The sequence below is a fragment of the Benincasa hispida genome, chromosome 5 (genome assembly GCF_009727055.1).
Source record: "Benincasa hispida cultivar B227 chromosome 5, ASM972705v1, whole genome shotgun sequence".
Taxonomy (NCBI): Eukaryota; Viridiplantae; Streptophyta; class Magnoliopsida; order Cucurbitales; family Cucurbitaceae; genus Benincasa; species Benincasa hispida.
Genome location: NC_052353.1, coordinates 39,546,229 through 39,618,317, shown reverse-complemented (window position 1 = coordinate 39,618,317; position 72,089 = coordinate 39,546,229). Strand labels below are relative to the sequence as shown.

The following is a 72,089-nucleotide window of genomic DNA, read 5'->3' as shown; positions in this document are numbered from 1 at the left end:
AATGCACAAACCCACCATGTATCTGTAAAATTAATTCTAGAAAATTGAAAAAATTGGGACAAAAATCTGGCTCTGATACCAATTGTAGGAACCGATGAAGGTCCAATGCAGAAGCGGGGATTGGTCCCAAATTCTAATTTATAGAATACAACATTATGCAATCAAACTAAAATTAATTTACAACATGTCAATTTGAAGAGGAAAAAGGAGATAAATAATACCTTTAAAGATCACAAACTTCTTTGTATATCCTCTTCTCCAAAATGTTACGAACTGCAACGTACTCGAAACCCTAATTGGCCATCACCAATCAAAACCTCCTATATTCTCTATAGGGAAAGAGAATCTGCAAGAGTTATGGGTTTTGTAGTATTTTGGGTGTGGCAGTGAGATTGAGAGGAGGAAAGGGTTTTAGGAAAAACTTTTTGTTGTGTGCGTTCAAGAAAGAATACAGAGATGCCATAAGACTTCTGTAAAAAAACTTTTGTGTAGAAGAAGCAAAAAACCACCTATCCACTATCACGTAGTAAGTTTAGAGAGATTAGGAGAGGGAAGTTATCTCCCTCCCTTAATTCAAAAAATTAAAATAAAATAAAAATTAATTGTTCCCAACTTTCCAATCAGACGAATCCCCAAAATGGTAGGTTTGTTGAGTCGACGATCTAGCTACTGTCACCCATACAAATCAAAGGACCACCTTCATAAGCAGAAGTTCACAACTCACTCAGGATTCAAGTCAAGTCAACTATGGTCATCCTGGTCAAATGTAAGTCTCTATTATGAACGGTGTTATATAATGAGACTAGTCATTTCGTGGTTTAGTCTTATACAAACTCCTTTGTATAGAATACCCTTGCTCACATATCTCCACATGAATGATCAGGATCAGATCTTTGTAACACTTTACAACAATTGTAACATCTACAAAGCGGGTCATATTCATAGTGTCACCAAAATAAGGTATCAAAAATTTTCCATCTCTACAGACCATTTAGGTTATCACTTAAACATGATCCACCTATATGTCTCTACATATATGTTTAAGCTACATATGATACCTTGATGTTAGTTTATTGGTTTGTAGGTTTGATGCTACTAAATGTCATAAAACATCCCTTATTTTATTAAATAAATAAAATATTTGTACAATACAATTACAAATTACAGAACTCAACGAGATTTAGGGCATCAACCCCAATAGAACGTGCACGAGGGCCACGCGTAAGAAATTCGCGAGAAGACTTTTTCCTTTTTTTCCTTTTTAATAACAGTAAAAAAATAAAAATAAAATAATAAAAATAAAAAATATATATTATTTTCAATAAATATATTTCCATATACACACACGCCTCACCTAACTTTGCCCTGCCTGACGCATCGGATAGACGGTGGTGGTGCACATGTTGAATATGTGTTTCATATTTGTATTTATGCTTTTTAGGTACAATGGTCATCATAACTTGAATTCATTTTTTCTAATCCCTTTATTATTTAGATGGCCCCTATTCATCACCAGGTCAACCTATCCCATCGTGGTTAACAATCATCAATTTATTTATATGTCTAACATGGCTTAATATGTCTATAATATAATTTATATATTTATAAAATCCCAAGAGCTATCATATTTCAAGTTTCATCATGAAACTCTCCATATTGTTTTATCTGATAGAGATTTTCCTATTATCAATTTTGTACTCCTGCTGTCTCTCTATCTACAAACTAAAAAATAATTTAAGAAATAAATTAAGCTTCCTAGTTCAAAATGTTGCAACTCACTCAATCAAGTTGAAAACACCTATTATTACAGTGTTCAGTTTGATATCTTTTAGAGAACAGTTGCTAAAAAAATGTGTAGTAACTCAAAATTTTATGACAATGAAAGTACTAAGTAAAGAGACTGTAGAATGAACCAGCCAGAATCTTGACTTGTTGTTCCCCTCAGTCAGCAAGGATTCCAGTTGCAGTGGAGTTAACTTACTACAGGTACCTACAGAAAGGAGTTTAATAGGGGAAAAAAAAGCAATTTTTGTAAATCACATTGTTAGCATATAATATACTAGACTGACTGGACAATAATTTGGTTATACAAGGCTTTTGTAAGATTCCAGGAGAGTTAAAAGACAAAAAGAAATTGGAGGGTAAAGTTAATCTTATTTCAAACCTGATCCTTGGAAAACAGGTTGTTGAGTAAAGATGTATCTTGTGTAGAAGGAAAAGGGATATAGAGTAGATCCTTGGAAAACAGTTACTGCTGATTTTACTCATAGACAAGCAATGCATCCGCTTATAGACAAGTGTTGCTACAGCTTCACACTAAGAAAATAAGGTTTTTTCATAACACCCGGGCAACGCACACCTCCCGGTAGTTTGCTACATGCTTCATATTCCTATGCCGCATGATTAAGTATGCTATACTCTAACAATCTTACTTAGTGATGCAATGAAAGTAAAGGATACTACGTAAATGAAGATGGAGATGGAATCAAAGGAAATATAGAAATGCAATGATCACAAAATGTATTAATCTCTTAAAACATAATGTAATACAATACAAAGATAGAAGGAAATGGAGGGCCAGATGGAAGCAATGTCTTGCTTCCATCAGATGTGTGTCAAGGCTGTCGGTGGTGCCATGGATGGGCGGTGGAGTAGACTCTCTCGAGCTCTAACTCCGGCGAAGGCTCTGGTCGTCACTCGGAATGGTTAAAGGGATGAAGAACTCTCAAGACTATCTTCTCACGCTTTGGTCTGGATCACAAGGATCCACTCGAAGGTAGAAACTTGGATAATTTAAAGTTCTGCTCAATGGCTTCCATTTATAGAGCTTGATCGCCGACAACATTAATGGACCTGCTCTGAATCTGACACTCGCGGCGTGATGGTCCTTTTTAGAATCTCTGCTGCTAACGGCGTGGTAGGTGAAATGACAACATCATCTTTTTTATAATCCTATTGTATGCGTTCATGCTTGCATTCTACCAACCTTGCAATCGCCCTTCTATTATGGTTATTATTCTATAGCCGCAATCTCTTTGTGATGACCGCATTCGCTTGACAGCTACAACTTCTATGTGATGGACGCATGCGGTTGATGGCCGCAATATCTATGCAATCGAACATATGTATTCGCCTCTGCGATGGAGAGATTCCCCGCATGCGGTCGTCTTTACGATAGCCTGGCTTCCGCATATGCGACCGCTTCCTGCGTTAGCTACAAAGATAGACAAATTGAACGCATAATAATGCATAAAAGTGGGTTAGCCGAGATTCTTAATGTCGATCGATGCAAGCTCGTTTTCTCATGAATTCTTAATATAATCGCTGCATCTTCTACTTAACAGCCCTCATAATTCTAAATAAAAGGCTTATAATGACGTGCATTTCTACCCGTCATCAATTGCATTCCTTCAAAATCAATTCAATCTCTTCAATATATTGCAAACAATCATGCAAAAAGATTAGTTGCATGAGATACGCCTCATGTTTGGAGTTAATGAAGCTTGAGAAGCGGGTTGTTAGTGAACTACTTAATGAAGACAATGGAAAATACTTATTTTCCATTTTTTATTTTTCCTTTCTTTTTTTCAATTTATCAAAAAATTGATTTCAGAAATCAATTTTATTTAATAAAATTGAAAATATTATTAATTTTACAAAATTAATTTCATATATTAATTTTCTTAATAAAATTGATAAATAATTATTTAAATAGTTTAAATAATTCTAATTAATTTAATATCAAATATTAAATTAATTTTATTTAATACCATCTTCAAATATTTAAATCATATTTAAATATTATTTCTTCAAATTCATTTAATTCTAATTTGAACATTTCAAATTAACTTATCATGCTACTCTAGAGCTAATCAATTTACGAGCTAGTAGGGGGACCTCGTGAACTTACAGATCATGGACTCCAACGATCCGAGATTAATCGGCTAAACTCATTAGACCGAACTAACCTCCATTCGTTAACTAATGGGTGAATCCACTAAAGCCCATAGCTGAACTCCCCTCACTGTAGATATATTATATCCACTCAATATAACTGTGATTAGTGAGTTAACCCTTCACAAGTTATTCGTAATAACGATTAGATCGAATCTCTGTTTTACCCCCAAAATTATCTCTTATTTCTTAAGTCCCACTGATTCCCTAATGAACAATCGATTTGTGATCCAATCAACAAATCGAATCCCTCTCAGGCCAATGAGAGGGTGAGGCCTCTTGTTCAAGACCCAGAATCAACACTTGAAGGGAACAACCTCTCTACTAACCCTAATCGGGTAGGAGTGAATTCTGCCTTGCACCCTATGTCCCCAACTATTCATCCGATCTTATCCCCAAAATGAGAGCTTATTGAGTAGAGACATTTGGTCTACTCTCATCGTTTGCAGATCAAATGATAATCTCGAACAAACAAGAGTTCATAGTTAGCTCAAGATTAAGGTCAAGTTACCTAGGTTATCGCTTTGAAATAGTCAGTCTTAAACAGTAAACAATGTTATAAAGTAAGAGTGACTAGTTTCGTGGTCCGATCTTGTACAAAACTCATTTGCACGGGACTTCTCCAATCCTCATGTTACAACATGCACGAATTAGGATCACTTCGTATGTAACATTTTACAACTGTCTGTAACAATTACAGAGTAGGTCGCATCCAATAGTGTTACCAGAATAAGTCACCCAACCTTATTCATATACTATAGATTATTTTGACTATTTACTCGAACCTGATCCACTTGTATGTCTCCATATAAAGTTCAAGTATTCATATAATAGTCAAGGGACTTTAGTTTATTGGATTTCTAAAAAAACAATATATTCAATAACAACTTATTGAATTTTAAGAATATGTTCTATTGTTTACAAACCACGAGTTTTAGGACATAAAACCCAACAGGATTTGTATGGGTGAGAGTGGCCAGATCGTCGAGTCAACAAGCCTATCATTTTGGGGATTCGTCTGATTGGGGAGCTGGGAACACAGCTAATTAAGAAGGAATTCACTCTTTCCCCAATGTCAGGGTAAGTAAATAACTTATTTCCTTAAGGGTTGATTTCGGGATTTGAACAATGTGACACCACACCCTCTCCTAGCCTAAGAGGGGTTTGGTCATAGTTGGACTATGATTTATTGTTCATTAAAGGAATCAGTGGTACTTAAGGAGTTAGATGTAACTACAAAGGCAAAATGGTAATTTTGGCCTAGTTGTACTTATGAGCAATTTGTGAAGAGTCATTGTACTGTTGATTGGTTATCTTCAATGGACACAGAAATATATCTGTAGTGCAAAGAGTACAGTTTTTGGTGTTTAGTGAAGTGTCCGACAGTTAACGGATGATGAATAATTTAATTAATGGTGAATAATTTAATTAAAGGAGTTTAATTAATTTTTCACGTACCGTTGGAGCTTCAAACTGCAGGTTTATGAGGTCCCCTTCATAGCTCAACAGGAATTAATGAGAATCAATTTTTGGATTAATTTGAATTGTTCAAATTAATTCAGGGAATTAATGATATAATTAATTTAATCTAATTATATATGATATAATTACTATAATATATTTGATACATTATAATATAAAGTTTATTTGAGATAAAATAAATATTTAAATATGATTCAAATATTAATTATATGAATTTGATTCATATAATTAAACTTAATATAGATGGGATTTATATTAAATACCATTGGTGAGAGAATAGAAACTATATGTTATATTATATTTGATACAATATAAAAACTATAGGTTATGTGTTATATTTGATATAACATATAGTTTAATATATATTATATGATAAGGTAGTTATCATATAAATATATATTAAATTTATTTTTGAACATAAATTATTTTATTTTATTTTATTTTAGAAATAATTTTGGGGGGGAGTTGTAACTCTCTGCCCCTTTTTTTCTCTCTAATACATGATAGTGGGGCAAAGGAGAGTGGTTCTTCTTCTTCTTTATGTGGTGGTTTAAAAAAAAGGTTTAATAGATCCACCAAAACATTCTGAGAATATCTAAATCCCATCATTTCCTCTTATCTCTCTAAAATCCCTCTCTTCCAAAATAGCCAAAACCTACAAAACTCCTAGATTCTCACACAGAGAATACTGAGGCAATCAAGTGGTAGCATCCATTGTGGGTTTCGAGTTCATGATTTTGGAGAAGAGGATACACGAAGAAAATCGTTCTTTAAGGGTTAGTTCTCTCACCCTAATTCTCTCATTTTCTTTTTTGTTTGCATGCTGAAAATTTATTATTATGCATAACATTTGTATTCTGTAATTTTGATTCTATGAAAATAAATTTTGGATTGATCTCCTCGCTTCCGCTTAAGGACCTTCAAAGGTTCCTTCAGCTTGCATACTCAGATTGATTAACACTGTCACCAATGTCTTGAAACACTAGGATCATAAGGAGTACATGCTAGTTTACATTCAAAGCAATTATATTTCTATAAAATCTTTTCTATATAGTGAGATTGATATAAAGAAATTTCCTTTTCAAACCTAGTTACTTTTATGCCTAAGATTACACTCGCTTCTCCTAAGTCTTTTATATCGAAGTTTTCACTCAAAATGGATTTCACATCATTTATAACGTGCAAGTTCGATCCAAAGATTAACAAATCATCTACATACAAACAAAGAATCATGAAAAGATTGTTTTCAAACTTATAGTAGATGCATTTGTCACTTTCATTTACTTTGAAACTTTTAGTCAATATTAGGTTATTAATTTTTTCATGCCATTTTTAGGAGCTTGTTTCAAGCCATAAAGAGATTTATCTGACTTGCAAACCTTGTTCTCTTGACTGTGGACTATGAAGCCTTCAGGTTATTCCATGTAAATCTCTTCTTCAAGTTCACCGTTTAGGAAAACGATCTTTACATCCATCTAATGTACTACGATGTTATATAGGGTAACGAGAGAAAATAGTACACAAATTGAGGTAATTCTAGTGACGAGGGAGAAGGCGTCAAAGAAGTTTATGTTTTCTCTCTGTCTAAAGCCTTTTGCTAATAACCTGGCTTTAAACTTGTATATTGCTCCATTAGATCTAAGCTTCTTCCTTAAGATCCACGTGTATCCTATTGCCTTACAACCCAGTTGACCCAAAAGAGTCCATTTCATCATTTATAGCTTCTTGTCATAAGTTGGCATCTACAGAGGATAGGGCTTCTTTTAGTTCTTTAGGATCCTTTTCTACGTTATAGGTCTGGAAGTCATTCGCAAAGTCCTTGACAATTCTAGTTCTTTTACTTCTCTTAGGCTCTGGGTCAGCTTCTTCATTAGAAGTTAGGCTTCTAATGTAGGAAATCTAAATAGACATCTTGTGAGCGAAAGCTGATCGTTCTAAATCCCATTGAGAAAAAACACAACAATTACAGTCTTACACGGAAACGATTATGCATAAACAAAAAATACAACATTCTACTTAACAATGAAGATACAAGGGATAGAGTATGCAAACCTTTGAAGAACCTTTCTTCAAGTATCCCTCGATTGTTCAGTAAATCATTCAATCAGCACGAACTCGAACGCAATGATCAGAACTCGATCTCAACGAATGTCTGAATGAACCTCGATCCCAATCGAGTCCAACTCGCTCCTCGAACGAAATTAGAACACCACCACAATGGTTACCTTGGTATTCGGTGTGAGAGTCCAGGAGTTATGGTCTCTATATGATTTTGGATTGAGGAAAGTAGGAGGTAGACGATCGAATAAGTGAGATGAAGTTTGTCTATCATATAGACGAAATACTCGATCGTTTAGAAAACTAAAGCCTATCATATAGACTTTGCTACTCAATCATGTTGCAACTATTAAGCGAGTAACTATCGTATAGTGAACTCGTAGTTGGATCGTGTATGCTCTTTATGCTATTGCTTAATAAAATCTTTTTACTTGATCGCCTTTTTCGTGAGATTATTCTGAATGAATCATCATTTTAATTTTGGAAAACCATTTTCCTTTTATCTCACAGTTACCATAAAACTTCTAATAACCTCCCACTCAATTTGGTTATTAGAGAAAAAGATTAATTAATTATATCATATAATTAATATATTATAAATAAAAATGATAACTAACTTATCATATTATATTTATAACCTATAATTTTAATATTTCATCATATGAAACATATAAATCATAGTTCTTTTTCTATTTTATGGTATTTACTATAAATCATATTTATATTAATACCTCCAATTTATGTATCTAATACATCATATCAATTATATCACATATAATTGAATTTTCTCTTGTTAATTTTAACACTTCAAATTAACCCAAAATCTTATTCTCAACTTGAACCCATTGAGCTATCAAGTGGACCTCATGGACCTATAGCTTAAAACTCCAACGGTACGTGAATAATTGATTAAACTCTTTAATCACGAGAGCCACCATCCGTTAACTGTTGGTCACTCCACTAAAGATCGACAACTGCGCTCTTCACACTACAGATATATTTTTGTGTCCATATGACTATTCAACAGTGCGATGACTCTTCACAAATCGCTCTAAGTACAACTAGGCCAATTCACTGTTTTGCCCCGTGTAGTTACATCTAACACTTTAAGTACCACTGATTCCTCTAATGAACAATAAATCATAGTCCTACTATGACTAAGTCCTCTCGGGCCAGGAGAGGGTGTGGCCACTATGTTCAAGACCTGGAATTAATTCTTAACGAAGCAATTTATCTATTTACCCCTGCTTCAGGGAAGAAGTGAATTCCGCCTTGTGTAGTTGAGTTCCCAGCTCCCCAATCAGACGAATCTCCAAAATGGTACGCTTGTTGAGTTGGCAATCTGGCCACTCTCGCCCATACAAATCAAAGGACCGCCCTCATGGGTAGGAGTTTCCAACTCACTTAGGATTAAGGTCATGTCACCTATGGTTATTTTAGTGAAATGTAAGTCTCAATTATCAATGACGTTATATAAAGAGACTCTAATCATCTCGTGGTCCAGTCTTATACAAATTCTTTATATAGGATACCCCCGCTCGCATGTCTCCACATGAATGGTTAGGATCAGACCATTTGTAGCACTTTACAACACTTGTAACATCTACAAAGTGGATCGTATCTGTTTTATCTATCTACTACAGACCATTTAGGTTATTACTTAAGGCATGATTTACTTGTATGTCTCACATACATGCTTAAGTTACATGAAATAACCATGGATCTTAGCTAATTGGATTTGAGTAAATGCTTATAAAATATATTTATTTTATTAATAACAATATGTACAAAATATTTACAAACTACGAAACCACCGGGAGAATTAGGACACCAATCCCAACATCCAATAGGTGGTAGACTACTAGAACTCGAGCCCCCACTATTCATAGATTTAAAAAGAAATCTATCCTCAAAGAAGTCGGCATCATTTGACTCAATGATCACTTGGTTTACTATTTACGGCATAACCTACAAGGACACACTCATAGGCTCTACTAGCAAGCTTTCTTCTTTTGGGGTCTGGTACTCTTACAAGTTAGATTTCTTATTCTTAAGGACTTTGTAGAGTGAAGTTGTTTTTTAGATTTTGATATTCTATTTAGGATATAACACATGGTGAGGATACCTCACTAATAAAATGCAGCTCCTGAAATAAGCAAAATAGCGACCACTAATTCAAATATTTTCTTCGTTATGCTTTTTCGTTCATGTTAGGAGAATAGGGTGTAGTCTTTTCATGTATTATTCTATGCCAGTTATAGAAATCAATGAACTGTCTGAGTCATACTCAGTTCTCCTATCACTACGAAGTCTCTTAACCTTCCAGTTAAATTGGTTTTCTACATCAGTCACAAATAATTTAAAGACATCAAAGGCATCACTTTTATTTTTCAGCAAATATATGAACGTGAAGTTTGAACAGCCATCAATAAAAGTGATAAAGTATCTTTTGCTATTCCTAGTCAAGACACCATTGAATTCACATAAGTTAGAATGAATTAAATCTAGAGGCTCAGATTCCCTAGGTACATATTTATGTGAAGTCTTAGTTATTTTAGCCTAACTACAATATTCACATTTATCAAATTCATTCATAAATAATTTAGGAATCATTTCTAACCTAGTCATGTTACTAATTGATCTTCTATTAACATGATAGATTCTATCATGCCAAACATTGAATGAACACAGCATATAAATAGAAGATTTCATTTTATTCAAGTCTAGATTTAATTTAAACATGCCATCAGTTGCATAACCCTTCCTTAAGAAAACATTATTCTTAGTGAGGGTATATAAATATGCCCCTATTGTCTGAGTGAAGCTGACCTTGTTGAGGAGATAGCCCAAGATTAGATTTTTCTTATCTCTGGAATGTGCAGGACTTCCTTTAAGTGAGAGTCTTCCCGGAGGTAAACTTAGCTCCACCTGGCCGATTCCAGTAACTTTCATTTAGTGGTGATCCCCCAAGAGTATGTTTTTATCCTTAGTTTTAATATAAGATTTAAAGAGACTAAAGTCGTGAGGACATGGCATGTAGCGCCAGTGTCTATCCACCATTTTTCAGAGCCACCGATCGTATTTACTTCTGTGATCATGGCTAGTACATGCTCTTCTGTCAGGTTCGCTTGCTCAACAAGACGACGCGTGTTCCTATAGTTCCTGATCATATATCTAGGTTTGTTATAGTTAAAGCAGAGGAACTGTACCGTTTCTCCATAGGGGGTTTTCTGTTTCTTCTAATTGTTTTGGTTGCTAAATCTACGGTTCTGATCTTTCCTCTTGATTCCCTTTTGCTTTTGGCGAAGTTTCACAGTAGCTGAGGTGGACTTTCTTAGTACAATGTTTACCTCCTCCCTCTGGTCTTGCTTCCGGGCTTCCTCCTCAATCCTCAGGCGGGTGATCAAACTCTCCAAGGAGAGCTCTTTGGTCTTATGCCTTAAGATATTCTTAAAGTCCTTCCACAATGGAGGTAATTTGTCAATGATGACAGCGACTTGAAATGGCTCATTCAGGGGGCCTACCTTTGCTTATAATTTCATGGGCTATCTTCTGTAATTCATGGGATTGGGCCTCCATAGACTTGTCACCCATCATTTGGAACTTCAAATAACAATTGATGGTATATTTTTCCAAATCGATCTCCTCAGTATCATACTTTTTTTGTAAGGCGTCTCATACTTCTTTTATTGTCTTCATTGTGCTATAATAGTCATACAGATCATCAACCAAACTATTTAATATAAAATTTTGGCATAAAAGTTCCTTTTCTTCCCAATCACCTACATCTTTGATCTATTGTTCAATCGGATCTTCCTTTGCGACGGTTGGCTTCTCCGTAGTGCAAACCTCAGCAACCTTCTTGACGGTGAGGAAGAACAACATCTTCTGCTTCCGCCTTTTGAAGTTTGCTCCTTCGAATCGGAATGGACAGTTGAAGTTAAAGGACATAATATCGTTCTAAGTTGACAAGGCCATTAGAACATCGGGAGATGGATCCGTTTTAAAATTATTGGAACAGCTACCTCCCGAGGACAGAAGACAACTGCAATCGAACGGCGTCAGACATCAAAATTTAACCTGCAAAATAAAAACCGATTACATGCTGAGTCGCGGAACTTGCTCTCTTTAAGACATTTTGTGGTATTGCCTCTTGTGCAAGCAGTTCAACTATGGTCACGCCGTCTCCAGGATAAAATAGTCCAGAAAAAGGAATTCAGTCTCGATTGGAGCTGCACTAGAACTAATCGAAAATCTCACACCTTTCAAGACTAAGTTGCTCGAAAAACGTAAATCAAAGAAAAGTGAGGAGGGAAGTGTTTTCGTCTAAAAGCAGAGAAGATAGGGAAGAAAATGTTGTGTTGAAACTGATGGAACTCGACACAATATATAGGCCTTGAAGGCCAATGGTTACGCAAAACGAACAGGGATTGAAGCGGGCGGAACCATAGAAGGTGCACGAAGGCCACGCGTAAGAAGCGCACAAGAAGTTTTTTTTCCCTTTTTTTAATAATATTAAAATATAAAGAAATTATAAAAAATATTTTTTTAATAAAATTATTTCCACACACGCACCTCACCGATTGGAGATCGAATCACAACAATGCATGGGATGTCACCTTTACCTATCACCTCACCCCTCTTAAACATGGGTGCCCCTTGATACCCAAACCTATAACTCAAGGTGGGGATTTATAAAAGAGGTTTCATATGATAAACTTAACAATGTGGGATTCTCAAGAAACTTATTTTTCATTTATTAAAGTTATTCACCAACATGTGTCTATATTTTAAATGTTTTATACCCAAATTTTGTGAAATTCAAACGATATTCCAAAATAAGATTTCAAATTTATGTCCTATTTTTATTTTTATTAATAAAACGTAAAAGATACATCTTTCTGAACCTTGAGTCTAAATCGATCTATCACTTTATCTTTTGAGATATCCTAAATTACATTGCATTTGCTACATCCACAACATCAATTTCATAATTATCGGCAACCACATAAAGATCATTGTCAGCAACCATAACACATTTTTGTCTTGCTAATCCTAGTGATTACTAGAAAAGAAGACCTTTCTCAACACATACTTGTTGAAGTGACATCATTGGTGGGTTTAGAGCCTAAGCCAAGCCATTATTTAAAAAATTATGGCCCATGCAGGTCTCGAACCTGCGACCTTCGCATTATTAGCACGACGCTCTAACCAACTGAGCTAATAGGCCACTATGTGAAATAAATGCTTTTAGATAAAATTTTAGTATTAGTAAGGTTGGTGTTTAATTGGCATAACAATGAAAATCTTTGAAGGGAGTAACACAATTAGAATGTGATAGTACAAATACAGATCAACAGATAAGACACAAATTACCATCTTAAAGATGTTGAATAATGCATTCGATCTTCACAAAAAATTGTTAAACTAAAAAAGATATTTGGATTTGATATGTGAGTTTTATCTAGTTTAATGAATGATATAAAGTGATACATATAGAGATTTAAAATGAATATTATCTAACAAAGCAATATGCCAAGAGCCATAACGTGGGGTTTTTTAATTTTAGTTTTTTCTTTTTTTTTTAAATTTGAAGATTAAAATAAATATTTGAAAAATTTAGGGACAAAATTACTATTTTAAAAGCTAAAGGACTAAAATAAATTTTTTTTATAAATTTATAAACCAAACAAAAAAGAAGTTTATCGACAAGAATTAGGATTTAAACAAAAATATCAATTTGCTTTGGACATAAAATATCACATTTAAACGATGGAATTATAAAATTAATCTTAAATAAGTTAAATTGTAGACATCAAATTTAATTTGTTTCCTAAATTTTTAAAATTTATTTAATTTTGTTTCATAATTTTCAAAGGGTTAATTTTAATACTTGAACTTTACTTTTAGACTTATTAAGTTGTCAATTATTGTCCCTAAAATTTCTAAACGTTTTATATTTAACAAATTAAAGTAATGACTCAAAAGTTCAAAATCAAATATGAGTATGACCATATTAAACTAAATTAACATAATATAAAATGCACATAACACAAAATGCTATTACATTAGACATCAAATACTCTAACATAATTCACATATATTGATAGTATGCAATTTTAAAGACAAAAAATGTTTAATTTAACTCTAAAGTACTTGAAAAGATGTATTGACATTCACTTTACTTTTAATTTCATCAAACCACACCTTAGTTTTATGATGTATAACACTCTAAACTTTTTAAAAACTTAAATAAGTTGTTAATGTAATCTATATATAGCTTTTCCATATATATTTGCTTTTATATGTTAAATGAGTTGTTAGGCTAGAAATTAAGCTAGGTTTCCTTTTATATTTCTCACAATTGTGTATAAGTCTCTTGTAAATCTAATTACAAAATATACTGAAATTATTCAATTAATTACCTACGAACATAAATGTTGCAATTTTACCGTATAATAAAATTTCGTTTGAAATTTGTCAATGATAATTATGTTCTCATTTGCATTTAATGAGTATAAACATAGTCCAATGTGAAATTAACGAAAGATTCAAGCAAATGACGCTAGTGAGATGAATTCTTTTTTTGAAATTAGTGAGTTTTAGGGGACTTTTACTTTAAATTTTATAAGTCTAGGGTGAGTTTAATTAAAATAATAAAAAAAAAAAAAAAATTTGAACATGCGGTAAAAGTTCCAACTAATATCTAAATTTAGAGCCATTAATATGAGACCGATAAAATTTAATCTTTTTTTTTTTGTAAAAGTTGATAGAAGTTGATAGAAATCTACTGATAAAAGTCTATCATTGATACTATATGATAGACGTTATTGCAAGTCTATAATTGATACTATATGATAGACGCTGATAGAAGTCTATTAGTATCTATCTATGCTTTTTTTTTTTTTTTTTTGCTATTTTTGTAAATAGTTTGACATTTTTTTTATTTGTGAGAACTTTCTAATATTAATTTATACCCCTAAATTTTGAGTTGTATCAATTTATACTTCTATTTTCATTGGATTTAAACCTTGAACTTTCATAAATATATTAATCCGTTCGAAAACTTATGATTTGAGTCAATCAAACTCCAAAATTTTCATAAGTCAATCAAATTTAGACATTTCATTACGCTTGTCTTTGAAAATGTCATTCATGCATTGATTCTCAAATATGTATAGACTTCTTTAAATGTTGATTTTATAAAATGGACGACTCTAAAAGGAAAATTTGACTAAAAGTCTAAATTTATTTATTTATGAAAACATAGGGGTTTAATTGATATAATTATAAGTTTCACACAAGATTTTTCCAAATGAACATATCAGATGGTGTAAATTGATATACTTTAAAAAGTTCTTTAAATTTTTCAAAAGTTGTTTAAATTGATACCATTATTATTTCAAAGGTTTAAATTAACCTAAAATGTAAGGATTATAAATTGATTGTTTCCCTTAAATTTAAATTCAAGGTTCACTTTGTATGGATGTTTATATATATATATTGAATATTAATAAAAAATACGAATTAAAATGGAAATTTGATTATTTAAATATATTTTATTTTATTTTGGTGTGAGACCTTTTATTTGGGACCCAAAGTGGTGGACAGAAGCATGTGGGTTGTAATCTCAGCAAATCTCTCTCACATTTTTGTCCATAAGGACCCCTTTTCTTACCAGAAACATATATAATAATTTGGTCCTTACCAACCAATTCAATTTAATGTCTATTTTTATTTGCCTAACTAATTAAATTCATTGTTCTTTTTTTTTTTTTTTTATTTCATGCCAATATTCTTATCCATGCGTGGAGTAACTAATTATTATGAATAAAAAAGTTAGAACTATATATTTCGTCAAACTATTTTTAAATATTTAACATGTCTCTATTTAATTTTTAATTTTTGTTATTGATATCATTAGACATAAGCATATATTTTAGGTGGCAATATCGTAGTTAGTTCGACAAAAACTTGTTATTTTTTGTTAGAAATGAATGGACAATAAGTAACTAGGTCGGATTAGATTGAATTAATATTTTTCTAGTGCAAGTTTTTATTAAATATTTTTAAAAAGATAGGGCAATAATTAAATTTAAGTTTAAATACTACTTCAATCCCTATATTTTTTTTACTTTTATGCATTTTGATTCACGTGCTTTTAAAATGTTTATTTTTCCATCTACAGTTTCAACTTCGATTCATTTTGAGCTCTATACTTTCAAAATTACTTTTGATTTTGGTTTATTTTGGTTATTGAATTTTCAAAAAGAGACCATTTTGATCCTTTATAAATGAAATAAAATGAAAATGAAAAGACAAATATGGTCACTTTTTGAAAATACAAGGACCACAATGAACCAAAATTGAAAGTATAAAGACTAAAATAAACATTTTGAAAGTATAGAAATCAAATAAACCTAAACAAAAAATAGAGAGCCAAAATTATATTTAAAACTTAAATTTATCCTAACCCATCAACCTATGCTTTTGGGTTGATTAGTGATTTAACATGGTAAGCAAAGTTTTCTATGGTTCTTTTACAACTAAATTAACCTTTTTAATTTTCATTCTTTGTGAAAAGCTTTGAGTTTTCTGATAAAAGAATAATTTTTGCTATCATTTGACATTTTGAAAACTGAAAAGTGAGTATGTATTGAAAATGTATGTATGTATGGATCACATCTACATCTACATGCACCAATTCGATGTGTAATCACCTTCATCTGAATAGATATATTGGATTCAAAAGATACAAATTAACCGTGACATCCATTATTGAAGGAAAAATTTTAATAAAAATATTAAATGTAAAGATTCTCTCCACCTTCATATATATATATATATATATATATATATATTATTATATACACGCGGGGGGGGTGTGTATATATATAATATTACTCCATCCAAAATTTAAACATTTGTATTTTTTTCTTTTTTTAATTTTGTCCTCTTATGTTTACAACATAAAAAGGAGCATAATTTAAGGTAAAATGTAATTCAATCTCATTTAATGTGCTAGTTAATATATGAGCAATTTTTTTTTTTACTTTAAAATATATATGAGCAAATAGATCCTGAATAATTATTGTTGAGGTATAAAAGTTCAATTAAGAGCTCACTTTCATCCAACATTATTAAACTATTCTAAATCTACCTGATGTTGTTTGTCTTTTGTCATTTAATTAGAAATAGAATACAAAAAAATTGTTTAATTACTAAAAATAAATAAATTAATTAGCATTGGAGATTTGGTCTATATCAATTATCCATGTAATGACTATTAGTTGTGTAAGATAGAGATTATTCTTTTTGCGAAAAAAATAAACTTAGAAAATAGAACAACTATATAAAAATATGTTCAACAAATTGTCTTTGTGCAATGCATATTTATAATGTTTGGTTCTTTTTTAAATAATCACAAAGCTAGCAAGGTAGGCCCTATATAGTAGTTGGAATTTTCAAAAAATAAAATAAAATTATTGTAGTTGGAGGTTTTTTTTTTTTATAATTTTTTTAGTTGGGAAACAGTTGTAATACATGGGAAATCCATTTTTATTTATAAATGAAGATTGTACTATTCTCTTAATAAATAATTAAAATAATGTTAGTTACAAAGTTAATTTGGTACACCAAATATTCTTTCGAACAAATTCTATGTTTGAAGTTTATATATATGTATAAAGATCAATTTCACCTTATTAAACTAATTACACTATCATTATCCAGTTTATATATTTTATTAAAAAAGAAACAAATCAATTCTAAAAAAGATGAAATTAATGTGATTTGAATCAGTTTTAAACCGATATTAAAGCTCAATTTTGTAGTAATGAACAAACATATAACAATTGAAAAAAAGTAGCATACACGAAGAAGAATCGTAAATCCTAGTCATAAAATGGAAACCAAAAAATCCGAATAGAAAAAAAAACCTCACACGACAGATCTGCCATATGAACCATTTCCGTGAAATCGAGCTCATATCATTGAAAAAATGGAAAACATGCAAAGACGAACAAAACATTGAAAAATCCAGACGAGAACATACATATCAAACCCAGAAACCAAATATTTCAAAAGATTTTGGATCCAAAAAATATGCACTAGAAAAAATAGTTAGATCTACCAAAAAATCATTCATATCTACTAGATCTAAAAAAAATAGTCATACAAAGAAAACTAAAGAAGAGAAATGCAGGGTTCAGCAAAAAAAAGTTAGATCCACCAAAAAGATGCAGTAGAACAACAAAAAAAAATAGTTAAACCTACTAAAAAAACTTTCATATCTACTAGATCTACCAAAAAATAGTCATACAAAGAAAATCGAAGAAAATAAACATAGGGTTCAACAAGAAAATGTAAACATAGAATGAAGTCTGAAGAGAATACAACTCATACAAGCCACAGGAAGAAAGAAGAGAAAGATGAAGGAAGACGAACTAAACGGCGAAAGAAGAGAGAACATGAGAAGAGAGAGAGAGAAACGGGTGAGTAAAGGGAAGAGTAATGAAAACGCATGACGAAAACGAGTGAAAATGTTGGAGAGTAAAACGGTGGGTTATTAAAACTACCGTAACCCGACTCTCTTAGGTTGTCAAACGCCCCCTTAGTCTTTAATTATATTTTTGATGTCGTAAGTTCAAATATTTTTTATCACTTCTTTATTTGTTATACTAGGAAAAGAATGTTAGAAAGAGATGAAATCATTCAAGCTACTATAATTTTTCTTTTTAATTAATTAAATGTCACATTCTACTCCCTCAACTTTGAATCAACTTTGAATGAATAACTCTATTTTAGTCCAATATTATTAATTTTCATTGGACTTTTAATTAAAATAGAATAATCAATGTACAAAATATAAATATCAATATCGATGAAAATTTCAAGCAACTTTATGGAGATTGATGAAAATTGTTATAATTAGCTAATGAAACTTTGATCTGATCTAATTAGACTATATTTGACTATTTTTAACCATCATTTCTATAAAGTAAGACAATATTTAGAGGTATAGTGTAAATATTGATGTAGGAGCAGAAATTTAAAAAGAAAATTGAAAAATAATTACAAAATAATATCATATTTTTTATTTTATTTTATTTAAGTTTTTTTATTGGAAATGAAAACTTTGGATGGTAAAAAAAAACAAAACTCACATCAATTCAATTTTAAGGTGAAATGATGTGAAACTTTAATGGAAAGAGGTTTGAATGAAATTGAAAATAAATATATGTTATTTTTATCAATTTTGGTTTCTTAGAAATGAAAGCTTTAGATGGTTAAAAAAAAAAAAAAAACCACATCAATCCAATTTTGAGGTGAAATGATGCGAAAAATTAGTAGAAATAGTTTGAATGAAGTTAAAAATGAATATATGTGTTATTATTTTTTTCAATTTTAGTTTATTGAAAATGAATGCTTTGGATGGTAAAAACTAAAACTTACATCAATTAATTTTGAAGTGAAATTATATATTGATGTGTGAAACTATATAATATCTGTAATAAAGACAAGTCTATAAACCTTAAAAAAACTTCCATTGAGCCTAATTGCTAAAAAATCAAAATTTTAATTGAAGAAATCTCGAAATTCGATGTGAAATTTCCATCGAAATTTTGAGAATGGGGAAAATCAAAATTCTCCCCATATTGAAGTTTTGAGGTGGTCAAAATATCGAAATTTCGAGAATTTGACCGAAATTTTAAACTATTAGAATAATTTATGTATTTTGTCTACGTTAAGTGTAATATTTATATGTAAAAAATTGTAAAACATATTTTTATTTAATTGAATTCACATCTCAAATTGGTGTTAAGAATTTGAAAAACTGTGTATGTAGTTGAATGGTAAAACAAAAAGTTAAGAAAAAACCAAAAAAAAAAAACAAATAACAAAAAAAATCATAAAATGGAGATTTGTTTTCGTAAATNAAAAAGAAAAAAAAACCATAAAATGAAGAATTTTTCCTAGAATATTTTCTAGCAAGAATTAGTGAAAATGAAGATTTATTCTTTAATGATCCTCCAAATTTGGAGGGATTGAAAATGGAATTATTCAAGAAATGCGGTGACATTCCATTGTCTGCTAAGATAATGGAGGATATTTAATTAAAAAAATCATGACAGAGAAAAAATACAGAGAAGAAAAAGAAGAATACAAAGATAATGATGAAATTTATGAAGAAAAATGAGGAATTAAAAGTTTTAATTTTTCCTTGACTTTCCATTTTATTTAATCATATTCTTGCGAAATGTAGTTGACTAATTGTTGTTCATTATAAAAAACAATAAAAAAAAAACTTAAAAAAATTACTTTCCATATTTTATTCAAATAAAGATGTGTAGAATTATTGAATAAAAAAGTTTCAAAACAAAAATAATTATAATAAAGCAGATTATGAAGAGTTTAAAAAATTGCACCAGATATATCTAACATACAAAATCAACTTTGTACTCTAAATACAAACATATGGTTTCAGACAAAACAACCCTACACCCTGAACACAAATATATGAACTCTAGATATCATATTTCAACTCAACACTTCGAACAATTTTTTAATCTACTATATGTGACTTTAAGCACTTATCTACTAAATGGAACTAAATTAAACGAAAATTAAGATCCTTTATTAGTTTTAAATTATGTTATGAAATTTATATTAAAAATAACAGTTCTTAAATTAAACAAAATATTTGAAAGTGCACCAAATAAAAATAATATAACATGTATGAAAGATCAAATAATATAATCTTAGAATTACAATTTAAATAAGGGTAAAAACTTCTTCAGAAATTATATGATGACCAAAATTGGATTATTAGTATTTAGCACAATGAGTAGGTTTGAAAATTTGAATCACAAAAAATATGGATTATCACTAAATAATGCTATTTTAATTTCAAAATTAGATTGAACTTATAGCTTACTCAAATTAGGTCTATAATATATAGTTAATTACACACCTTATCCACAATAGAAGTATTTTGTAGAAGTATTTTCCAACTTAAATACTTCCTTAAACTTCAACCTTTCATAAAGCAATAAATTCAAAGCTCCAGCTGGAGTATTCCATCTTTTTAAAAAGTGTTCAATTTATTTATTTACTTATTTTTTGGTATCTTTTTAATTATTTGAAATAAAAACAAAGTAGAAAAAGAAGAGTGTTGAATGAGTTTGACTAATATTATAATCCCCTCGATACTCAATAGCTTTCACTCAATTGGGCCAAAAGTAAGAATACAGAAATAATGTGGGCAAAAGGATAATAAAGTAATATTATTATTATTATCAACTGTATTTTATCCCAAAAGGGGATGAAGTTCATTTACTTAAAAACAAACCAAACAAAACAAAACAAAAAATAATAATAAATCAAATAAAAAGAAGTTTTTGTACCAATGATACTTTTCCATTGAATAAAATGTGACCCACAATTTGAAATCGAATGAAATTTGGTCTTCTGCTGACGTAGACGTGGTATAAATTACTGATTCAACCGCGAATGGACTGAGAGTGAACTTGATCTCGTTTCTCGCTCCTTCATCTTGCTTCTTTGATTTTTCTCTCATCAATGCTTTCTTCTTATTCGATTTTCAATTCTTCTTCTCATTTCTTGATCTCACTCCTTAGATAGAAGTAGAGGGCTGAAGAAAAAAAAATGCATAAAAAGAGGAGGAAGAAGAAAACCGCAAGGAAAACAAGAGGAAGAAGAAGAAGAAGATGAGGAAGAAGATGCAAACCAATAGGAAATGGTAGAAGAAGAGAGTAGAAAAGAAAATAAAGAAATGCAATTGAGGTTAAAGTGGTAATTTCACATGTTGATATAAGTAGATGACCAAAATTAATCGATTTTGAAATTTGGGATTAATTTTTATTTAGGCTTCTATTAAGGACCCCTCTGAAATTTTCTCAAATAAAAGGTAAAAAATACTTTGATAATTGTGTAATGATAAGCTTGTAATTAATGTAGGCCTAGTTCATAAGGATTTCGTAATATTGTTATGCTGTAACTTGACCTTTATTTTTACTTTATATTTAATTCAAATTTTACTTTTAACTTTATATTATTATGGGTGAATTTGGATTTGACCCAATATTAGTCCATGACCAATTAATTGTTGAGATCAGATATAATCCATGAAACACTCTTGGAAACATCTTTTTTAATGAAAGATATATAAAAGTGTAATACTCAATTTTAAGGTAAAGTTTGCAATATATTTTTTAATTTAAAGTTCAATTTTAGTAGATAATATGAAGGTTCATCTCAAAATCAATTAATAATGAGAGGAGTAGCCTATCTATCTTATAAAAAGTGTGAAATCTCTTGATTTTTTTTTTTTCAATTTGAGATTCTCAATAAATTCAATAGTACCATGAATATACAAATTACACTCACACCAAATAAGATAAATTATTACATCAAACAACTTTCCAAACATTATATTTCAATCGATTACTAGAGGTAAAATGACAAATCTAAGTAAACTCAACCTCCAAATACGAAATCTTACTTCATGCCAATATAAGTATAGTCAATGATTAGTTTTGATATTCCTATAAAAGAAGAAGTTAAGAAATTGTTATATTCTCAACTAAAATATTAAATTTTCAAAATTTCACTCCACGTTCTTCATTAAAAATAAGAGAAGAAAATCAAAATTCACTTAAAAAGACATTGAGGGCAGCCACAATGTGGCACTTTCAAAGCTACTCAATGAATAACTGACAATATATTATTATCGGTGGTCTTCCCTCTTCCATTATATACAAATAAAATAAGCCACTCTTTTCAAAATAAACCAAAAAAACAAACAAACAAACCCACTAAAATATAGTTTTTGAATGTTATATGAACATCAAAACTGCTCGTAGGTTTATGAATTTTAAACAGTGAATATTATAATTCTTTGAAGGGTGATCGTGTTCGATTAACTTTTAATTAAATTTTTTATTTTGTGTTTAATAGAGAACTAACCATATATAATATTTATATAAAAAAAAATATGCTATCAACCTTACACTTATGAAATGTTACAAATTAATAAAATAAAATTTAAAAGAATATACTCGATGAAACTTTTTATAATGATAATACTTTCAATAATTGAAGGTAATACAAATATCACAACTTTAAATACACGTTTGATAAATTTTAAACACCTTTAATTAAAAAAAATCTAAATTTTTTTATAAAGGAATTAAATCGTTGATATTCAACATGTTGGTCCAAGTTTTGTCCAAACTTTAATCCAATGAGTAGATTTTGGGCATGAGCTTAGCTATCGAAGATTTGAGTCAATTCAAATTCCAATCTAATCTCAAACAATGTCTAAGACCCACTAAGCTTGTGTTAAGCAAAACTTGAACCATTAATTTTGGAATCGGGTCAGGCTGAGTCGAGCCAATAATGATGAGGATATAAATTATCAAAATAGAAATTTATATTAGGGGTGTTCGAAAAATCCGATGACTCGAAAAAATCGATCAACCCAAACTAATCCTAACTTATCATTAACTTTAAAATGTATAACTTTTTGTGCTCATGGTACAATTATATATACATATATTTATTTTATAGTTTCATTTAATTTCTTTATGTTCTAGATAATTTATTCTCCAACCACTCTTAAAAATAACTTTTTAGCACATTGGAAAGAAAAATATTATTATATAAATTGAAATTTAGTTTTTAATTTTAGTTCAATATATGAAAATAATTAAATTAAATTTATACGTATTAACATTTTACTTCTTTTTAGAATAAACATTTAAATAAATGACTTAAGTAACTCAAACTAACCCAACCCAAATATTTCATAATTGGATTGGGTTGGGTTCCTTTTTTAATAAGGGTTATTTGGGTTGAAGAAATATACAAACCGAACTTTAAAAAGTTCTTAAACCCAACAAAACCCAACTCACGAACGGCTCTAGTTTATATGTGTGAAGAGAGAGAAAAAAGATAAAGATAAAATAGATCTTTAACATATCTCAAATAACATCTAATATATATCATAAACTAAAAGATCTACGACATAAATACCACACCTCGTATTGTTTTTTCTTTTTTTGGTTTAACATTAAAGAAGCATGGAGATTCAACCATCAACATTTAAATTGAGAATTATTGGAAATGCGACCAAAGCTCACATTGCCAGATAAAATGATAGTCATGGATATATAATTAAAGATAATTATTTCTGTGGTGAAACTAAAAGTAAAGTCACCATTAATATAGAGACTATCACACCATTAAGAAGATATTCGAGGGGATACTTTTTGAAAGCATTATACCACTAACAAGACGGATAACTATTTTAATATTTTGCAAAATCGTAACCAATCTCCAGTTGGTACATGGTTGAAGTTAGAAGGGCGTTAGTGGGGTTAAAAGTCTTTGTGAAAACTGACATTGTGACCGACATTGGTGAAGGATCCAAAGCAATAGAAAAAGTAGGCTAATCATTTACCACTCTCGTCCAATGGAGCGTGTTCACACCTTCACCTCCACTTTCTTTCCATCGTTCACATTCATGGTGCTACACATCACAATTACACTATAGCTTCTTTGATGTGTGCTGACTTAATCCTACTTTACAACTTAATAAAATATTACTTTGTTTTATTGGTACGACTTACAACACCCACAAATCTATACCATTTTATTCTCCAACTTCCTATTGGTAAAGACTCCACTTGAGAGTTCGAATTAGTTAGTTCATTGATTGTTAGCAAACGTCGAAACCCAGATCGGCAGAATCACCAAAATCTATACAGTCGGGTAACACGATTTTGTTATCCAACCCACAAAGAAATTTGAAAGTGGGAGAGACATGCAAAGGAACAATGAGATACTATTGTTGGAATTATGAGAAAGAGGCATCAATTCCTATACAGATGGAAGCTTGTCTTTCCACCTCATTACCTAATTCGGGTATCTTGTTAAAGACAATAACCCTCCACATATCTCTATAAATATTGTCTACATTGGACATAAGTTTTCACGATTCTTTTGGTTTCACCCAAAATATGTCTCACACTTATATATAATAGATCTTTGATCACATTTCTAGTATAATATTCCTTTGTTATATATAATAGATCTTTCTGTTATTTAGTCAATGTGTAATTTTGATCACATTTCTAGTATAATCTTCCTTTGTTATTTTCCATAGTTTCTTTTTGAGTTTTACCTCTTTCAATTGTTGATTGTATTAATTAACTTGAGTTCTCTTTTAACTTCAAGAAATTTACATACTTTTTTATGTCCTGTCTCAAAAGGGAAGAAACAATTAAAAAAAAAATGCATGTTTTTTAATTATTTTTTTTTTCTCTAAATCAACGAGTATATAATTACCAAATTTACTTGTTATGTGGCACATTATATTTTTATTAATCAATTAATGGTCAAAAGAGTTTAGAGACTATTTAAAATTATTGTTAAAAAATTTCATAAATTAAAGTGTCTATATTATACCTCAAATACTAAATAGACACCAAACTTAAACCTCCAACATCATAAGTGCACTTGATAAAAAGTTTCATTACAAAAAGAAATACATAGTATGAAAAATAAATATCTCTAAAAATTTCTAGAAATAACTTTAAGAGTTTTTTTTTTCTTTTTGGGGAAAAAGTAACCGTGATGAAACGGTATGTAGTGATTAGAATATCATTGATACATGATATTAATAGATCAAAGAGTTCAACATTGATATAATAGATTAATTAATATCTTTGTATCTTTTACAAATATCCACAAACCATAAACAAATCTTATGGATAGATTTCAATATGAAGATGCACACTAATAAAACAATGTATAACTTAGTATGAAAGTAAAAAAGAATTAATTGTTAATTTAAATAAATTTTATAGAAATATTCATCAATATCAATATATTCATTAATATATCTATAAAATTGAAATTTCTATATTCATAACGACATCAATATTTTAATCATTGATAATAGGACTAATTTTAAGATTTATTATATGGAGTAAATTTATATATCTGAAAGTATATAGAAAATAATCTAAAATAAGAGTATGTAAAGACCAAAATGATATTTTAATCAATTGTAAACGAAAATTATCTTTTTTAAGAGGATTATAGAACATGAGTGTGATAGAATATTGATGAGACTTTAAAATAAAAATAACATTAGAGTTGCTTTTTGGTGTAATTTGTGAGTTTTTGGTCAACCTAAACATTATTCCATTAGTATGAATTGTATATCATCAACTTTAAGATTTAAGGTTCAATTTTCTCAGGTTAAATGTTGAAGAAAAATTGTGAGGCTTTGGAGAGTTAATCGATTTGCAATCTTGTTCGTTTATGGAACTTAATTTTTGTGGCAAACTTGAATTTTATTGAAATTAATAAGCTGATGAGTTTATGTAAATTTTTAGAAAGTTTCTTTCTAAATGTAAAATTACTATAGGTGAATTAGTTCAAATTGAATCTAAGCTATTTTAACATGTGGATAAGTCTAGAGTTTAGAGGTCGTTTGGCCTACCAATTTATTAAGTTGGTGTAAACAAACCAAACTTCAGCGCTAAACACTATTGAACTTACACAGTTATCGAGTAGACAAAGACAGGTATCGTTCCTCATCGGAATTAAATGTTCCTTTTAGTTTTTTTTTTTTTTTTTTTTTTGACAAACTAACTATCCCTGCCAAAATAAATAAATAAATAAATAACTATCCATAAATTTAACTCTCTTTTTTTTTTCTAAATAATATTTTTATAAAATATTTTTTCTATTTACTTAATTCTTAAGAATTGAATTTACATGCACTGAAGAATCTATACCATATTTTATAAGCTCTTAAAATCTTCCCAAATAGAATAAAGTAAAATCAAATCTATCTCCACTGTTATTCTCATTTCCTTTACATCCGTTGGAGATAAATCATCAACTAACTTTTAAATTTTATTTCATTTTTTAATACAACTTTTAATTTGTATTTTAGTAATTGCTTTCGTGGTATTAAAAAAAACAAGATATAGTAATTATTCTTTTTATGTCTCTTTTGTTGTTACTAATGTATAACTTAATCTCATATACCAGTCTCGTTCTAAATATAACCTTTCGTACAATGAAGAGAGAATAAATATATATGATATATTTTTAAAAGGAGAAAGTATAAAAGTATTTACTTCTCTTCATCAAACACAGTCTTTTATGCCCAAGAATTTTTTTAATTCAAACAAAAAAAAAAATGCAATGTTTTGCACAATCTTAAAAGAAATTATTATTTTATTAATTAATTGAATTATATTCCAATTAAGCACACATTTATATTTAAATTTCACTCATTGTTTTGATATATATGTGTATCATAGAGAAAATTAATAACCTTAATTTTTTTTTCTTTTGGGAGTACAACAACTATCGGATGAATGATTGAACCTTCAACCTCTAAAGACGAGGTCAATACCAACACTATTGATAATTTAAAAATTAATAAATAAATATTAAAAATTTAAAAATATAACAGACACTTTATATAGTTAAAACTGTAAAAGACGAGCTATTACAAATAACAATCAAATTTTTACATCAAACTTATGATTTATTATCGAAATATAATTGAAATTTTAGAAGTTCCGATTCTAAGTAAATACATTATTTGTCAAGAAACTAAATTTATAATTTCAACCCCATCTTCCTCGATACTTTATTTTTTAAAGTACATTAGGAAAAAAAAAAAACACTATATACAAAGCCCGAAGCAGTTTTCATAATCGTCGAGATTCATCGTAAAATTAAAAAATAATAAAATAAAAATAAAAAACCTATATAATTAATATAATAAACCGACATGTCGGATTTCAGCTCATCGGTTTTCCTCTTCCCCTCCCCCTTCCGTACGCCTCCTTGCAAACAGCATTCGGCTTCTGCGACGGAGCGCACAGCTGAGACGACTGTGGACATCCCTGCAGACAATTGTCCCCCAAGCTACCGGAAACCGGATCTCCCCCGCCGGAGAAGAACCCCGCCGGTGGCTTCCCAGTCAAAAAGTTCCCATCCAAGTACAATCTCTTTATCGTCTTCTTCTCGCTGAATTCCAATGGGATCGCGCCACGCAACCGATTATACCGCAGCGACAACGACGACAACGCCGGAAAGCTCGCGAAATTCACCGGCACGTTCCCTTCAATTCTGTTGAACCCCAAATCGACGGCGACGAGATCGCTGCCACCAGCGGCGGCAGGGGAGATCTCGAGACGCGTTAAACTGTTATTAGCCAGATTGATCTGTTGGAGAGAAGGAAGGAGGAAGAACCAGGCCGGTAAGGTACCGGCGAGCGAATTTTCACTGAGTTCGATTACTTCCAATTGATTCGACTCGGAGAAAGACGATTTATCCAAATACCCAGAAAGGGAATTTCGTTTTAACGCGAGTTCAAGCAAGTTAGGTGAGAGTTTAGGAACAGAGCCGGTGAGTTGATTGAAGCTGAGATCGAGACGTCTTAAAACAGAGAGAAAATGCAGAGATTTGGGGAGATTTCCAGAGAGGGAATTATGGGATAAATCCAAAGATTCAAGTGATTTGAGATTGGAAATAGAAGGGGGAATGGATCCAGAAAATGAATTAGATCGGAGAGTGAGGATTTGAAGATTAGGGAGAGAGGAAATTGCAGAAGGGATAAAACCAGAGAAGGCATTATCAGAGAGGTCAAGAACAGTCAAGTAAGTAAGTCGAGAGATGAGTGGAGAGAGAGTACCGGAGTAGCCGGCGGGATCGAGGGTGAGTTGGGTGACACGAGTGGCGGCGGAGTTGCAGAGGAGGCCGCAGGAAAAGAAGGTCCGGCGAGGGAGAGCGCAGGGATCGGCAGAGAAATTCCAAGAAGCTAAACAGGACCAAGGGGGAATGGAGGAGGGTTTGACGGCGGATTTGAAGGCTTTGAGGGCGGAGATATCGGCTGAGGAGGTGAGAGATTGAACGGAGGAGAGGAGGGAGAGAAAGAGGAGGAAGAGAGAGAGGAAGTTAGAAGGAATTTTCATGGCGGAGAGATTTATGGTAGAGAGAAAGGGTTTTGGGGAGAGATTGTAATGGAAGAACAATGGTGGAGAGACATTGTTTTGTAGGGAGGGAGTTGCAAGCTGTGTGTTTGAGATATTTTTTTAATGAGTATTGGTATGTGTTTGTCCATTGATCCGCAAAAGAAGTCACAAGACATTTTGTAGTACATCTTTCTTTAATAAAGAAGAAAAATAAATCAACTAATTTATGGTTTAACTTTAATCAACTTTATTTTGTCTGGAATTAAACTATAAAGTTTGCTTCTTATAAAGTTTTTCATGTACTTGCTAGTTTTCAAATATGAACATCCTCAAACTTCTTCAAATATTAGATTAATTTTGAATTGATTTATGGACAATTTTCAAACGAAATCTTATCTAAGAGTCTAAATTGATTTGCTTTTAAGAGTATAATGGTTTAATTCATAAAATTACAAATCTCGTACGATGTTTATCCAAACGAATCACAATGAAAGATGTAAATTGATATACTTGCAAAAGTTTATGATTTAAATTAAAATAATTATTTGTTTAAGATTTGAACGGATTATAATCCTTGCTATTTAGGGTGTACATTGAAATTTTCTCTCTGTTTTTTTTTTTTTTTTTTTTTGAAAAATACAGTTTTTATCCTTAAATTTTGGGTATATTTTTCATTAGGTAAGTTTTAAAAGGTTACACTTTTAATCCTAACTTTCAAAATGAATTATGAGTTCATTTGAAGTTTTGATACTTTACACTTTTACTTTTGAATTTTTACTAATATTCAATTCGGTCTTTGGAGTTAACTTTCAGTTAATCAATTAAAATATTTATGACTTAATTTTTTTAAAAATAATTTTAACAATGATAAAAAATTAGTAAAAGATAAATTAATTATAATCAAGTTAATTTTTTTTAAAATTAATTAATAGACATTAACACCAAGAACAAAAAGTGAATATTTAGTGAAAAATGAAGGTTAGTGTACACTTTGAAACTTAAGGACTAAATACGAACAAAGCTTAAGAGTAAAAATGTAATATTTTGAAATTTAGAGACCAAAATTTAAACTCAAAACTTAGGGATAAGAGTGTAACATGTTATTGTTAAAAAAAAAGCATAACATATTAAACCTTAGAGACCAAATAAAAACTAAACACAAACCTATGGACAAAAAATGTATCTTTTTCTATATTTTCCCGATTTTCTTTGAAGTTCAAGTAGGGTCAGAGATGAATCAAACAGACCTATAAAATTGTAATTAGTGCCTTTATTGAATTGATAATATCACTTAATTTTTGTGTAAGAACTAAAAGGTGTGCATTACATCATTCACGTAAATTGATGCAACAATAGATGTGAAACATTAATCATGTAAATAATTTTACAAATATTTTCGAGAAGAAATGAATGGTAAAGATGTTTGTGAGTTGGGTTGGGTTGAGTTGGATTGAAATACATTTTAGATATAATCCAATTGTTTGGGTTATATGTTTCTTAAACCCAAATAATCCTTTTTAAAAAATGAACTCAATCCAACCCAACCATAAAACATTTGGGTTAGACGATTCGGATTAGTCGGTCATTTTTATTTAAATTTTTGTTTTAAAAAATAAGTAAAATGCTAATAAATAAAAATTCTATTTAATTATGTTCATATATTGAATTAAGATTAACAACTCAATTTCAATTTATATTATGAAATTTTCTTTCCAAAGTGCTAAAAAAATATTTTCAAGAGTTCTTGGAGAATAAATCATCCAAAAACATCACAAAATTAAATAAAATTAAAATAAATATATATAACATATAATTATATCATAAATAAAAAAACATACTCTTTAAAAATAATAATAAGTTCAAGTTGGTTCGAGTTAGTTTAAGTTATTTTAGGTGAATCTATGAACTAAGTCATCCCATAAAACTTTAATATATTTGAACTCAATCTATACCGAACTAGTTCGATTGGGTTGATTGATTTTTTCAGTTCATCAAATTTTTTTTAACATCCCTAATTAATGGTAGTAATAATTTTAATCTCTTATATAATTGTAGTTATCTTTTCAAAATTTGAGATTAAAATAAGGAATTTGAAAGGTAGAAAGATATAAATGGAATAAGCAACTTTAGATGAGAAAGAGAAGTATGGGCCACGAAGAGATTGAGTGTTAAATTATTATTTCACAGTCAAAGAACAAAATTCCCGAGTTTGGATACTTCTTTTATTTACTGTTTGCTACTTTAACATAACTTTTNATAATAATAATAATAATAGGTTATAAACGTAAAATGATGTGAATAAAGAAAGTAGGAAGGAAAGGAAAATTGTCAAAAACTAATACCTTTAAGTTTTCATCTTACAAAATTAACATCTTTTTTAAAACTCGTTCAAATAACTTTTCTCCATCCATCTTGGGCGAGATCAACCACCGAGATTTAATTAAAAAAAAATTAGTTTTTTTTTTAATTTATCGATTGTTTGGCCCTTTTGGGCGTACATCTTGAAGAGATAACATTGACATTCTAGTCATTTTTCCAAAATATTATGTGATATTTCTAAATTTTATGCCAAATCTTATATATTTCCAAATTTTCTCCAAATTCGATTATATTTACCACATATTATATCAAAATCTTACGTAATTTTTTAAATCTTTAGTCAAATTTCTAATTTTCAAATTAATTTACCAACTATCCAAATGATTTTTTAGATGGATTTCAAGTGATTGGTTTTGATTTTTAAATTTTTGAAAAGATTAATTTTTTCAAAAAAAGATAAAATATGCAAATATATAAAATCTCGGTATGAATCTCGGGCAGATTAATACCGAGATTAGTGAATTCTCAGACGGATTAATATTAAGATTTTATATATTTTTTATATCTTACATTTTTTTTTATTTTTTTGCTAAATTTAATATTTCCCAACATTTTAAAATCAAAATGCAATCCATCTGAAAAAATCTAATTGGTAAATTCATTTGGAAATTTAGAAATTTATATAATCATGGAAACAGAAATTGACTAAAGTTACACAAGAATTGAATATATTATTCAATAAAGTAACTAAATTTGGAGAAAATTAGAAAATATATAAAATTTGGATATATTATCTTGAAAAAATACTAAAATGTCGACATTTAATCTCTTTGAGATGTACTTAGAAAGGCCTAAAAGGCCAAAGCAATCAATTTAAAAAAAAAAAAAATCTTTTACTAAATCTTGGTAGTCAATCTCGACGGAGATCCACCGAAAAAAACTAATTTAACAAATTTTCAAAAAAATGTACTAGTTTTGAAAGATGGAAAGTTGAGAGTGCTATCTTTGACAATTTCCTATATTACACGTCAAAGGATATTTCAAACTCTTTTTTTTTTGGGTTAGATTATATAAAATACACTAAATTTGTATTCTTTGGAAGCATAAATTTGGGTCAACTATGGAAGCATAAATATATTGAATCTTTAATGAGTTTTGTTCGACAAAATAATGTTCTAAGACAAGGATTGGTTTTAAAGATAGAAAAATGAACTAACTTATTTATAAATATGACAAAATATCATTGTTTATCAGTGATAGACAGTGATAGGTATCTATCAATATTAGTGATAGACACTGATGGATGTGTATTAGTGTCTATCGTTGATAGACAATAACATTTTGCTATATTTAAAAATATTTGTAATAGTTTTGTCATTTAAAACAAGTATTCATATGTCAATATGTTTTCAAAATTTAGATTAAAAAATTACTAATGGATAACATATATTTTTTTTTTAACAATTCACAATAAATTAACAGTGGACTCCATTTAAGATTTAGGGAAATTATAAGGGTTAGCAAAATTGTAAAAGTGTTCTATAAGCGTGTCTCCAAGATTTTTAGTTTTACAATTATAGCAAAAATATTTAAGTTTGGATATTATTTTTTTTCCTAATCCAATTTTAGCTTTTTAACGGGTTGCATTTTTTAGTTTTTTTTCCTCCATATCATCTCTTGCATTTATAGACAACTCAAAATTTCAAAGCCTTTCTTCACCTTCTTGTCCACTGTCGAATAATGGCCGAATGAAATTTTTGACTTTTGCTTCAGCAAACTCCTCAAAGTAGTGGTGACCATTGTTATCAACTACAGGAAGCTCCTTCTTGGAAGAAATTGGAAGAAATGGAATCCTGAGAGAGATGGAAATCGCACAGAGACGATGAAATTGGACAAAAAAAATTGGGAGTGATGGTACCCAATCACTTTTTCCTCGGGCTTTTGTATTTGAGATCTTTTCGCTCTAAATATTGGTACCTCTACTTTTCTTTTTTCATTCATTTTTTCCACTAGAGTTAGGTTAGAAGAGGAGGATTTCATTGAATGAATAGATGGAATCAAGAAGCAACCTTAGTGGAGTTTCAATGCAGAGGTCTTAGTTCCAAGTTCAAGAAACCATTAATTTCAAGAACACAATGATGAGCAAATTCGATAGTAAAATTAGAATTATAGCATACAAAAATTAGTATAATTAGCAACCGATATAAGATAATGATAAATATTAAAGCGTAATCATTATCAAATAGTAATATGTATCAAATACTAATTAGACAGCAATCAGATAGGAATCAATATAATCATTATCATCAAATAGTAATTAGATAACAATCAAATAACAATAGGTATTAGATAGTAATTAGACAATAATCAGATAATAAATGATACAAATAGATGACATTCAAATAGCAATCAGACAACAATAAGATAATAACCGGTATAATTGACAACTAGTATCATATAGAAATCAGACAACAATCAGATAATAATCGATATCATTGGCAATCAGTATCAGATAGCATTCAGACAACAATCAGATAGCAATTGGTGTCATTGGCAATCGATATCAAATAGCATCAAACAGTGGTAATCAGACAACAACCAAATAACAATTGGTATAATTGGTAATCAGATGGTAATAAATAACTTATTTGGAGTAGAACATATGTGTTTTTCATTTATTGATATTTCAAGTATATATTCGTAGTAAACAAGATATCAATGAGTCATTATTTGAATTAAAACATATATTAAGTATACAAATTATTGTACTTCTTATATATTGGTTAAGATGGTAAGAACAAGAAGTTTGAGGTGTCAAACGAAACTTAGGGTGGAAATAGTGGGTTTTGTGTCATAAAACTCGTGGTTTGTAAACAATAGAACTTATTCTGAAAAATTCAATAAGGTGTTATTGAATAGATGTTTTGGTTATTAGAAATCCAATAAACTTAAAAGTCCCTTGACTATTACATGAGTACTTTAACTTTATGTGGAGACATAAAAGTGGATCAGGTTCGAGTAAATAGTCAAAATGATCTATAATATATGAATAAGGTTGGGTACCTTATTCTGGTAACACTATTGGACGCGACCTGCTCTATAGTTGTTACAAAGAGTTGTAAAGTGCTACAAACGAAGTGATCATAATTTGTTCATGTTGGGACATGAGGAGTGAGGGTGTCCTTGTGCAAAAGGATTTGTACAAGACCGGATCACGAAATTAGTCACTCTTACTTTATAACATTGTTTACTGACCATTTCAAAGCGATGACTTAGGTAACTTGCCCTTAATCCTGAGCTAACTATGATAAACTTCTGTTTATTTGAGATTATTTTTAGATTTGCATAGGTGAGGGTTGACTCAACGGCGCTGGCTCAATAACCTCCCATTTCAGGGGTAAGACCGGATAGATAGCTGGGGACATAGGGTGTATGACGAAATTCACTCCTACCGGATAGTAGAAATGTTATTCCCTTAAGTGCTGATTCTGGGTCTTGAACAATGGGCCCCGCCCTCTCATTGGCCCAAGAGGGACTCGATTTGTTGATTGGATCACAACAAAATTGTTGATTAGAGGATCAGTGGAACTTAAGGAACAAGAGATAATTTCGGGGGTAAAACAGAGATTCGATCCAGTCATTATTACGAACAACCTGTGAAGAGTTAACTTACTAATCATGGTTAAATTGAGTGGACATAATATATCTACAGTGAGGGTAGTTCAACTATGGGCTTTAGTGGAGTGACCCATTAGTTAACGAATGAGGGGTTAGTTCGGTCTAATGAGTTTAGCCGATTAATCTCGGATCGTTGGAGCCCATGATCTGTAGGTCCACCAGGTTCCTTTATTAGCTCGAAAATGGATTAGCTCTAGGGTAGCGTGATTTAATTTGAAATGTTCAAATTAGAATCAAACAGAATTGGAGAATAAATATTTAAATATACGAAGATGGATTTGTGTAAAATTAATTTAATATTGGATATTAAATTAATTAGAATTATTAAATTGTTTAAATAATTATTTATTAATTTTATTAGAAAATTAATTTNATATTGGATATTAAATTAATTAGAATTATTAAATTGTTTAAATAATTATTTATTAATTTTATTAGAAAATTAATTTATGAAATTAATTTTTAAAATTAATAAATTTTGATTTTTGAATCAAATGTGATTTTAAAATCAAGTTTAGATTTTGGAAATAGAAAAATACACAAATGAAAAATTGAGTTTTTCCATCTTCATCTTCAAGTAGCTCACACTAAACCTACCATCTTTAGCTTCAATTACTCTAAGCATGAGCTGCATCTCATGCAACCATTCTCATTGCATGATGGTCTATAATATATTGAAGAGATTGGAGTGAATTTGAGGTAATGCAATCAATAGAATTTTTGTTGAAAAATTCGGTTGAAGAAGGAGTTCTTCAAGTGGGTTGCTACTGAGTTATTCTCCAAGTTCCCTTGATTCCAGCTTATTTTGAGTCCCACAACTCAATCTATCTTGTGGTGGTTCCAAGAGAATAGTAGGGAATATCTTGGGGTAGTTTGCACAAAGATTTGGAGAGATTTGCCCCTGGAAATTGAGATTTCAAGAGTTCTTCAAAGGTATGACTTGAAACCCATTTATTTATGCTATAGCATGCTTTTGTTTCTGTCAAAGTTAATGAATTAGAGTGCTTATTGATCCTCGCTTCCGCTGCATGATGCTACAATCCAGCAAGTAGTTGAGAGTGAAAAATTAAAAAAAAAACTCATTTATACAAGTAGGTGGACAACTCTCCAATAGAGAATCTACGGTTGGAGGTAAGAAGTGTGCATCTCAGTGGGAAAAAGAATAGAGAGATAGACGAGATAATTTTGATGCCAATTTCGTAAAATAAAAAAAATGAAAGACACGAACTCAATTTTTATTAATTATGTAATTACGATTGTAACTTCCCCTGAGATTTATTATAATAATTAAAATTGAACATTTGAAATATAAAAAAAAATTTAAAAGTGTTTTGTAGTTTTGAAATATTTTTTTATATTTATAAAGAGCCCTTATATATGGATATATATATATATATGATATTTTAGCCAAAAATATAAATATTTGAGGCATTATCTCAAACGTACAAATCGCGCCATTTCCCGAAGAAAGTATGAACCACCCACTCCAACTACTAGTAGTGTACTTAGTGCTGTTCACAATTTCCTCCTCCGCCGTCCAGCAGCGACCGCCGTCCAGCAGCGACGACGACCTCATCCCAATCCGTAGAGAGGTTTACGGCAATGGCAGAATCATCGATATCACTCACCGATACTCCCCAGAGACGCCCTGTTGGGATTACCAGGAAAACGGGCTCGGCCAGTTCGTCTGGTTGACGAGGACCATGAAGAACGGCTCCGAAGCCAATTTCTCTGAGATTAAGCTTCCGAATCATGCCGGCACGCACGTCGACGCTCCTGGTCACATGTTTGATCATTACTTCGATGCCGGATTCGATGTCGATACGCTCGATTTGGGAGTTCTCAATGGTGAGTTTTACTGAGTAATACGGGTAAAATATTCCTATGTTTTCCCCCTGTTTCTAATTAGAGATGAAAGTTTTTGAATACTGCTGAGTTTTGATCTCTGCACCATTTTATTGTTTGGTTATGTGATTCTTGCAACATTGGATGTGGAAAGATGTTGTTATTTGTTTATCTATTTGCTTATGGTGGATTGTTTTTTGCCTTGGTTAATTAAGCTGCATTTTGGGGCAATAGATAATGATTGTCTGTTTGTATGTTAGGTCCTGCACTGTTGGTTGATGTACCAAGGGACACAAATATAACAGGTGCGTATTTCGATCTAGGAAAGAACTTCCGTTTGTTCTTGATTTACATTTCTTGTCATAGTTATTGAACAGGGTTTTGCTCTTACATGCCCGGGAAAGGGTTGGGTTAAAAGAATTTTTTTTAACCTAACTCAATCGTTTGAATAGTAAATGTCTCCATCTAGGATTTAAGTAGTAGGCCGAGCCGAGGCCAAACTGAGAGAGGTGGCTGCCCGAGATCATTAAAAGCTTTGTTTGTTTGGATCAAATAAAATTTTTTGGTCATTTTACAAATTCAATTCTAACTTGAGCGTCGGAGTGTACATGATTTAACACGACACTAGTATTTTTGTTTTGCAGGGATTGATTCTATTTTCTCCCAAAAAAATTGATCTATTTTTTGACATCAACAGTACTCAATTATTCATAATTTGGAGGTGAAAAATTTTCAATAACCTATGCACCTAATTAATTTATGAGCCACTTCAACTAAACCATGGATATACATATATATTTTGCAAGGTTGAGTTAGTTGGTTTAGATTATTTGAGTCATTTATTTTAAGTTTTTTTTAAAGGAAAAAAAGTTTAAGTCATATTTGGGTCGATGAAATTTTAAATTTGATCCATTTTGATCATGAGCTTTTGAAATGTCTAATCTATTAGATTTATTTTATTTTTAAGAACTTAATGATGTATTTTTGAATATGTATTACTAACATGTTAATATAAGTGTGATTTCAAGCCACATAGATTAGAGACAAACATGGACAAGTGAAAATTAGATGGAAAAATAACATAACAGAGAATAAAAGTTTTTGAAAAAATTAGTGACTAAAATAGATATTATGAAAGTTAAGGAACCAAAATAAATAAACATAAAATTTTACTCTTCAAAATGGTCGTCGTTTGGAAATTTTAGGGACTGAAATAGAACCCATTTAGAAGTTTAGAAGATTTAAACTAAAGAAAGAAGGGTGAAAGTGTGAGTTTTTAAACTATTTACTTATTTTTAAAAAATGAATTGGTATTAGTAGCCCTTTTCATATTACTTGTAAGTTGTGCTCCATAGTTTATATACTCAAAAAATTGGTTTTTCTAATAGGCTTTCAGAGTTACTCATAAAGGGATTATTTGGTGTAGACGACTTAGAATAGATAGTTACTTTTGTAATTTTATATTAAGTAAAAAGGGGTGTTTTTTCAATTAAGAAAAATTTGGATAGATTTGGTCTGTCCCAAACTTTAGCCTTTTAGGAGAATCCACACCCAACCTAATTAAATTTGGGTTTTTTTTTTTTGTTTTTTTTTTTGGGGGGGGGNTTTTTGAACGCCAGTCACTTGGCACAATTAGATTGGCTTGAAGAAGATAAATTCTACCTTTCTGATCATTAATTATTTAAAAATTGTGCTATTGTGATCCTTAAATGTATTCTTACAGCTGAAGTTATGAAGTCCTTAAATATCCCCAAAGGAATAATACGCGTGTTGTTCAGAACACTAAATACTGACAGGTAAAATCATTGCTATTTAGACATTTCTTAAGATTTAGATTGTCTTAAATCCAATTTGTTCAAAATCCATTAGTTGTTTTCTACTCTAACAAAAGTCCTGTTTTTCTTTTTCTTTTTTTTTTTTCCCCTTTATATATATATATATAATTTATGGGGAGGCATACATGTACACGGTATAAAACAGCTATATTTATCTATAAAGCAACATAAAAAAAAAAAACTGTTTTAACTTCCTTTTTCTAAAGGCCTCATTGCTTCTTGTTATGCTCACTTTACAAAATTATTGACTACGGTCCAATTGTCATGTTCATTGGAGATAATAAGACGGATCTCACATTGAAAAGATGAGAAGACCTCACAATTTTTATAAGGTAGATGAGGTTACTCCTCCTTGTTAATTAGTTGTGAGATGGAACCAAGTTTATCTAGTTAGTATTAGCTTCGATCCTTAGTTGAATGTTTATCTAGTAAGTATTAGGTTCGATCATTGGTTGGATGGAGTTATACTAATGTGAAATTAGTTGCCATTTCAGGAAGCTCATGTATAAAAAGGAATATGACACAAGCTATACTGGATTCATGAAGGATGGGGCAAAATGGTTGGTGGAGAATACTGACATAAAACTTGTTGGTGAGAATTGAGATAGGCAATGCCTTCTTTTTGTAATCTTACGATATTAAACTAAAAACGCATACGCTGATTGTTTGATAAACATAGAAATGTACTTAACTCAAAGTAAAGAGTAGAATAGTCCTATCTGCAAGTGTTAGCAAAAAAAAAAAAAAAAAAATCGTCCATTATATGTTGAATGTTTTTCTCTTATCACTCTTATAGTTAGCTAACTAAAGAATGTGTGTCATTCTTGTTCATCGCTGATTTCTCTCTTCCGTGTACTGGGAAGGTGAAAAGAGGATTAGCTGATTTGATTTTTAAAACCTACAATACATAAATATTAGATGAGTAATTTTTTCGACAATTGTATGGGATGGGAAAATCAAACCTCTGATCATGTAATTGATAGTTAGTTTTATGCCTTATCAATTGAGCTATTCTCATGTTGACGATGATTAATTCTTTTTTGTTTTGATTTTCATCAGATTTTCTATTGTCCATCGAATCTATTCTAGACAATCAGAATTAGCATTCTTGTTTTGAACTCCCCTAATTTGAATGCAATACTCTTCCCCTTTGATGCTACCGATAAAATATCTGTTTTTATCTTTAAACTACGATGAATATGATGACTTATGAGACATATATCTTAAAACCAGGACTGGATTACTTGTCAGTTGCAGCTGATGATGACCTGATTCCAGCTCACCTTGAGCTTCTGGAAAGCCGAGTAAGGTTTTCAATTTTACTAAAGATACCTTTCTGAATGCTCTATCATTTCATGAAAACACCTCCCACTAAAACTCGTCTTTGGGGCCAGATAAAAGTGCTTTTGAAGTGTGTAAACCAAAAATCAAAGTGATTTGTAGAAATGAACATCCCTAGTTTTTGTGTGTTGTACATGCGCTGTTAAACTGGGATTTCTGTGAATAATAACTACCATGTGCTTCAGTGCTTGAGTTCATTTATTAATCTGCTACGTTGCATAGTAATGTTACACTCGAAGATGGAAGCAATGCAGATGATAAATTTAGAAAAACCATTAAATAAAATTTTAGACAACTTTGAGTTTAACTATGTTATGAGCGATTATCTGATGCTTGGAAGTCTTGAATGAATTGCACCCAGTGGCCTTCATTTTACAACTATACTTGGAATTGCAAACTAGTCTCCTTTTGTTGGTGCTGCTTGTAAGGTAGACATTGTAACATAAACTTTTTTCTATGTGTTCAGGAAATCATTCTGGTGGAAGGCCTAAAACTGGATGACATTGGGACAGGATTATATTCGGTTCATTGCTTGCCTCTGAGGTTGTTAGGAGCTGAGGGGTCGCCAATACGATGCATTCTAATCAAATGAAAATTATCTGGTAAGTTAGCATTTTAATAGAACATATTATTAATCAACGTAATCATCCATTATCACTTGCATCCTTTCATGCCTATCACCCATCCATTCCCTAGGCATTGAGCAATAATTAGACAAAGAATCCTGTTTCCATTGTCTTGTTATAGCAGGACAGTGGAAAAAGTGGGGAAATTTGACGGGAAGAGAGGAACGAATCAAGGGATATTTTAAACCACTATAATTTTATATTAATATCTCACTAATTTCTTAATAGCCAAATGTTGTAGAGTTGAAAGTCATTAGTTGAAATGTGCAGGAGCTGTTTTGAATACTTTGGACGAACTTACAATTTTTCCCCATTTTCTCTTTATTTTTCAAGGCCAGATTTAGTTCATAATAACTTTAGACAGACCATCTAGATTTCTTTTTTTTTTTTTTTTTGGTAAGTATTATTCTACATTAAACTTGAAGTTGATATTTTAGTGTCTATGTTTTTGAATTTGTTGTTTTGTTTTCATAACCCGTTTTAGAGTTTTCCATTTCCATATTTGTAAAAATTTAATATTTTAAAAAATTATGAATTGGGTTAAAAGAAATTTCTAACATATAGTGAAAATTTGAGAAACGGGAACTTATTATCATTTTAAATTTTATTTTTTATTTCACGAGCCTTCAAATCCATTTGCATGCACTTTGACAAATCTCATGGGACAATGATCCTTAAATTCATATTTATAGAAGTCTTAAAGATTTCATTATTAGACTAGTTTGGTGGTGGTGTGACTAATCATATTTGTTTGTCACACAATTATCTAAGGTATTCAGGACACTGAGTTGAGTTGTGAAGTCTAGAATTAATATGTTGGAGTTGGTATCTGTTTGAGGTGAAAAGTTGTAAGATAAAATTTCTCGATAAATGTGTAAAATAGAGATAGGAGAAAATAAAATTCATCGATAAATGTGCTAATTTCAGTAGTGTTTTGTTTACTATTGAAGTTGAGATGTTTAACATCAACTTATGAAGTTAGTGGACCAAATATCCCCTTAAAGTAAGAGTTATCCAAATTCGTACTTGGGAAATAACTAATAGCATCAAAATATTTGTTAAATGGGTCCTACGCGATGAAAATACACAAAATTAGATCATAATAAGTCCATACTTGAGTCCTATTCCTACACTGGTTTATCAATTTGTTGATCATGTTTCCTTTGTCTCAGAATCTGAGGTTCGAATCAAGGCATCGTGACATTCCTTCAGCTTCCAAATTATGGAGAAACTCCAAAACAGGTGAATGTGATGTATGTACATAGGAGTATAAAAAGTTCGAATCAAACAGGGTTGGATTGTGTTAGACATTGAGTAAATTCTGGTTGGTTTTACCCTCAACTTGAAATTTCGAGTCGGGTCTCGAGTTCAACTATTTAGCAGTCAGTTCAACTCAGATCCAAACCAAAATGATGTGTATATATATATGCTTAAGTTCATTCTCTGTCGTGTTGCAGTTGTTTGACAGCCTACATTGTTTAAAATGTCAGTTCAGACCATTAGTCCGTATCATCAGCTATCCAACCTAATGCTCTTTACTTCATAAAAGGGATGAAAAGAAAGCCAAAAGAAAATATTGGTGGCAGATGTTTGCATTTCTTCATTTATATTTTATTTCCATTTTGTAACTCAAACTAGCCAGAGTTGTTCATGAGTTGGTAGCTAGCAACGGTTAGATAATATAATATTAAATTTGTATTCAATCAACTTAAATTTTTAAGTTAATTGACGATTTAAGGATAAAATTAATTCATGTAACTCCAATTTGGATTCCAATCCAATCCAACCAAACTCTTGTACAAAGTTGGGTTGGGTGATTGAGTTCTTATTTGGTTTTCTAGGGTCCGTTTGATAACGTTTCTGTTTCTAATTTTTGTTAACCGTTTTCTATTCCCTGTTTCTTGTTTCTTCTTTTTTTAGAACAAAAAATAGGAATATGTTTAATAACTATTCCCGTTTCTTGTTTCTTTTAAAAAAGAAATAAGAATAAAAATTTATTTGATAACTTGTTTCTTGTATTTTTATAGTTTAAATATAATTTAATTATATAAAATAAAAATATATAGCATGCATTAAAATATAAAAAATAATGATCAAATATGTAAAATTATCAAATACACATAAGTTCTGATGTAAAATTTATAACAATAATATTTTTTATCATTCATATGTTGCTAAAATTTGATTTATAATGTTATTTTTCACTCAAGTCATTTGTTTTAAATTTTAAATGATGTAAATCTAAATCTAACTCAATTATATTATTATATAAATTTTGTGGTTGTAAAAATATTAAAATGAACCTAAATGAATATCTTAGTAAATAAAATTCATATATTGTAAAATTATAGCAGGTTTCATATGTAAGAAAAATTAAAAAAATATATAAAAAATTCATATTGCAAAATTTAAAATTTAAAATTCAAAAAATGTTTATATATACATATTGGAAAGATAAATTATTTTAAACGAAAAAATTGTTGAAAATATTTACAAATAATAACAAAATATCATAGTCAATCTGTGATAAACAATTATCCGTGTCATGATATGATACAGATAGACACAAATACTAGTCTATCGCAATCTATCGTAAATAGATAGTGGAATTTTGTTATATTTGTAAATATTTTTATTTATTTTCTTATATTTTAAAACAATCCTATTGAAAATTTGAAATTTGAAAAATCAAAATAATATATAAATCTAAATATTTAGAAATTCAAAATTCAAAATTAAATTAACATATAGATATAAAAAATAATAAAGAAAATAAATACAAATAAAAAAAGAAATAATTATAAAATAAATATAAATTATATATAGAGAAAAAGGAAATATAAAGAAAGAAGGTAAAATAAAAAATCCTCAGCTTAGATTTTATCCCAAGTCCTTGAAGTTAAAGGAGAATTCTGGGTAAGCTTCCTCAACAACTAGTTAAATCTACACATTAATAAAATTGGGAAACAACTTTAAATAAAATATAAATAAAATAGGAGAAACTACTTTTTGTAGTTCTTCAATTTTGATCTTATTTGTAGGAACGTTTCTCAAATTTTAGAAACAAGAAAATAAGAATGTTTATGAAACAGATCAAATTTTTAAAAAATGAAAAACAAAAATAGGAAATAAGAAACGTCATTTATTTTACATATTTATTTTAAATATTTGTTGAGTTTCGTGATCCAAATAATGAAGATTATGAAAACAACATCTTCATATTTCCTGTCTCTAGATTTAGATTTGAGATTATGAAAGGCAATATTACAATAAAATAAAAATATACTTTGATAAATATATCATTTTTTGTTATAAACTCATTTTATTTTTGGTAAAATTAAAATATGTATAACATAGTAAATTATACATGATAGAATACAGTAAAATAATAATTATACAAGACGTCTAACATAAAACATTTTTGATTAATAATAATTAAGGCTTTGGTGGGTAACAATTTGATTTTTGAATTTTTTTATTTTTGAAAATTAAGTTAATAGATACTATTTCTACTTCAATTTTTTTTTTATTTGTTATACTTTTTACCAATAGTTTAAAAAAACATACTAAATTTTAAAAACTAAAAATAATATTTTTTTAAAAGTAGCTTTTAAAAAGGAATTTTCAAAAATAGAAAAATAAGGGAAACTATTTACACAAAATAACAAAATTTAATCTTCTTTGATAGATACTATTTTTACTTCGAAATTTTTTTAATTTTTATACTTTTTACCAATAGTTTAAAAAAACATACCAAATTTTTAAAATTAAAAATAATAGTTTTTTAAAAGTAGCTTTTAAAAAGAGATTTTCAAAAATAGAAAAATAAGGGAAACTATTTACACAAAATAGCAAAATTTAATCGGTTGATAGAAGTCTATCAATGATAGAAACTGATAAAATAGAGATGTCCAATTTCCCCATGGGGACGGGGATTCCCCGATTAGGCGGGGAATGTGGGAGAGAGTGGGGAAAAAATTTCCCGTGAGCTAAACGGGGACGGGGACGTCCCCGCCTCCGCCCCGACTTCTACATATTTATTTAGTATAGTTATCTAATGTTATGTTGTTATTATTATTATATAAATATTACATTTAAATTTCAAATTTGATTATTTTTTACAATAGATAATGAATATGTTTAAACTGAATATTTAGATTTAGATTATATATGTGAATAATTTGATTTATATTTATTTCTTTCTACTAAAAAAATTTAATTAGTTTTTTTAGGCCAAATTTTGAGTAATATTCAAATTATCATGTAAAGATAACCATAATAACCAATTTAGCGATAAAGTTAATTATTTAATTACAATTTGCTCATACTAGTGATTTAAAGTAACGGGAACAAATTTCTCCACAAGGAACCCGATCCTTGTGAATTTCTCATGGAAAATCTCCGCCCCGATCCCCGTGAGGAATTTCACGAGGATAGGGAATGAAATAGGGAGCGGGGATGGGGATGGGGAATGACATCCCCGACCCCGCCCTACCCCGTGGACATTTATAGATTGAAGTTTATCATTGATACTATGTGATAGACGTTGATAGAAGTCTATTCGTGTCTATCAGTATTTTTTTGCTATTTCTGTAAATAGTTTGACATTTGTTTTCTGTTTTTAAAAATTAAGCTTATTTCCTCCTCGTTTCTTATAATAATTCACATGTTTTTTAAGTACAATGGTTGAATTCTTAGCCGAATTCCCAAAACAAAAACAACTTTTTTAAAGTTACTTTTTCTAGTTCCCAAAATTTGGTTTGATTTTTTAAACCAGTAGTGAAAAGTAGATAACAAATGGAGAAATTTGAAGGTAAAAGTAGTATGCATAGACTTAATTTTTAAAAACAAAAACAAAAATAAAATGATTATCAAATGAGGTCAAAATATTTATCATTTGAGGTCTAAGATTCAATCTACTATTTTTATGATATTTAAATAAAATGCATTTTGAATGAATTTTTTAATTGGGTTCTAGTTACAAAATAAATTATCAAGCACATATAGAAAAACACTTCATATCTTCAATTTTTAAAATACATGCAATTTTGATTGGAATATACATGCAAAATAACTTACCTTATTAAAAATATAACATGTTACTTTGTTATCTACTTCAAATAATTACTAAATTAAACCTAACTTAATTGATTAAAAGAGATATAAGTAAAATTTTCTATGAAACATTATACAAGTCAAGTTAAACACTATTCAATTTGACTAAGGTGTAAGAAGTTTGCTTAAATAATTATTGAAAATAACCCAAAAACTTTTGCACTCTAAATAATGAATCATATTCTTAAAAAAAAAAGAAAAAGAAAGTTTGGAATCCCCAAACTCTTACTAACTATGAAAAGATTGAAAATTACAAAAAAGTCTTATACGAATATATTTGGAAATATTCGTCTATATACATTAATATATCTATATATTTTATATCCACGTCTGAAACAGTTTCACGAAATAATCCATTTGACCTAGAACATTTGGTATTAAAACATGAAGAGGATTCGACTAATGATTAATCGATATTTTTGATACTCTTACGAATATAAATAAAACACCACAAATTATAATAATTAAGCTAAATATGAATATGAACGCTAATAAAAAAGATGTATAAATTACAAAAATATCTGCCTATAATTATGAGTACTTTATCCATAAAATTGAAAATTGACTCACAAAATTAATTTTGTCGTTTTCCTCTTATTAGACGAAGAATATGATCCCTTAGTCCACCATTATCTGAGAAGTTGAGAACACAGCAACTGTTAAATCTCTTTTTTCAATTTCAGTTTCAATTTCCATTTATTCCTGAAGAACAGCAACCCATAATCTTTCTCTAACAAATTCCTCCGGAGCTCCTCCGATCATGAATCTCCGGTCATCTTTTCTCCTCTTCCTTTTGTTCCAGGCCCTTCCAGGTCTCCTCCTTGCCGCTGCTTCCAATACAGCCTACCCGTCCGTCGTCGATACCGGTGCCACTGATTGCTCACTTTCCGACGACAGACTCACTCCTATTCGCCGGGAGGTGTACGATAATGGAAGAATCATCGACATAAGTCATCGGTTCACTACAGATATGCCGTCTTGGGAATCTGACCAAGGGCTTGGCCAGTTCCTCTGGCTTCCCAAGAGCATGAAGAATGGCTCGCTTGCTAACAATTCTGAAATGAAGCTTCCAGCTCACACTGGCACGCACGTCGATGCGCCTGGTCATGTCTTTGATCACTACTTCGACGCCGGTTTCGATGTTGACACACTCGATCTGGAAGTTCTTAATGGTATTGGTTCTTAATATCTTCAACTATTTGTGCTTGTGGCTTTGGTATGCTCTGGATTTATCTTAAATCGAAGCCTGAATTTAGTACGCTGATTTGAAGTATCTGTTTCGTCAGGTCCTGGACTGTTGGTGGACGTTCCAAGGGAGAAGAACATCACTGGTACACGTTTACAAGCATTCTCCATTGATTTCCTTGATTGTTTTTCGTATGTTTCTCACTAATTTAGCTTTGCATCAGAGTGTGGATATGTTTAGCAATTCAAGAATTGAATGAGGCTTAAGGTTTATATTATAAGAAACCACAATTTGTGAAATGGGTGATGAAACGAATTTTGGTTCTCCAATTGTTGCAGCTGAGGTCATGAAGTCTTTAAATATTCCTAAAGGTGTGCGTCGTGTACTCTTCAGAACATTAAATACAGACAGGTAAAGATTTTTGAATTGTCATCAGGGTGAAGAACTTTCAGTTTGTCCTTTTTTTTTAAAGAGGAATCATCTGAATGGAATCCTTCAGCTGTTATAACATCGATGCATTTTGTTTGATAAAATCGTTGATGCTTTTATTTGAAGGAACTTCTTCTAGGTTTTCATTTTCACAGGTCTTTTTGTTCTTATTTTGAGAAATCCAAATATGAATTTCTGAACTTCCAATGCTATTATTGGTGGACATACATACCATACTGTTGAAAAATCAAAGTAATTCTAATGCTATTGTTGAGAAAATGGAATTGATTGAAAAAATAAAAATTTGCAAAAGCAAATCAATATCTCAATGTTTGTTAAACAAAGGAAAGAAAAAATGAGTGAAATTTAATCTTTTGATTTGAGTAAGAAAAAGATTGGCGATTTATATTTTACATGAAACATCACCCTTTTATAGGAACAAAAAGTAAGCTTAATAACTTACAAATTAAAGGTATATTAAAAGCATAAACTTAATAACTTAAAAACCAAAAGCTGAAAAATAAATCAAACAATAAAGTAAATAACTTGAAGCATTACATTTTGAAAAAAAAAGCCCATAATTCAACAACCTAGTTATTGTCTAATTAGCTAACTTCTGCCTTGTTGGCCCTGCTTTTCTTTTCATGAAGTTTGAACCGGAGAGACCATCTTATGCGTTCATTTGAGATTTAATGTCTGATAAGTATCACATGCAACAAATCCTTAATCCTCACTTTTACAGATTTGCCTATTTACCAGTTTCTTATTTGGTCTCGTTTGTGGGGAGTCAATTTAGCTATATGTTTCATAAACTGTAGAGTCCTGGTTTTGTAGTGAAGAAAGTCTCACAAATTTCAACTAAGAAACTTACTCACCTTTGATCCATTCCAATGCAGACGTCTCATGTGGAAAAAGGAGTTTGACACAAGCTATGTGGGATTTATGAAAGATGGGGCAAAATGGCTTGTAGAGAACACTGACATCAAACTAGTTGGTGAGAGAGATTAATATTCTATTAATTTGAAATCAGATTTATATTTTCTGAAAGCCCAATGGTTCAACTGAAGTCTCATTCAATTATGCAGGAATTGACTACTTATCAGTTGCTGCCTTTGATGATCTTATTCCATCTCATCTTGAATTTTTAAGAGGCAGGGTAAGGAATTTTTCTTTCTGTTGTAGAGAATATATTCTATATATGCTTGTTTAGGTATCTTTATTATTTAAATCAATTACAAAGAGTCTTGAATTTCTTCTTTCTGACTGCTAGATTGAGAATTGGAATGGTAGTTTATGAGATAGAGCTTCTAATGCAAAATGAAGCATATTGATACAAAGGGTTAAGGTTTTAGGCCAAATCTACGACCAAGTAAGGGAAATCTGTCTCTAAAGTTGAGAGACTCTTCAAGAATACAAGTTCTTTATAAGAATGATATTCAGAAGCTTTCTATTATAACCCTAAAGTGATTATTTATAGCCTTACAAATTATAAGGAAATCAAACAATTAACTAATTCTAATTAAACACTAATTAATCTAAATCAACAACCAAACTAAATATTAACTAAAATTAACTAATTATCTAATAATTCTTCTCACCATTTATGTTGACTTAAAAAAAGGAACTCGGTTTAATGAATGTGTCTCTGGACATTTTCTTTTCCATTTCCTGATGACAACTAAATTTCCACCTCTGAGTCATCTCTTATCTAATTCTTTCTATTATGAAATGATATTGGTTTCTGTCCTTCTGATAATTGATATGAGAAGGAAGGAAGCAAGTCCTGTTGCCTATTCAAACATATGACTTAAGTCTCTCCCCTTTCCCTTGGAAGTTAAAGTAAAAGATATATAGGATATGTTGTCAACCCCACCCTTATCCTATCCCAACTTGTTTATGAAGCTTCTATACAATACCAATTTTTTCCTGTCGCATCTTTCATTGAGAGCGTTCTGCATTTATTTTCCTTAAGTATCTTTTCATCAGGTATATAACATAGGATAAGGGTGTAGCCCATGTAGCACCCAATTTTTTTTTTTTTTTTTTTAAATTTATGTGACTTCATTTTGAGATACTAAGTAATGAACAAGATCTCCCCTCTTATTGCTTCAGGAAACCATTCTCGTCGAAGGTTTAAAGCTTGATGGCGTCCAGCCAGGATTATATTCGATCCATTGCTTACCTCTTAGGTTGCTTGGTGCCGAGGGGTCGCCTATTAGATGCATTCTAATTAAGTAGTAAGTTTTATGGTGACTTTCATTCTGTTAAAGAGAATATTACACTTGGAATCTTGACAATGTCTTTCTACGTTGATAGAGTTAGTTTCAAATAAAGTAGAAGTATCATCCTCAAATAATCAGGTTAAAATGTAAAGACTGCTATATGTAATTGGTAATTCAGAGCTCAAGATGTTTTATTTCAGAAAACTTGTTGAAAGTAGACAACATGATGCAAGCATGTGAGTCTGTGACCATATTATAATCTTCTAACTCTAAATATTAAAAAAAAAATTATTAACAAAAAATTTTGCTTTGACAAGTTTTGGAGGATGATGTGACTGTATGATCGTTTTTCAAATGATAATACCATCCCTTCACTTGTCTGGTTGAATAGTTTGATATTACTAGCAAAATGAGAATTCAAAGATGAACTTTGAAACGTTTAGCAAATTTCAAAGGTCAGTCTGTTGCCTTTTCAAATTTAAGAATTAATTTTCAAAATTACCGTTTTCAAAATATAGAAAAATCAATCAAAATATTTATAAATATAGCAAAATTTTATTGTCTATCTATGCGATGGATTACTATAATGATAGACATAGATGTTGTAGATAAACCGTGATATTTTGCTATTCTTCGTAAATATTTTATGCAATTTGTCATTTAAAATAATTTTCCATTTCAAAATTGAAAGACAATATATGATGGAGTTGACGTTCAATCACAGAAGCAATTAGGATATTTAAGCACTCTAATTACATTAATTTGAGCAAAAAAGGGTTTCGAAATTTACCTTTGAAGAATCCTCCAAATTAGCTTCAAATTCAGTTGAATCTCCTCACCAATGGTTTGTAGGTCACCACGAGATTTTCCCTACTATGGAATCCAAAATAGGCTGAATTGAGAGAATTTTTAGGTAAAAATCAGTTTTTGTCAAGCAAGAATGAGAACCCTTTTATCATTTCAGAACTCAGCTTGTATGAATCATTTTCAGCTGAAAAACTTCTTTATTTAAAGAATTTTATCATGCAATCAAATTGCACTTAAGCTTGACAACAAAACATAACAATTGAGTGGATTTTTGTGGCGTCTCAAGTGGGAAAACCCCACTAAATGTAAATTTTATTTTTAATTGAATTTTAATCAAAATTCAATTTCCAATTTTGAAATCTAATTTCAAAATTAAAACGAAAAAACTATTTTATAAAATATTAATTCAATAATTAATATTTAAATAAATAATTAATGTAAAATAAAATTAATTCTAACAATTAACTTTAAATAAAATTAATTCTAAATAATTAATTAAACAATTTTAATTAATTAAATTAATTTAATATCGAATATTAAATCAATTAAACATTAATTCTTAACATGAATCACTATGTTTTCAATATTTAAATCATATTCAAATATTTTCTAACTCTCCCATTTCGTTTAATTCGGTAGTTAAATGTTTACTTATATCGCATATAATCGATAATTCTCGTAATTCGAATTAAAACATATCAATTTTTCTCATCACACTATTCTAAGGTTTACTCCATTTGTGAGCTAGTAGGGAAACCTAATGGATCTATAGATCATGAGCTCCAACGATTAAGATCAATTGATTAAACCCTTTTAACAGAATTAAGTAACATTCGTTAACTACTGGATCACTCTAGTAAAGCCCCAATAATTACACTCTTTTCACTGTATATATATTTCTGTTCATCTGATTTAACCATGATCAGTAAGTCAATCATTCACAGGTTATTTGTATTTACAGTCGAATCAAAATTACCGTTTTACTCCTGTAATACATCTTGTTTCTTAAGTCTCCACTGGTCCACTAATTAACCATTGGTTTATATTCTACCTATAAACCGTGTCCTTCTCAGTCATAGAGAGGGTGGGGCCTCTTGTTCAAGACTAGGAGTCAGTACTTAAGGTAACAACCTATCAGTTAACCCTGAAATCGGGTAGGAGTGAGTTCCATCGTGCAAAACTATGTCTCTAGCTATCTACCCGGTCTTACTCCTAAAATGGGAGGCTTATTGAGCGGTAATAATGAGACACTCTCACCATTGCAAATTAAAGGATAATCCAAATAAACAGGAGTTCATAGTTAGCTCAGGATTGAGATCGAGTTACCTTAGGTCATCGAGTTGAAATAGTCAGTTTTAATAGTAAGCGATGTTATAAAGAAAAGTGAGGATTTTGTGGTTCAGTCTTATGCAAATACATTTTGCATAGGATGCCTCACTCGCATGTCTCCACGAACAATTTTGAAATCGCATCGTTTGTATCAAATACAAAGTGGGCCGCATCCATAGTGTCCCCAAGATAAGATACTAAACCCCATCCTTATACTTATAGACTGTTTTGGCTATATATTTAAATTTGATCCACTTTTATGTCCCTACATAAAGTTTAAGTATTCATGCTATAGCCAAGGGTTTGTTAGTATATTGGATTTAGGCTATTACAAGTGCAATTTACACGTTCAATAACAACTTTATTATAGAATAGAACAAGTTTAACGATTACAAACTACAAGTTTTAGGACATACAACCCAACAAACTCCCACTTGGACTAAAACTCCAGTGGTTTTTACATATATACAACGTCGAGTAATAGAGAATAAACTATAAATACAATAAACTAGGACATCCAAATATCCATGAATTCTCCCACTTGCCTTAGATTTATGAATCTCGTAGTCCTAGTTCAACTAGGTGACCTTCGAACACTTTAGTCGTGAGGGCCTTTGTAAATGGATCAACAAAATTTTTTTTAGGCTATTTGCGTGACGATCATGTCTCTTTGGTATATTATCTCCCTGATAAGATGGTACTTGTGCTCGATGTGTTTCCCACGCTTATGGCTTCTCGGTTCTTTTGAGTTTGCAACTGCTCCACTGTTATCACAATAGAGAGTAATAGGTAGATGAATATTTGGAACTACTTCCAAATAGGCAGATGAATATTTGGAACTACTTCCAAATAGGCAGATGAATATTTGGAACTACTTCCAAATTGGTCAAGAACTTCCTTAGCCATACTGCTTCTTTCACTGTTTCACATGCAACTACATACTCCACTTCCATGGTGGAGTGAGCAATACAATTTTGCTTTATACTTCTTCACACTATACCTCCTCCATTCAGAGTAAATATTAATCCCAAAGTAGATTTTCTAGAATCACATCGATTTGAAAATCAGAATCAGTGTATCCTGTAAAGATCGGATCCTTAGCATCATATACAAGCCTATAGTCTCTCGTTCTTCGAAGATACTTGAGTGTTTTTAACAGAGTCCAATGGTCATATCCAGGATTGAGCTGAAATTTGTTGACTATTCCAACTGCATAGCATATGTTTGGGCGTGTACACAATATGACATACATTAAACTCCCAACCACTGATGCATAAGGAATTCTTTTCATAACCTCAACCTCTTGAGGTGTCTTAGGATATTGTTCCTTAGACAAATGAATGCCGTACCTGAAAGGTAACTGCCCTCCCTTGGAATTTTGCATTTTATATCTAGACAACATTTTGTCTATATAAGATGCCTGAGATAACACTAGCATTCTATTCTTACAATTTCGAACAATTTGGATTCCAAGAACATAATGTGCATCTCCAAAATTTTTCATTTGAAATTGCGATGCTAGCCATCCCTTAACATCACCAAGAAATTCTACCTCATTCTCAATGAGTAGGATATCATCAACATATAATATAAGAAAAGTTACAATCTTGTTGACAATTTTCTTGTATACATAAGGTTTCTCAACATTCTGTTCAAAGCTATAAGATTTGATCGCAGTGTCAAATCTTATATTCCAGGATTGAGATGCTTGTTTTAACCCATAAATAGATCTTTTAAGTTTGCAAAATTTTTACTCTTGACCTTATTCAATAAACCCCTATAGTTGAGACATATAGATACTTTCTTCAAGATAGCCATTCAGAAAAGTTGTCTTGACATCCATTTGTCATATCTCATAATCATAAAAGGCAGCAATAGATATGAGTATTCTAATAGATTTGATCATGTTAACCATAGAGAAGGTTTCTTCATAATCAATCCCCTCTCTTTGGGTAAACCTTTTTGCCACAAGTCTAGCTTTGTAGGTCTGTACCTTATTCGCTTGGTCTCGTTTTCTTTTGTAGATTCATTTGCAACCAATAGGTTTTATCCCATCTAGTTGATCTACAAGTTCCCAGACTGAATTGAAGTATATAGACTCCATTTCGAGGTCTATGACTTTTATCCACTGGACTAGATTCACATCTTCTATTACCTGTTTAAAGGTTAATGAATCTTCTAAACCATCATCAGGTATGACAACTTGAGTTTCTGTCAAACCCATGTAACAGTAAGACTATTGAACAACCCTCCCACTACATCGAGGCACTCTCAACTCTTGAGAAGGATGTGATGGACTAGTTTCATCAATAACTCTTGTTGAACTATTAGCCTGATCAACAACCATTGTCTGTAGCTTTTGTGAACATTTCATTTAATACTAGCTTACTACGAGGTTGATGATTTCTTATGTAATCCTTCTTTAAGAATGTTGCATTTGTCGATATAAATATTTTATTCTCTTGAGGATTATAAAATAGACCACCTTTTGTTTTTTTTGGGTATCCTACAAATAGACATACTTTTGAACGACGTTCCAGTTTCTTCAGGTTTTGTACCAGTACATTGCTGGATATCCCCAAATCCTGAAATGACGTAAACTACCTTTACGCCTTCTCCATAACTCGTAAAGTGTTTCTGAAACACTTTTCGAGGGAACCATATTCAAAATATATACTGCAGTCTATACTGCGTTTCCCTAGAATGAATTTAGGTAACTGAGCATAATTCATCATTGAACGAACCATCTCCAACAAGGTTCTATTTCTCTTTTCCACTACACCATTCTGTCGAGATGTACCCGGTGTTGTGAGTTGAGACTGAATTTCATGTTTTATCAAATTGTCCTGAAATTTTAAGTCCATATACCCATCACTTCAATCTGATCGAAGTGTTTTAATTTTTTTTTTCTTAATTGGTTCTCAACCTCTGCCTTATACTCCTTGAACTTTTCAAGGGTTTCGGACTTATGATGTATTAGGTAAATATAACTATATCTAGAATAATCATCAATAAAACTGATGAAATATTCATACTCTCTTCGTGTCTTGACATTCTTCAGACCATAGAGGTCTGAATGCACGAGTTCTAAGACCTTTTTCTAAAAAAGATCTTTTGGTCATTTTACCCTAAAGACAAGACTCACATGGTGGTAGAGAGTTGTCTTCTAACTGATTTAGGTGTTTTCTCTTAACCAATCTCCTAATCCTATTGAGATTAATGTGGTCAAGTTTAAAGTGCCAAAAATAGGCATTAGGAGAAACTTTTTGCCTCTTGTTTTGAGTTTTAGCTGTTTTAAACATCTCTATATTCAAAATAGCTTTTGCCTCAGTTGGTTTTAACATATATAAGTTATTTTCTTGTTTTACAGAACATATTTTAATAACCTTCAAAATAATGAACACTTCGTTAACTTCAAAAGAAACTTTATACTTTTGTTCTAGAAAATATGAGATAGATTTTAAATTCCTCCTCATGGCAGGAACATAATAAACATTTTAAAACAAAATGAATCTATCTTTAAAAAATAACTTTATATCTCCCATTGCTTTAGCTGAAATAACCTCTCCGATCCTTACCTTAAAGATTAGCTCACCTTCTGTAAGCTGCCTCCAGGAACTAGTTTCCTAAGTGAAAGTACAAATATGATTAGTGACACCTGAATCTAATATCTAAATTAATTTATCATTTTCCACTAAATGTGTTTCAACAACCAGTAAATCATATTTACTTTATTGTGTTTTCTTAGCTTTCTCATCTATCACATTCCTGTTTATTACTTTCAACATATCTAGAACATGTTCGTTAATAGAGGCTCTATCCTATATGTCAAAGTTATAAACATTATTGAGAGTATTGTGCTTGACAGATTGTCCAAACAATGTCTACATTGAATCCATGATTTCTTTAGTGGAAACCATGTTTTCGTATTTCTTAGTTAGTATATCGAATATGCTTGCTAATATATAGATTCGAGCCTTTTGATTTGCCCTAATCCATCTGTCATAAACATTACAAACCTTTTGGTTTGCAAATGAGCTGGGAGTTAGAGAATATTCCTTTGTTAAAACAAAATTTAAATAATCATTTGCTAGTATTGTGTTTATATTTAATTTCCATGTTGAATATTTAATATCGAAAAACTTATTAGAAGCGAGTGTTTGTTCAGAAGGATTCGACATGATGAAAATATAAACAATTTCTAATTAGTAAAATGCTTTTAAAACCAATCAAATTTTAGCAAAAGTAATAATGAACCCAAATTTCATTATTTATTTGCACTGATACTTTAGTGAGTCAGAATAGATGCTACCGAGGGGCAATCAAATACTCATTCACTAAAACAAGACATTTTTGACTAAATACTAACTCCAGAATAACTCTTTATTCCTGTAGTAATTTAGTTACCGTTTTCGGTCAAGAACTTACTAACACATAGTAACTATTATAAGTGTAACCCTCCATTTTCAGACATCAGAGGTCGGCCCCAACAATGCTACCAAATTGGAAAGCCAAAGTAGGGAATTAAAACAAGTTTTTATTTGTTAACCTTAAGTGAGCATGCATCTTATCTTTGTTATATATTTTAAATGTCTAATTCATTTATAACACTTTATAAAACTATAGATATGCTTTTCCATAATAAACACCAAACATTTCATAATTTAATACAACAAATTATATTAAACACATAAAACCCTAAATCATGCATACTATATATTATAACAAATTATAACATACTTTCAATGCATGATACCTGCTTTCCTATGGTAGAATTTTAAATTTACATGGCATACATTATGCACATACAAGATTTAATTTAATTATAACATATATCAAATGCATAAATAATTAAACAAACACTGATATGGACCAATTTTGGCATCCTAAGCAACTAAATAAGCTAATTATTACAACAATAATTACAAAAACTGTATTGAACTGCTTCTAGACCACCCGAACCGACTCCAAATAGCTCGAACTAGACTTCCAAGGCAAGAAAATGGGTTGAACTGGTCAAAACAGGGCTGAACCGGACCTCCACGACCCAGACCAGCCGAACCGACTAACCCTTGAACCAGACCAACGTTGTGCGCGCGTCATCTGGGTTGGATGAAGAACAGCGTCATGACGCTACATGAACAACATCGCGACGTTGTGAGATAGAAGCTTCAACTCCAGTTTTCTGTTGTTGTACTTGCTTCCAAATTTCTTCAATTACAACCTAATTGCAACTCTATTCACTCTAACAAATTTACAGACTTTTAATCACACATTAAGACCTATAAATAAAGAGCCAATGACAACTTTTGCAATAGAATTGAAGAGAAGTTTAATACCAAAACTGAAAAACATCATATCAGCACCCATTTCATACAACTTATGAAAAATACCTACCATGCTTAAATTAATGTAACTTGAGTGCTTAAATCATGCTTTGATACTAATGGAATTGACGCTCAATAAGTGGAAGTATCAAGATCTTTAAGCACTCTAATTACATTAAGTTGAGCAAACAAGCATGCATGTTCATTTTTCATAAAATAGGGTTTTAGAATCCTCCAAATTAGCTTCAGATCTAGTTGAATCTCTCACTAATGGCTTGTAGACCACCATAAGATCTTCCCTACTATTCTCTAGGCCCTTAGATTGGATAATAAATTCAAAATGAAGTTGAATAGAGGGAATTTTTAAGTAAAAATCAGTTTTGGTCAAGTAAGAATGAGAACCCTTTTCTCATTTCACAACTCAGCTTGCATGAATCATGATTTAATTTTTTGAGTTTTTGACCAATATTTTTGGCATTTGAATTTTTCAAACTAAAGATCTAGAAATAAAAAGGAAAAAAAAAGGAGAAAACTTTGAATCTAAGTCCATTTTAGCGATATTAGATGAATTTCAAACAAATTTTCACCAAAATTTATGAATTTTGACTGGTAATTGTTACATAATAATTAATATAGAGTGTATTAGTTCAATTAACGTAGTATTAAAGATTTATTAGCCTTTGTCTTAATATTATTATTAGTATCCTTTGTGATAACAAACAAGTTTTGCTAATTAATTTTATTGAATAGCATTTTGGTAAACTTTGTGTTCCCGACAGTAGAATCGTAAGACTACTAGTAAGTTTGGTGTTCCAGTGTTTTAGAATTTTAACATCTTGTTTATTCATCACAATAGATAATTAGAATCTTAATAAGATAATAAACTTTAAAATTTTCATGTCTAAGTTAATTGAAAAGAATACTCTCCAAAAGCCCATATTACAAAAGACTCAAACATAATTGAAGATTATGCAAATAGTTCTCAACTCTTTATAGTCAATACTCAATAGTCAAGAGCTTCAGATCGAAAAAATAGAAAAAGCCTCCATAATTGGAATATACCAAAAATAGATATTAAAACAATTTATTAAATAGAAAAATTTGAATTTCTTCAAGATTACATAATCAGAATAATTAATTTCAATTAATAAACTCTCAGAAACTTTTCATTTATTCTCAAGATAATCAATTCTTCAACACCAAGAAAAATATAAATTCTTTATATAGGATTAGTTCAAATTGCCATAAAACCTCTTTATGGAATAGGATTATATACTCCAATTCTATTACTATTATGTGATAAAAAACATAGAAACTTTTCCAATTCAGTACTCTCTGTAGTTAATCAAATCTAGAAAGAGAACCAATCTACTTACATTGTTATCCAAACTTTTCAATTTCCTTAAGTGATCTAAATATACTTCAATCTTTAATGCTTGATATTAAAATTCCAAATATGGATTGGGAACCACAAATTGAATTCATTGTAGGAATATTTTAGATTCATTACAAATTAATGCATAAAAATCTATCTCCTAAAACTCTTAGGACTTCTCTTAAAAATCAAACCCTTCTAATGGAAGTTAATACTGAATACTCAAATACTTCTACTCCAAGAATGTTATCTCATAATCAAATTACTCATAATTCCATGTGAAATTTAGAAGACACCTTTAAACCATAGATTGAAAATAAAAAATTAACCCAAATTATTGAAAATGAAGATGGAAGTATAGAAATACAATTTCAATCTTCAAGAATAGAAATTCCTAGATTTTCTACTACTTATGAACCTCCTCAACCAAGTACTTCTATATGAGTTTGGTTTGATAATACAATACCACAACTTTTTTATACAAAAGATAAGGATCCAACATCTCCAACTCATTCTGATATGCAAAATACTAATCAATTAAGTGTTATTTCCAAACCCTTTACAATTAACAAAATAGAACTAGATAAAGAATTTTGATTTGACAAAAATAAACTTTTAAGTTGTATATTTTTTGAATCCTTTAACAAAACTGAACAAAGTAAGATTCGTGATGAAGACTACCAAACAATGGAAAGACTCAAAATAAATATATATTTCCTCCATTGGATGAAATATATGACATATTATCAAAATATTACATCCCCTCCATATCAAACATTAGGAATAGAAACTCATATTTCTTTTTCAATTAATTACTTGAATTGATTAATTTGGTTTTGAATATCAGGATCATCTAATTATTTTTCAATTCTTTTATGATTTATTTCTTCTTTTAAAAATTGTATTTGTTCCATCTTTCTTTTAATAGAACTAATAGTTCTAAATATTGAGGAATTTTGAATAGAATATATTGTTATAGTGGATATGGGGTTTGCAAATTTAAAAGTAATATTTTGATCTAAAATCTCTAAAATTATTCCTTTCTCATTTACCGAGAATGGATAAAGTTGGGATGGGAATAAAATTCTTACTATTATTTCTTCATCTAAGTCCTTAACTAATATAAAGATATTTTAAAAACAATATCCTTGATTATGAACATGTGCATTTGAGAGTTTGTAGTGAATTTTTAATCTTTGACCATTACACCATGTAATTTTTATGAGGCTTTATCAAAGTATGTGGTAGGTATTAATCATTCCCGTATATAGTTTTGATCAGCTTCTAAATCGATTAAAACCTTAGAAGTTAAATGGGATTCCTTATTTCTGACAAGATTAATAATAGCATACCATTCTTGTAATTGAACTTTATTGATAAGATTGATAAAAGATTCACGAGAAATTTTATTGGCTTTGTTATTAATTTAAATATTTTTCAGGGTTTTCAGAAATGAAAGGTTGATCAATTATTTGTTGAGGTTGGAATGGTAAGAGTTCAAATTTAATTTGAGAAGTTTCTTTTTTAATGTTAGATATTTCTTCTTTTATTGTATTTATTTCTTTTTGAAGGTGGAATAGTTACTTGTTTCGTTTTAGATTATAAGTGGGAAAATATATCTTTAAGATTGTAATGTTGGATACTTTATTGTTTAGATTTTTTTTATAATAAAGTCTTTAAGTTTTTCAAAATAGTCTTTTTTAATTTGACTAATGACTTCAAAAAGAATTTCTTGATCTCTAGAAATGACATTTATAGTTTTATTATATGTATATGTTTCTATTTGATCATCATTAGAGGATAATGATGTTTTAGAATCAGAATAATCGGTATTTTCTTGGATTTTAAAAAAATTGGTCATTTTTCATTGCTATTTAAGGAAAGGTTTGATGGTGTTAATAAATTTAATAACTGAATTTTTAAGTCTTATACTATTTCTAGGTTATTAATTTTGTCTTTCATAGATAGTTGGGAACTATGTGTTCTTTTTGCCTACATTTATAACAAATAATTTATTTTCTTTTCTCAGTAGTTTTATAACTTTTAAATCTTCTTTTTGGTTTTGACTTATAACTTTGTTTACTCTGGTTATTTTGAAAACATCCTTGGTTTCTATAAGGTTTTCTATAACATTATCTTCTAAATTTCTTGGGTTGTTTTCTTGCTAATGGAGCCTGTATTTTCTCATAACCATATTGAGCACAAAAAAATCCAAGCTCCTACTTTTGTTTATAAAATTCATTTTTCATTTTTGCTTTTAGTGTAAAGTCTGTGCATAAGGCTAATACTTCACGGTTGATAAAGTTAGTTAATTCTCCGTAGGTTAGACTATTAAAAGGAATTATATCTGGATAAGCTTGTCCTATTGTTTGGTGTACCTTTTCCACAAATAATTTTGGTAATCCTGAGAGGAATTTTTCTTTCCCAAATATTGATTATTGTAGTTTGTTCGGGTGTAAATTTTACTTAAGAAAATATTTTTATATCATCTAATATCTTGAAGTTTTGGACAAGTAAGGCTAGAAAGTATTTAAGAACTTCATTCTTGGAATTGACCGGGTTCCCCCATAAAGTTTTTAGTAATGATGTAAATCAAAGTTGCAACATCTTGTGTTTCATTTATTTCTGTGCCACTTCGTTCAACTTTAATGGTAGTTAGGATTCTTGTTTTGTCAATTGAAGATATACAATTATCCCATTATCATTTTAAAATTTCAATGAATCCGGAAATTAACATTTGAACAATTTGGTGGTCCGTATTTTGATGTATCTTATAAGCAGTGACGACTAAGGTCATCTCAGGCATTAAATTTAGAATTTGATGTTCAGTTATGCCATCTATATTCTATTTATAGATGTCATTTCCTATATATTGAGTCTGAGTTAATTGATGTCTTTCTTCAAATTGCATGTCAAGGAGAGATGACCTAGAATAATAATTTATTAATTTTGGGTATCTAGGATTTGTTATCTTTTGAGGGGTAAGGGTCTGAAATTGTTTTTTCAGGTTATTATTAAAATTTTCTTCTAGTTTATGAATATCAGAATGATTTTAACCAGGAGTTTCATTTAGGGTATTAACTTTTGACCTTGTTGTATTTGATATTTTTTCTGAATTTAGGTTTAAGTTTTGTAATTGAAGGTTAACTTTGTCTAAAATATTATTAAATTCTTTACTTGAAAAATTAATTAATTTTAAATCCAAAATTTCAGAAGGTTTGATTAAAGGTTTTGTTTTATCAATTGGTTGAAGTTGCGATTTTATAGGATAATGTTGAGTTTCGAGTTTAGATTCTATTCTTTCAACTTAGTTGGATATTGTATGTAAAATTTTATTGGAATAATTAGTATGTAGATATGTCAATCATTTTTAAAGGAGAAACTATTACTTCTTGATCATTGTTTTGAAACTTAATTTCTTCTAAAGGAGGATATGTGGAGGTTATGTACTTTTTAGAATTTGTAGTCTCCCATGTGGGAGAAGAGGTATTTGTGTTAATAGTTTGATATGAAGGGGATGTAATGTTTTGATAATTTGTCCTATATTTCATCCAATGGAAGCAATATATACTTATTTTGAGTTTTTCCATTATTTTGTAGTATTTATCATGAATCTCACTTTGTTCAGTTTTGTTAAAGGATTCATAAAATATATCTCTTAAGAGTTTATTTTTGTCATACCAAAATTCTTTATCTAGTTCTATTTTGTCAATTGTAAGAGGTTTGGAAATAACATTTAATTTATTAATGTTTTGCATATAAGAATGAGTTGAAGATAAAGTTGGATTCTTATCTTTTGTATAAAAAGGTTGTGGTATTGTATTATCAAACCGCTTTCCTTCCAGATTTATAGAAGCACTTGGTTGAGGAGATTCATAAGTAGGAGAAAATCTAGGAAGTTCTACTTTTGAAGATTGAAATTGTATTTCTATACTTCCATCTTCATTTTCAATAATTTGGGTTAATTTTGGATTTCAATTAATGGTTTAAAGGCGTCTTCTAAATTCCATCAGGGATTATGAGTAATTTGATTCCAAGATAACATTCTTAGAGTAAAAGTATTTGAGTATTCAGTATTAGCTTCCATTAGAAGGGTTTGATCTTTAGGAGAAGTCCTAAGAGCTTTAGGAGATAAATTTTTATGCATTAATTTGTAATGTATCTGAAATATTCCGACAATGGATTCTGTTTGTGGTTTCCAATCCATATTTAGAATTTTAATATCAAGCACTAAAGATTGAAGTATATTTGGATCACTTAATAAAACTGAAATGTTTGGATAAAAATATAAGTAAACTGGTTATCTTTCTAGATTTGATTCAACTATAGAGAGTATTGAATTAGAAAAGTTTCGATGTCTTTCATCACATAATAGTAATAGAATTGAAGTATCTAATCCTATTCTATAAAGAGATTTTATGGCAATTTAAACTAATCTTATATGAAGAAATTTATATTCTTTTGGTGTTGAAGAATTGGCTGTCTTGAGAATAAATGAAAACTTTATGAGAGTTTATTAATTGGAACTATTTGTTCTGTGGTCTTGATTCTATAATCTTGAAGAACGTTAAATTTCCTATTTGATAAATAGTTTTAATATTTACTTTTAGTATATTTCAATTATGGAGGTTTTTTTCCCTATTTTTACTATTTGAAGCTCTTGACTATTGAGAATTGACCATAGAGAATTGAGAATTATTTGCATAATCTTCAATTATGTTCAAGTCTTTTGTAATATGAGCATTAGAGAGTACTGTTTCAATTAACTTAGACATTAAAAATTTAAAATTTATTATCTTATTAAGACTCTAATTATCTATTGTGACAAATAAATAAGATGTTAAAATTCTATAACACTGGAACACCAAGCTTACCAACGGTCTTACGATTCTACTCTGGAATACAAGGTTTACCAAAGTGCTATTCAATAAAATTAATTAGCAAAACTTGATTATTATCACAAATGATAATTAGAATAATATTAAGACAAAGACTAATAAATCTTTAATACTATATTAATTGAACTAATATACTCTATTAATGATGTTTGGCTATGATACCATTTTGGCGTGGCATGTGGACAGTTCGAGGTAGGTACATGAAGCATGAGGTGGCATCATTGGACATGTGAACACTTGCATGTGTGTGTATATATATACACACACTTAGAGGGTAAGTCATTTAAGTAACTTTTTTTAGGTAATCGCAATGGTAACATTTTTAGAGCTAACAATTAAGTGTACAGATACAATATTTTTAAAGAATTGCAAGATTTAGAAAATCTATCAATAATAGACTTCTAGTAATGATAGACTTTAAAAGTTAAATTTAATTTTTGCTATAACTATAAATTCTTTTGAATTGTGTTATATCTACTATTGGGCTTGATCGCTATATTTGTAATTATATTTAGTTTTTTTTCCTTCTTTTCTCTTTTTTCTTTTTTGGGTCAATTGCCAGCCATTTTCCATAGTTCAAAATGTTGACTTCCTTTCGGGGAAAGGGCCTTTAATTTTTTCAAAATTGCATCACCAATACTTTTTAAGGATTGAGATTAAAATTTTAGGTCAACTTTTGGCCAGCTGCAATTCAAAACTAAAAAGAAGATGAAGATGAAAAAACAATAATATCAGGAATTACATCCTATCTTTCTCCCTCTTTTTTAAACCATGTTTGGTAGTGATTTTATTTTTAGTTTTCTGTTTTAAAAATGTATGTTTTGTTTTCTCTCCATTTTTCAATTACATTTTCAATTTTATATAAAAAAACACTTAAATTCTTAATCAAATTCTAAAAATATATATTTTTTTAATTTAGAAAACTTGACTTGATTTTTAAAACCATTTGTAGAAAGTGGATAACAAAATATAGGAATTTAGGTATAAAAATAGTAGTGTGTATAATCATACATTTCAAAAATCAAATGATTATCGAACGAAAACTTAGGCTCTGTTTGGTAATAATTTCGTTTATGGTTTTTGGTTGTTGAAAATTATGCCTATTTTCTCCATGTTTCTTACAATGATTTGCATTTTTTTAAGTACAATAGCCGAATTCTTAGCCGAATTCCAAAAATAAAAACAAGTTTTTAAAAACTGTTTTTTTTTTAGTTTTCAAAATTTGGCTTGGTTCTAAACTATTGGTAAAAAAGTAGATAACAAAGAAAGAAATTGGGAGGTGGAACTAGTGTCAAAACAAAAAAACCAAATGATTATTAAAGGAGGCTTTAGTAATCCTATCTAAATTAAAACATTTTGGCCATACGTTCATTAGAAATCATCCAATTATTGCATGTAAAACAGAAGGTTTAATTTTAGAAAAAATTGATTTCACATTAGTAAGTCAATCATTTTCAGTTAGACATGCAATAACAATAATATTATTGATAATAAACCACATAAAGAAAGTAAACGATCAATCACTTATCACTGTTGAGGAATCTAAGTTATAGTATTCTTGCATTTCTCGCAACAAAAAGTTGGATCACTTTCCACAAGTTGACTATAATTCAAAGCAATCATATAATTGACAAAAACTCTCTTCAAAAAAGGCCTTGAATTGTACATTGAATGTGTGAATAATAATATTAAATAAACCATATCAAAACAATAAACAATAGAGAATTATTCAAAAGTACTTTTCCCTTTATTTCCAAGCTACGTATAGTTTGAAAATCAATTGAATAATTTTCCAGAGAAGCAAACTAACTATTCAATCAACCTTAAGTTCATTACTCTCTCTTGATGACCTCCACTAATTTTCGTCTATGGCAAAGCTACAACAAAGTGGGAAATGCTTCTTTTTTCATTTTAGAAGCAAACAAGCCTATGCGAAGCCAATAATAATAATGTGGGATACTTTAAATTTTACCTGAATTGTTGCAGAATTCTTCTGAATTCCTAAGGGCTTGGCATGTGGGTGCTAAGAGTGATGTTGTATAAATTGGATGTGTTTTGGTTATGGCCATATCTCAAACTTGCTTCTTCTCTTTTCCAATGGCTTATTCTACATTTCGGTTTCTTGTGCCATTAGTCATGGTGGTGATGTTGGTGGTGATAGCGGAGGCAACACCGCCAGGGATTGCTAATAATCCGAGCCATGCAACATGCAAGATTAAAAAGTATAAACATTGTTATAATTTGGAACATGTTTGTCCCAAATTTTGCCCTAATCAATGTTATGTTGAATGTGCCTCTTGTAAGCCTATTTGTGGTAGTGGTGATGCCAATCCTCCACCGGAGGATACTCCCACTCCGGCCACCCCCTCTGTGTCATCTCCTCCATCGAATACTTATTATTCACCTCCGCCTCCGGTGGCGGTAACTCCAAGCCCTCCTGCTTCAAACCCCACTCCCTCGTATTCTCCTCCATTGCCTTCACCAAGTCCGACAACTCCTTCTCCTTCTCCTCCAACTCCGTCATCTCCACCACCTCCGGTGAACCACCCTCCATCACCACCACCTCCAACTAATACCAACCCTCCATCGACACCTCCAGCAAATTCGACCCCTCCGACTACTTCGTCGCCTCCTCCCGTTACTCCATCACCACCTCCGACAACCACTCCTACAAATCCCAATCCTCCGACATCGCCTTCAGCAAACTACCCTTCATCACCACCGCCTCCAACAAATACCAACCCTCCTTCGACACCGCCATCAGACCCTACCCCTCCAGAAAATCCAAACCCTCCATCAAACCCTAACCCTCCATCAACACCTCCAACAAATCCTAATCCTCCGACACCACCCACTCCAAATTCTCCATCACCGGCACCACCATCCAAAACTCCCAACTCCCCATCGACTAACACTCCCCCGTTGGCTCCTCAAACACCATCTCCTCCACCTTCTTCACCATCAGCTCCAACTCCACCATCTTCGTCCTCGGCCGGCGCAGCAAAGAGAGTGAGATGCAAAAATGTGAATTATCCTCAATGTTATAACATGATTCACACTTGTCCTAGCACTTGCCCTAATGGATGTGAAGTTGATTGTGTTACTTGCAAACCCGTTTGTCGTAAGTATTAATCAAACAATGCCTAACCAATTCATCATTGGTTTTTAAGGAGTAAAAGATGAACCATTTTGATATCTAACTTTCAAAACAATAAAAAGGAAAAACCAAGTTATGAATTTGAATACTAGAGATTTTATCTTATTATAATATTGGCAATATAATCTAATACACTTTGATAGTTAGATCTAAATTTTGCTATATTTACAATTTTTATTTTGCATTATGCTATGTCTACTTATATTAATGGTCTGATTGTTAAATAGCAATTGCCCTTATTAATATTTTGGGTTGAAAATGGCAGATTGCGACAGACCAGGAGCAGTATGCCAAGACCCACGTTTCGTCGGTGGCGACGGCGTAACCTTCTACTTCCACGGCAAAAAGGACAAAGATTTCTGTCTAGTTTCTGATCCCAACCTCCACATCAACGCGCATTTCATCGGAAAACGAAACCCTTCCTTAAAACGTGACTTCACTTGGGTCCAATCCCTAGCTATCCTCTTCCACACTCACCGCCTCATCATTGCTGCCCAAAAGACCGACGTTTGGGACGATTCCATTGACCGCCTCACTATTTCCCTTGACGACCACCCGATCATCCTTCCAACATCTGAAGGCAGCCAATCACGCCACCCTGCCGAAAATCCCACGGTGGTCATCATTCGACTAGCAGCGACGAACCACGTGATTGTGGAAGCCAAAGGGCTGTTTAGAATCACAGCCAAGGTAGTGCCAATAACAATAGAGGACTCGAGAATTCATAACTATGGGATTGAGGAAGGGGATTCATTTGCTCATTTGGATGTAGGGTTTAAGTTTTATGGGTTGAGTGAGGAAGTTAATGGGGTTTTGGGGCAGACTTATGGGGCTGAGTATGTGAGTAGTGTTAATGTAAAGGCAGCTATGGCAGTCATGGGGAGGGCGGAGGAGTTTGAAACTTCTAGCTTGTTTGCGGCGGATTGTGCTGTCTCTAAATTTCGTGATAGCGGCCGCATTGGCGACGGAGATGAAATTATATGAAATTTTGGGTTTTGAAGACATGAGATTTGGAAATTAGATTGAAGAAGTTGGGTTTTATTATATAGTTGTAACTTGTAAGAATAATAAAGACATTGGAGGGAAATGTGTTTTAAGATCTCCAATGGAAATATATATCATTCTAATAATTATTAAAATTAATATATAATAATACTATATAATTTTTGTTTTTCTTAAATTACCTATCTTTTGGATTTTGATTCTAATGGGTGACTTACTATATATGATGAATATTATTATTTAAATGTTTATGTGGTAAGTTGATTCGAGACTAAAGAATAATGATTTCATCGAATTTGATAAGGTCTAACCTCATAAAAAAAATTTTAGTTTCTAACTTTGGAAAACAAAATTTTTGTTCATCATTCTTATTGGTGGAAAACTATTTGATTCATAAAGTAATGTGGCTTCTTTCGGATGTGTGTATATTTATATTTAATGTCAACATGAACATATTTCTACTAATTAAAATAGATAATTCATGATAAAAGGATTTGAGTATATCCTTACTTCTAAACTAAAAAATACATATGTATGTATATATAAGCTTATGCATAATGTTTCGAACAAGTAATATTCTAATTTGAGCTCGACCTAACCAAGTATGAGTCTTTTTAAGAAACTACAAGAATTTCACTTTTCAGCCGACAAAATTCTTTCGTTGTCAAAAGTCTTTGGAAGAGGCTTTGTCGATGCCGTAACTACAAGTGTTCGCAAAGATGAGAGAATTTTTAAACAGGTATTTGAAATTTCAAAAGTTATATAATTGCTATTTAAGGAAGTAATATAATATTGGGTATATTTTAATTTTAAATTTTAAAAAAACTAACTACGATGTTTGATAAATTAATTAATGAACCAAAATAGATATATTGTTTTAATTATTTTCATATTGATAGTTAATATATAATTTATTATAATATATATTTTTAAAATTTTATATGATTTGAATTTCAATTAATTTAAAACATTCAATGAAAGTTAAGAAAAATAATTGTTACAAAAATTGAATCAATTAAAAGTTGAAAATAAATATGAAAAAATATATTTATACAGAAGGATATTAGAATAATATATTTATTCAAAACCGTTGACAAAGTAACATATTTTTAGTAAGTAAATTACAGTATTGTAAAATTAAAGTGCACACTAACCTACATTTATAAAAAACTATGGGGTGTTTGACTCATCAACATGAGTTTAGATGAGTTGATATATGAGTTGAGTTGGTATAATATATCAACTCATTGTTTGGCCCACCAACTTTAAATGTTGGTGGAGTTGATTGGGTATATTTTACCAATTCATCCCCACTCATCCCAACTCCCCATTCTTCCAATGTTTTCAATGGCTCGACCCATCGTTCACTGTCACACTCTAGAACCTAACTACAGGCTCCAACAACCACCTCTAATGACAACTTTGACGACCAACTTTGGACTCCGACAAATACCTCCGATGACAACTCCGATAATAAATTCTGAGCTCTAACAACTACTTCCGATGAAAACTTCGAGACCAACTCCAAGTTTCGACAACCACCTCTGATGACAAACTCCAGCGACCAACTTTGGACTCCAAAAACCTTCGCACGACCAACTCCGACAACCAATTTCGAGCTCTGACAACCACCTCCGATGACCCAACAACGACGACCACCTTCGCGTTACCAACTTTGAAAACCAATTTCAGACTTAGACAACAAACTCCGATGACCAACTCCGACAACCACCTTCATAGGTTTTGAAAACCACCTCTGACTACAAACTATGACGAAAATTACCTTCGATGACCACCTTTGAGCGAGCAAATTTGACGACCAACTCAGGGCTTGGACAACAACCTCTGACAATAAACTCCAACAACCAACTCTAATATTACCTTCATGGGACTGACTTCTGGGCTTTCACAGTCACTTCCGATTACAAACTCCGGCAAAAATCAAATTTAATGATCACTTCGAATACCACCACTACAACAAATATCACATTCAATAACTTTAAAAAAAATGCTATCGTAGACTTTCCATAGCGTTTTCAAACACTATCGTAGCCAATGTTATTGAAAGTCCTCGACTCTCCATAGCGTTTTTTAACTCTATAAAAACGCTATAAAAAATCAACTTTTGATAGCATATATTTAATGTTATGAAAACATTTCATAGCATTGGCAAAAAATGCTATAGATAGTCTTTTATAGCATTTTTTATAACGGTAAAAAAGAACTATAAAAAGCTTTCTATAGCATTTTTTTTAGCGGTAAGAAAACGTTATAAAAGACTTTCTACAACGTTTTAGGTATGTTGTTGTAGCTGATGTTATTGAAAGTTCTTGACTTTCCATAACATGTTTTCAATGCTATAAAAAAAGCTAGAAAATGCTCATTTTCTATTACATATTCTAATGTTTTGAAAAGTTTTTATAGCATTAAAAAATGCTATAATTGGCTCTTGATTGCAATTTTTAGAATCCTAAAAAATTGCTATGAAAACCATATTGCATTTTGAATCTCGCCTTGATAGTTGATTTGATCAAATTGCATATAGTTTACATAGCATTTTATACCAGTAACAAATTATTACAAATAAAGTTATAAAATCAACTATAATCTAATAAATATTGAATATTGTATGCAAGTACATTACATCAAAATAAATTTTCAATAGTATAAATATAGCTCGTAATGGGATGTTTCATTCAATAAAAATAACCATATTTTTTGTGGGGTTGACATGTTGTACAAATTACATTCAGATAAAGAAAAAAACAATGCAACCTCAACTTTCTAGTTTCCTCAAGACACATAAGTATCCTTTAGTCTCCACCTTTTTAAAATGATTCATCCATTAGTATTTACATAAAAAAAAATCTGAGAAGTCTCTTATCCCTGCTTGCTATAAAAAGAACATATATTTACCATCAAACTCAAAAAACTCATCAAATGTGACAATATTTTTCTACAATAGAGTGTTGAGCATGATGTAAAACTAAAATTGTAAAACACAAATATGAGGAGAAAGAATATTGCATACAACTAAAGAGACCATATACTAAAGTGTAAAAATAGAGAAATCACAGCTTGTACCTTCTATTCAAGAAACATATAATATCAAGGGCTTACATAGTTATTTGACAAAAACAAGAAGAATAAAGCAAACACTTATTTTAAAGATGTATTCTTGAAAACATAGATCAATACCTAAACAAAAGTCAAAGCCTTTAGCACCGGACATTTGGTCTAGCTAACAATTTACAAATCTAAATGCAAAATTAAAAATTTCCAATATTAAGAACAAAAATGAATACAAAATTAAACTTACACAAATATGTTGAGTGATAAGTTCATCTCCATTGAAGCCTAGCGTTCTTCCTTGACCGAATGCAAGTCTTGCAAAAATCCAACATAAATGAGATATGAAGGTCAGAGATGGGAGTTTGGGACATAGACTTTACTTTAACGTTGAGAACTAATATGAAAGACAAAGTTGAGAAACCATGAGGTGAACTAGAAGTGTTATAGGCTATAAGTAATGAATTCTGCACATTTCCACTCATAAATTAAGGTGTTATGTGGATTGACTTTCTAAGTGCTTAAATAAGTGTTTCAAAGTATAAAGAAAATATTCTTAAATATTTAGAAAGTCAATCCAAATATACTCTAAAGTAGTTGTTGTAGCCCATTTCCAAATTCAATGACAAAGTGATTCTTAGCAATAATTATCTTACGGATCGAAAGTTTTAAACTTGGAAGATTCCAAGTATTTCACCAAATCCTAAATATTTGAACCTACTGCACCAACTCTGCAAAGCACAACAATGTAAAACACATTCATTGCTTTCTCTTTTACACTTGCATGCCATTATATACCAAATAAAAATAATTAAAAGAAAAAGATGGAAAAAAAGAGAACCCAATAACTAGAAAACCAGTCATTAAAAAACTTCCAACTACAGTGGTCTTATCTGTATTGATATTTGACATAAGATTCTATACTTTGGCACTATATATGCAAAGCCATTCACCACTCATGAAGATAAATGTCATCAAATTAAATATCACTGTCTTATATTTTCTATAACATATAGCTAGTGCAATTGCCAAACCTCTAAAAAGATTTTTCCGAATATAGATAACAAAAATTTTCTACTTTAAACCTCAACTGTACTATTAGAACATGCTAACCTTCCCCCTAACTTACAGTAGCAGTTTCTATGTACATACCCCCAACTTAAATTTAAAGCCTCTTAGTTTAAATTTCCTAACATTAAGAACAAAAAATAATATAAAACTAAACTTACGCAAATTGATCAATTAGTAATTGAAGAGGTTTTACTCCTTTTTACCCCTTTCTAAGATGCATTAGAAGAAAAAAGAAAGAGCAAAAACTATCAGCAACAACCACAAGAATTTACTCCATTTTGGTGCACTAACAAACTCATTTTTCTTGAGGAAAAGATTTGGGACTTCATTAGACAAATGATTTTCCTACTACTAAAAAGTTTAAAATCAGATGTGCAAATATTATAACCATAAACAAGCCATACCATAGTTCAAATATAACAAGCAGAATAGAAAAGTCATTACCCTTGAAGAAGTTAATTGACAGAGCAATTTATTTAAGAATTGTTGGCATGCTCAACTAAAGAAGACCAGAATTTCCACTAATATGTTGTCTAAGGGTATTCTATACACTTCAATGTTTCAAAATGGATAAGGTTCTAAGTTATAAGGTTAACTGTTCATTTCATTCCAGTTTTTGGTCAATATTTTGTTCCACTTGTGGAATGTGTTTTCAATCTTAACAACCTATTCAACCAAGTTTCTGTGTTATTCTCTTTTTCCCTTCTCTTAATGATTTCTATTTTATGATTGTTAATCTTTTTTGGCTCTAACCTGTGGAAGTAAATTAGAGTTTCCAAGCACTAACAAGAACAAAGGAAAGTCATACTCACTAATAGTTTCTGAGGAAAGGAGTGTTATGCACGATTACTGCATACTTCTTGAAACATAAGTTACATTCTACTTGGACTTGGTTAACAAAAAGACAATGAACACTCCTTAAATAAGACATTAAA

At 30.4% G+C, this 72,089-nt stretch overlaps 4 protein-coding genes and 1 non-coding gene across 5 annotated transcripts; 3 read left to right on the top strand and 2 right to left on the bottom strand.

The window, feature by feature from the left end:
• Positions 1–12,650: 12,650 nt before the first annotated feature.
• TRNAI-AAU lies at positions 12,651–12,724 on the bottom strand. Its single transcript has one exon. It is a non-coding gene; the product is annotated as a tRNA-Ile (tRNA).
• A 14,420-nt stretch (positions 12,725–27,144) lies between these two features.
• LOC120078664 (polygalacturonase inhibitor 1) lies at positions 27,145–28,687 on the bottom strand. Its single transcript, XM_039032956.1, has one exon. It carries the CDS (start codon positions 28,521–28,523, stop codon positions 27,348–27,350), a length of 1,176 nt encoding a protein of 391 aa, XP_038888884.1. The 5' UTR covers positions 28,524–28,687; the 3' UTR covers positions 27,145–27,347.
• Positions 28,688–35,946: 7,259 nt separating this feature from the next.
• LOC120078812 (cyclase-like protein 2) lies at positions 35,947–41,752 on the top strand. Its single transcript, XM_039033137.1, has 7 exons — positions 35,947–36,368; positions 36,626–36,670; positions 38,089–38,161; positions 38,695–38,792; positions 39,434–39,504; positions 40,008–40,143; positions 41,340–41,752. Exons 1-6 carry the CDS (start codon positions 35,993–35,995, stop codon positions 40,131–40,133), a joined length of 789 nt encoding a protein of 262 aa, XP_038889065.1. The 5' UTR covers positions 35,947–35,992; the 3' UTR covers positions 40,134–40,143; positions 41,340–41,752.
• A 4,157-nt stretch (positions 41,753–45,909) lies between these two features.
• On the top strand, positions 45,910–49,351 carry LOC120077048 (cyclase-like protein 2). The gene is made up of 6 exons (XM_039030886.1): positions 45,910–46,454; positions 46,569–46,613; positions 46,807–46,879; positions 47,794–47,891; positions 47,983–48,053; positions 49,010–49,351. The coding sequence occupies exons 1-6, from the start codon at positions 46,043–46,045 to the stop codon at positions 49,133–49,135; spliced, it is 825 nt and encodes a 274-aa protein (XP_038886814.1). The 5' UTR covers positions 45,910–46,042; the 3' UTR covers positions 49,136–49,351.
• A 15,601-nt stretch (positions 49,352–64,952) lies between these two features.
• On the top strand, positions 64,953–66,996 carry LOC120077327 (adhesive plaque matrix protein). The gene is made up of 2 exons (XM_039031209.1): positions 64,953–65,976; positions 66,278–66,996. The coding sequence occupies exons 1-2, from the start codon at positions 64,953–64,955 to the stop codon at positions 66,994–66,996; spliced, it is 1,743 nt and encodes a 580-aa protein (XP_038887137.1).
• Positions 66,997–72,089: the final 5,093 nt, after the last annotated feature.

Excerpts from the sequence above, each read along its gene's own strand:
- LOC120078664 (XM_039032956.1), bottom strand. The coding sequence starts at position 28,523 with ATGAAAATTCCTTCTAACTTCCTCTCTCTCTTCCTCCTCTTTCTCTCC.
- LOC120078812 (XM_039033137.1), top strand. The coding sequence starts at position 35,993 with ATGAACCACCCACTCCAACTACTAGTAGTGTACTTAGTGCTGTTCACA. Across the intron at positions 38,162-38,694 it reads AGAACACTAAATACTGACAG|GAAGCTCATGTATAAAAAGG; the intron begins GTAAAATCATTG and ends TTGCCATTTCAG. Across the intron at positions 39,505-40,007 it reads TTGAGCTTCTGGAAAGCCGA|GAAATCATTCTGGTGGAAGG; the intron begins GTAAGGTTTTCA and ends CTATGTGTTCAG.
- LOC120077048 (XM_039030886.1), top strand. The coding sequence starts at position 46,043 with ATGAATCTCCGGTCATCTTTTCTCCTCTTCCTTTTGTTCCAGGCCCTT. Across the intron at positions 46,455-46,568 it reads CGATCTGGAAGTTCTTAATG|GTCCTGGACTGTTGGTGGAC; the intron begins GTATTGGTTCTT and ends CTGTTTCGTCAG. Across the intron at positions 46,880-47,793 it reads AGAACATTAAATACAGACAG|ACGTCTCATGTGGAAAAAGG; the intron begins GTAAAGATTTTT and ends ATTCCAATGCAG.
- LOC120077327 (XM_039031209.1), top strand. The coding sequence starts at position 64,953 with ATGGCTTATTCTACATTTCGGTTTCTTGTGCCATTAGTCATGGTGGTG. Across the intron at positions 65,977-66,277 it reads TACTTGCAAACCCGTTTGTC|ATTGCGACAGACCAGGAGCA; the intron begins GTAAGTATTAAT and ends TGAAAATGGCAG.